Here is a 68,854-nt window from a genome sequence, read left to right as displayed (position 1 = left end):
TGCAAAGGGGAGAGACGGAAACCATGCAGACGTTTTCTGTACCGGCCGTGGTGCAAAAGGAACCCAACACTCACTCAGTGGGCTCTCATCCACCACTTACCTCCACGCTTCTGTTCTTTTCACGTGAAAAGTCAACCCCAGTGCTCCCATGTGGTCTCCCCTGTGTTCAGGTCACCAGGGGCTTCCTCTGTTTTACATCCACCCACTTATAGGGGCCCCACATTACCACACAGCCCAGTCACTGAGAATTGAGACTGCCTTGATAGGCTGGTTGCTCCCATTCTGCCCAATTCTCTGTCCCGTGAGGAAGGGGGTATTTGCTTTCCCCTGTGATCAGTAAGGAATGCAATTTCTACAAATATTTGCTCATTTCTATCAGGTGTTCAGACCTTGTCCCCTGGTCACACACTCACCGTCAGTACCTGAGACCTTGTTCTTTGGTGTCTGCTATCTGCCCCTGCCACGTTTCCACTCTAAGCTCCTGATAGAAGCCAGGGAGACTCAGAATTAGGAGCAATTTAATGTTTATGATTCTCTTATTTTTCAGTTTAAAAATTAAGTTAGCAAACTATAGCATCTGGTTGGGCACTTAGGAAGTTCAGGGAAGGTAGATGAGAAAAGGTTAAAATAACCTCCTAGCCGGCGCCGTGGCTTAACAGGCTAATCCTCCACCTTGCGGCGCCGGCACACCGGGTTCTAGTTCCGGTCGGGGCACCGATCCTGTCCCGGTTGCCCCTCTTCCAGTCCAGCTCTCTGCTGTGGCCCAGGAGTGCAGTGGAGGATGGCCCAAGTCCTTGGGCCCTGCACCCCATGGGAGACCAGGAGAAGCACCTGGCTCCTGCCATCGGAACATCGTGGTGCGCCGGCCCGCGGCGGCCATTGGAGGGTGAACCAACGGCAAAAAGGAAGACCTTTCTCTCTGTCTCCCTCTACTGTCCACTCTGCCTGTCAAAAAAAAAATAAAGAAAAAAAATAATCTCCTATGTATTGCACATGCTAAATGCACACACTATTTGATGATTTAAAGAGAAGAAAGGTGGAAGATAAGAAATAGGGGCTGGTGGGGCAGCTGCCACTTGTGATGCTGGCATCCCGTATCAGAGTGCTGGTTCCAGTCCTGGCTACTCCACTTGTGATCCAGCTCCCTGCTAATGTGCCTGGGGAAGCAGCAGATGGCCCAAGTGCCAGGGCCTCTGCCATCCTTTTGGGAGACTTGGATGCAGTTCCAGGCTCTGACTTTGGTCTGGCTTAGCCACGGCTGTGGCAACCATTTGGAGAGTGAAACAGCAGATGAAAGATCTCTCTCTCGGGGTCAGTGCTGTGGCTCAGTGGGTTAACGTCCTGGCCTGAAGCGCTAGCATCCCATATGGGACCCCTGCACCCACGTGGGAGACCTGGAAAAAGCTCCTGGCTCCTGGCTTTGGCTCGGCACAGCTCCGGCCGTTGCAGCCAATTGGGGAATGAACCATCGGATGGAAGACCTCTCTCTCTCTCTTTCTCTCTCTCTCTCTCTCTCTGCCCCTCAACCCCCTAACTGAATTTCAAATAAATAAATGAATTTTTCTTTTTATTTATTTGAAAGGCAGAATGAGACACAGAGAGCGATATCTTCCAACAAGAAGCTGGATTGGAATTGCTGAGTGGCCGGAGCTCAAACCAGGCTCTCTGATACAGGGTACAGGAATCCCAAGCGGCAGCTTAACCTGTTGTACCACAATACATTCCACCAGCCCCTATTTCTTTTTATTTTTTGAAAAAGATTTTTATTTTATTTTTTTGACAGGCAGAGTGGACAGTGAGAGAGAGAGAGAAAGGTCTTCCTTTTTGCCGTTGGTTCACCCTCCAATGGCTGCTGCGGTAGGCGCGCTGTGGCCGGCGCACCGCGCCGATCCGATGGCAGGAGCCAGGTGCTTCTCCTGGTCTCCCATGGGGTGCAGGGCCCAAGGACTTCGGCCATCCTCCACTGCACTCCCGGGCCACAGCAGAGAGCTGGCCTGGAAGAGGGGCAACCGGGACAGGATCGGTGCCCCGACCGGGACTAGAACCCGGTGTGCCGGCGCCGCAAGGTGGAGGATTAGCCTAGTGAGCCGCGGCGCCAGCCTGAAAAAGATTTATTTATTTGTTTCAAAGGCAAATCAACAGAGAGAAACAGAGAGATCTTCCATCTGCTGGTTTGCTCCTCAAATGGCCACAACAGCCAGGGCTGGGCCAGGTCAAAGTCAGGAGCCAGGAACTCCATTTGCGGCTCCCAAGTGGTGGCAGGGGCTCTAATACTTGAACCCTCTTCAGCTGCCTTCCGAGGTTGCAGGACACAATGCCAGCCCCCATAAAAAAGATTTCTAACTTTTTTTTTTTTTTTGACAGGCAGAGTGGATAGTGAGAGAGAGAGACAGAGAGAAAGGTCTTCCTTTTGCCGTTGGTTCACCCTCCAATGGCTGCTGCGGCCGGCGCATTGTGCTGATCCGAAGGCAGGAGCCAAGTGCTTCTCCTGGTCTCCCATGGGGTGCAGGGCCCAAGCACTTGGGCCATCCTCCACTGCACTCCCGGGCCATAGCAGAGAGCTGGCCTGGAAGAGGGGCAACCGGGATAGAATCTGGTGCCCCGACCGGGACTAGAACCCGGTGTGCCGGCGCCGCAAGGCGGAGGATTAGCCTGTTAAGCCATGGCGCCGGAAGATTTCTAACTTTTTAAAAAAGATGTATTTATTTCTTTGGAAGGCAGAGGGAGAGAGAGAGTTCTTCCATTTGCTGGTTCACTCCTCAAATGGCTGCAATGGCTGGAGCTGGGAAGATCTGAAGTCAGGAGCCTGCAGCTTCTTCCAGGTCTCCCAGGCAGATGCAGGGGCCCAAGCACTTAGGCCAACTTCTGCTGCTTCCCCAGGCCATAGCAGAGAGCTAGATGGAAAGTGGAGCAGATGGGACTCGAACCAGTGCCCATATGGGATGCCAGCACTGCAGGCAGCAGCTTTTATCCACTATGCTACAGCACTGGCCCCCTAACTTCTTACTTTTTTTTTTTTTTGACAGGCAGAGTGGACAGTGAGAGAGAGAGACAGAGAGAAAGGTCTTCCTTTGCCGTTGGTTCACTCTCCAATGGCTGCCACAGCCAGTGCGCTGTGGCCGGCGCACAGTGCTGATCCGAAGGCAGGAGCCAGGTGCTTCTCCTGGTCTCCCATGGGGTGCAGGGCCCAAGGACTTGGGCCATCCTCCACTGCACTCCCGGGCCACAGCAGAGAGCTGGCCTGGAAGAGGGGCAACCGGGACAGAATCCGGCACCCTGACCGGGACTAGAACCCGGTGTGCCGGCACTGCAAGGCGGAGGATTAGCCTATTGAGCCACGGCGCCAGCTAACTTTTTACTGAGTGCATGTTTGAACACCGTTCTGGGAAAGGTGCCTTGTCAGTGGCTGTGAATATTTGGAGTAGACCTGGAGAAATTCCCTGAATCATTTTTTTCCATAAGGCATTTCAGAATAGCTGTGGAACATTTGATGGATTATGTCATTATTGTTCATAAATACCGAGTTTCTTCAGCTTTTGCCTAATTCTTCAACTTGCCCCTAAGCCTCATCTGCAGTTCTAGGGGATGAAAGCAAAAGCTTTGATCTGTGATACCTATAAATAGGGGATAACTGCTCAGCAAAATCGAGTGCCGTCTAACTGGTAGACCAGCCATCCAGGTGGATAGCTGGGTGCTGGGATTTTCCAAGATTCCCTGAGGATCCCCCAGACTTCTCAGAATGATGGTTGTATTGCTGATCCCTTCTTCAGGGTGCTTTTTTTTTCTTAAAGATTTATTTATTCATTTGAAAAGCAGAGTTACACAAAGGCAGAGGCAGAGAGACAGAGAGGTCTTCCATCTAATGGTTTATTCCCCAGATGGCCGCAACGGCCAGAGCTGGGCCGATCTGGAACCAGGAGTTTCTTCTGGGTCTACCATGCAGATGCAGGGGCCCAAGGAATTGGGCCATCTTCCACTGCCTTCCCAGGGCATAGCAGAGAGCTGGATCAGAAGTGGAGCAGCTGGGACTCAAACTGACACTCATATGGGATGCTGGTACTGCAGATGGTGGCCTTGCCTGCTATGCCACAGCGCTGACCCTTATTGTGCTTTAAAAAATTATTTACTTTTATTTAGTTGAGAAAGAGAATACAGAAAGAAAGCTTCTGTCCACTAATTCAGTACCCAAATACTTGTAACAGCCAGGGTAGGGTTGGGGCAGGCAGAAGCCTGGAGCTCAGAACTCAATCCCACTCTCCCTAGTGGGTGGCAGGGACCTAAGTACTGAGCCATCGCCTGCTACTTTCTAGAGTGCACATTAGCAGGAAACTCTGTTGGGAGTGGAGGTCAAACTTGAACCCAGAACCTCCAACCTGGAATGTGGATGCATCAAGCAGTAGCATTGTAACTGCTGTGCCAAATGTCCACTCTTATTGATTTATTTGTTAGAAAGGCAGAGCAACAGAGAGAGGAGAGAAAGAGAGATCATCTGTGTGCTGATTCACTCCCTAAATGGCTGCATCAGTCAAGGTTGGACTAAGCTAAAGCCAGGAGCCAGGAATTCCATCCAGGTCTTCCACGTGGGTGGCAGGAGCCCAAGCACTTGGGTCATCTTCTGCTGCCTTCTTAGGCACACGAGCAGGAGCTGGATTGGAAGCAGAGCAGCCGGTATTCAGAACTTGAACCAGTGCTCCGGGAGCCAGCATTGTGGCATAGCAGGTAAAGCCAATACTCCAATATGGGATGCTGGTGATACAAGGGGTGGCTTAACCCACTGGACCACAACCCAGCCCTCCTCCTTGTGCTTTGACTCTGCTGGATGAGAGTCTCGGTGATGTCCTTTGCGCCCATCCTGGTGAGCTGAAGCTGCAGGTTGCGGGCTTCCGCCAGGCAGCCAGCCTCCTCCAGGGCCACCGTCAGCGCTATCTGGGACAGGTGCTCAGGCAGAGGGGCTAAGGAGGGGACCGTGTGCAGGAGATCCTGGCAGGCCCTGGGATCTGGGAGAGGATTCTGCCTGGGGAGCATGCTTGGCTGAGGCCCATTCTCTGTGACAGACGGCGGGGAGGTCAGGGCTCCATTCTGGGCATTTCTTGGAAAGGCCACCACTGGGGACAGCAGGACACAGCAGAGGAGCGGCACAGCCTGGATCATGGTGGGACGGAGAACGGCCCAGCTGGAAAGAAGCAGTACCCAGGCTGGTGAGTGGGGAGAGGCTCAGGATGGAGACACCCAGGGACGAGCCAGAGCCCGGAGGTGCCTCAGCCCTTGGACACACTCACCCTGGACACACCTTATCCTCAAATCTTAAAAATTTGCAGATCCTCACCATTTTGAGAAAGAACAGAGCTGAAGAATCAAGACAGACTAAGCATCTCCTTTGCTTTGGTATCTTTATCATGCAAAGCACTTGGTATTGCTTTAATCCCAGCTTTTCCTTTACCCCAGCCAAAATGATGAAGAAGCCAGAAAGCTAAGAGCTTCCGAAGCACGGAAAGCATCACATGTGCAAATGTTTGTGCATCTGTCCCCAGCCTGGACTTTAGCCTTCTCACATTTGCCCCATGCTGATAACTGACCTTAGCCCTGCCTCCTATTCTTGTCCTAAGGTTTTAACCCCAGGTCTGTATGTGAGGTGAGAAGGCCCCCTGGATCTCACACAAGGGAGAGGAAAGGGAACCTCTAAACCACTCTTCTTACGAAGAGAATACATTGGGTGGTGGGTCAGGAAAACCAGACAGACTGATTAAACTTAGACCAATTCTGAGTGACTTTTATCTTTCATTTTGCTTACTCCTAGGCAAAAGACAAACAGCACATTCCTAACTGATGAATAACTCTTTCCAAATCTAACCAAAGCTCCAGGAATTGGCCTTCATCTTGAGTTCAGGGATAGTGTTTTTGTTTGTTTGTTTTTTAAAGATTTATTTATTTGAAAGTCAGAGTTACAGATAGAGGTAGAGACAGAGAGAGAGGTCTTCCATCCACTGGTTCACTCCCCAGATGGCCACAACAGCTGGAGCTGTGCCAATCCGAAGCCAGGAGCCAGAGGCTTCTTCCAGGTCTCACACATGGGTGCAGGGGCCATAGCAGAGAGCTGATCAGAAGAGGAGCAGCCAGGACTCAAACCAGCACCCATATGGGATGCTGACACTTCAGGCCAGGGCTTTAACCCGCTGCGCCACACTGTTAATACAAAAACTAGGAGAAGGTATCTAGTGCCTTATAAAGCTGTATAAATTCCCACATAGCATTATGGCATAATTTCTTTAGATGCTGTCACTCACCTCTGCCAGACAGTGGAGGAAACCAGGCAAGGAGGTGTGTGTCCCTCCTTTTTTTTTTTTTTTTTTTTTTTTTTGCTTTTCACTTCTCTCAGTTACCAGCAGTGACCCCTGACAACTAAGTACAAAGACAGAGGAAGGAAAAGAGAGCAGTAGGCCTCCAGGAACACTCTGCCAAAACTGGGGGAAGCAAGAACAAGTCACAAAGGGGTCCAGTGTTGTCTGGAACTAGCAGACCCTGAAGTCCTGGGGACCCCTGGGGCTCCATAGCTTCTATGTGTAGCAACACAGGGGAATGTGCAAAATGTAGTTCTCCTAAGAGCTACCAAAAAGGAAGAATGTCTTACCATTTTTTCATTATTGTACTGGAAGTTCTAACTAGTGTAATGAGGAAAGATTTTTAAAAAGAAGGCATAAAACTAGAAAGGAAGACATAGAACTGTGTTTATTTATTTCAAAGGTTTATGTATCTATTTGAAAGGCTGAGTGGACAGCTTGAGATAGCTTCCATCCATTGGCTCACTCCCAAAATGCCCACTGTGGGGAACCGCAGGCTGGCCACCTGTGAGAACCTCCTCATCTACATGGTTTGCAGCAATCGGTCGACCACAAGGCCTACGAAAACAGCCAGGTGAAACAGATGAAACAGAATGGACTCTGCACAAACAACTAGGAAGAACCAGGTGAAACAGATGAACTTTCGACCTGAGGCTATACGCGCCCTTTCATCTGATTGGAGGATATCAGCATAAAGGGACATTGGGATCTGGGAGGGCTGGCGTGGCCGCCACTGCCTGCAGCCACTGCGGCCCCTCCTCTTCTTTTCTCCTCTCCCTGCTTTCCTTCTGCCCCCACAAGTAGAAGTTCCTTGAGAACCGATGAACAGTGACCGTGTTGTGACTACATTGGACCCTCACTGGCGAGGGTCCGACAAATGGTGCCATGACTCGGATAGTCGGACCGGTCACTGGAAGCAGGAAAAAAAGAAAAAATTAGAATGTGCATACACGGGAATCTAGGCGGTAAAGTCTAGGATTGGTATCGGGAAAAAGGGATCCCTCAACAATCAAGTTGTCTTTTAAAAAAGTAGCAGAGGCGCCGTGGGCTGCTCAGGAACATGGCATAGGGTCGGAAGACAATTGAGGGCAGCAGAGCAATCGCCTGAAGTCCTTAGGCTATGGCAACTGATCGACCAAGCTCTTCGTAATAACTCGGAGGAAATAGCAGCCCTCTTAGATGAAGGGGCTGATTTACTAGAGGAAACGCAGAGAGAATCTCAATCTGGGAGCCAACGCAGAGAGAATCTCAATCTGGGAGCCTAGATGGAGACAAAGAGGATGGAGACAGAGGACCAACATGGGTCGGGACAGAGAGGGAGGATGAGAGACCCCTTCCTTCTGCACCCCCCTATTCGAACCAAGAAACTCCTCTTCCACGAGAGACAAAAGGCGGGGGCTTCTCCCCGGAACCTCCTCAAGAAAAACGGGCAGGAGGACGAGGCACTCCCCCTAAGTGGGAAGAATATCACCACATAAATCAGGCTTTCCCTGTGATAGTGGACACGCAGGGCAACCGGGGATGGACCCCCCTGGGCCATAAACTGTTGAAGGAATTATAACAATCAGTACAACTATATGGACCACATGCTAACTTTACTAAAGTGGTCCTAGATAACATAGGCACCAATGGACTAGTCCCAGAGGACTGGAGGAACCTAGCTAAGGCAGTGCTTGGTGGGGGAGACTTCCTCCTCTGGTCCGCGGCTTACAGAGAGCTCGCGAGGCTCAGGCCCATAACGCTAGGAACGGTCAGCCAGCCTGGAACGAGGATCTGCTAAATGGGGAAGGAGCTTTTAATGATGAACAGGCCCAGGCTAGTTGCCCTAATGAGGTTTTGATGCAAGTGAGAGAACTAGCCCGAAGGTCATTCCAAGGAATGGGCTAGGACGAAAATGTTTTAAGTGTGGAAAAGGTCACATGAAAAGGGAATGTACAGAACAGACAATCGGGACGCCAACCAGGACTGTGTCCTCGATGCGGTAAAGGCAACCATTGGGCAAATGAGTGCTATTCCAAGCAAGATAAGGCAGGCAATCCGCTCCTATCACCCACCAGATCAAGTGGCCAGAATAGTACATTCCAAAAAACGAGTGGCGGGCCCCCACACCCAGGGGCCCGAAAATTCAATGGGTGAGAGGACAAACCATGGGAGGAGTAGGACCATCCCAAAAGGACCGGCAAGCGTTTACTGCACAGAGCTGCGAGCCACCAACTATTTAGTATTAACACCTCAAATGGGAATCCAGGCAATAAACGTGGAACCTCGGGAGCCCATGGATGATATCCACGGTTTAGGCGTTACTATAGGAAGGGCTACAAATTCATTAATGGGGCTTATTCAGTTGCCTTGCTCAAAGCTCAAAGTAATGTTCCAATCTACTAAGGGGATAGTGCAGCTGTTGCCATTGCAGCCCGTTGCTCAGCTGCTAATAATAAGCCCTATAAAGGATGCTAGAAAAGCATTTTGCAGCCCTCACTATGACTCTTGGCGAGCGCCCACTATGGACTCTTAACAAAAGAAAGGCAATCAAGGGGCTGTTAGATACAGGCGCAAATGTTAGTATTATCTCCAAACGACTGGCCTCCTTCATGGCCCCTCCAGGAAGGAGATAACACCTTGGTAGGATTAGGCACCACTGTTGCCCCATCCCGAAGCGTGCAAGTGCTAGATTGGAAAGATCAAGAAGGCACCACAGGCAAAGTACAACCTTGTGTGTGTGCCATCCCTGTAACGTTATGGGAGAGGGATGTCTTAGAGCAACTTCATTTGCAGTTAACTAATGAATCCCCGGGGTGGGAAATGATGAGAAAGATGGGATACGCAGGAGGAGGACTGGGAAAACAGGAACAAGGAATAAGATACTCTCTTGAACCCCGAGGGAGCGAAGGCCGACAAGGCCTGGGTTTTTCTTAGGGGCCACTGCGCTGCAGCCATCCCCATTGCCATTAAATTGGCTAGATGACAACCCGATATGGATACCCCAGTGGCCCCTCACTCAAGAAAAGTTGGCTGCAGTTCATGAGCTTGTTCAGCAACAATTAGAGGCGGGGCATATTCAACCATCCACCTCGCCTTGGAACACCCCAATTTTTGTTATAAAAAAGAAATCGGGCAAATTTCGATTGTTACACGATTTAAGGGCCATCAATAAACAGATGCAGCCCATGGGGGCGTTACAGCCGGGACTACCAGTTCCCACGATGATTCCAAAGGCCTGGCCCATCATAGTGATTGACTTAAAGGACTGCTTCTTTTCTATCCCGCTGAATCCCCTTGACATGCAGAGGTTTGCCTTTACAGTTCCAACTATTAATCATGAAGGCCCAGATAAGCGCTTTGAATGGAAGGTTCTTCCCCAGGGCATGACTAATAGCCCGACTTTATGTCAGATGTATGTGTCACAAGCCATAGGACCAGTGCGGCAGCACTGTTTAGATGTTAAAGTCTATCATTATATGGATGACCTGTTGTTGGCAGCCGTGAGAGAGGACACTCTAGAAAGAGCGTTTACCATGCTAACCTCATGCTTGCAAACAGCAGGGTTACAAATTGCACCAGAAAAGATTCAAAAGGGCACTGTGGTCCAGTACCTAGGGCTAAGGTTAACACCAACTACGGTGGCCCCTTTGGATTTTGTCATATCCACCGCAGGACTTAGGACATTAAATGACTTCCAAAAATCATGTGGTAACTTAAAATGGATTCTGCCTTATTGTAAACTAACCACTGATGAAATGCGCCCATTGTTTAACAGTTTGGAAGGTGATTCACACACAGCTCGCCTCACCTCGTACAGCTGCAATGTTACAAAAGGTTAAAGAACGCCTTAAAATCATGCAGATGCAAGACGCCAGAGCTGTTTGCACGTGTAGGTGGACACGTTCTCTGGAATTGTGTCAGCCACGGCTCTAAAAGAAGGAACTCAACAGGTTATTCAACACTGTCTACAGTCCTTTGCCACTTGGGGGTGCCCAAAATTATCAAAACAGATAACGGGCTGGCGTACACTTTGGCCTGTTTTGCTACATTCTTAAAAGAATTTGGCATAAAGCACATTACAGGTTTGCCCTACAATCCCCAAGGGCAGGCAATAATTGAACAGACTCACCTGTACTTAAAAACTTTAATAAAAAGGGGGACTAGGAGAATATGCGGTAGCTAATTGCGATGCATTGGCTATAGCTCTATATACTATAAATTTTTTGAATAGGAAAAAGTGTGGCAAAACTCCTGAGTTCATGGTGTTTAGTGATGTACTTGCAGTATTGTTTGAAGAATTGTTTTGTCTTAAGGAAAAAAAGATGTTGCACGTGATTTGTACTGCAGCAAATCAGCAAAGTGACCTGAGTTGGATATATTTGAAGGTATTTTGAAAGTTATGTTCAAGGCTAACACCTAAGCTTTGTGTAATGTAAATAAGAATGTTTTTGTATCAGTTTTTTCCTTTGTAAATGGCATTAACATTGTTACTTGGTCTTGCTTAATCACTTTTGTTGTCCCTGAGGACTTGAATTTCAAATTTCCTTACACTTTTCATACAAAAACCATAAATATCTGTAGTGGTCCGACAGGCTATGCTTGCTATGTATCGCTCTGACCCTCAGCAACAGATATGGCTTGACATGATGGAGCGGTAGCCAAAGACGGGTAATCACTAGCGAGTGCCCCTAGCAACCTAAGACAGAACTTGGGACATGCTTCCCAATGTTTCGATGACGGGTAAGCAGGTGGTGCGTCGCTGGGAACCTAAGATAGGCACGACTCCGCGCCATAAATAACAAAAGGGGGAGCTGTGGGGAACCGCAGGCTGGCCACCTGTGAGAACCTCCTCATCTACATGGTTTGCAGCAATCGGTCGACCACAAGGCCTACGAAAACAGCCAGGTGAAACAGATGAAACAGAATGGACTCTGCACAAACAACTAGGAAGAACCAGGTGAAACAGATGAACTTTCGACCTGAGGCTATACGCGCCCTTTCATCTGATTGGAGGATATCAGCATAAAGGGACATTGGGATCTGGGAGGGCTGGCGTGGCCGCCACTGCCTGCAGCCACCACTGTGGCCCCTCCTCTTCTTTTCTCCTCTCCCTGCTTTCCTTCTGCCCCCACAAGTAAAAGTTCCTTGAGAACCGAGAAAGAGTGAAAGTTCCTTGAGAATTGTTGAACAGTGACCGTGTCATGACTATGTTGGACCCTCGCTGGTGAGGGTCCGACACCCACAACAGCCAGAGTCAGGCCTGGCTGAAGCCAGGAACCAGGAACACCATCCAGGTCTCCCACATGGGTGGCAGAAACCTGAGTACTTGAGCCATCACCTGCTGCCTCCTGGACACATTGGCAGGAAGTTGGATTGGAAGCAGAGTAGTCAGAGCTTGCATCTGGCGTTCTGATATGGAGTGCAGGCACCCCAGGTGGCCACCCGAGTCATAACGCCTGCCCTCGAACTGTATTTGTTTAAAAACAACATGATTGCTTTTGTAAAATATTTTAAAGTGCCAAATTTTTAAAATGAGTATTAGTGAATTTAGCAAGGTGACAGGATAAAACAATATATAAAAGAAGATTTTATCTTTGTATTCTAGGAGCATACAGTGAAAGTTAACTTAGAGGGTCAGTGCTGTGGTGTAGTAGGTTAAGTGTCCGCCTGCCATGACAGCATCCCATATGGGTGCAGGTTCCAGTCCCAGATGCTCTGCTTCTGATCCAGCTCCATGCTAATGGGCCTGGGAATGCAGAGGAGGATGGTCCAAGTGCTTGGACCCTTGCACCTGCATGGGAGACCTGGAAGAAGCTCCTGGCTTCTGGGTTCAGATCGGCCCAGCTGCAGCCATTGCAGCCATTTGGGGAGTGAACCAGCAGATGGAAGACCTTTCTGTCTGTCTCTCCCTCTCTCTGTCTGTAACTATACCTCTCAAATAAATAAAATCTTAAACTTTTATGTTTAAATACTTATTTATTTGAAAGGCAGAATGAGAGAGAGAGAGAATCTTTCAGCAAGAAGCTGAATTGGAAGTGCCAAGTAGCTGGAACTTGAACCAGACTCTTGATAGAGTCTAAAACCCCAGGTGGTAACTTAACCTGATGCACCACAACACCTTCCACAAGCCCCTATTTCTTTTTATTTTTAAAAAAGATTTATTTATTGGCCGGCACCGTGGCTCAACAGGCTAATCCTCCGCCTAGCGGCGCTGGCACACCGGGTTCTAGTCCCAGTCAGGGCACCGGATTCTGTCCCGGTTGCCCCTCTTCCAGGCCAGCTCTCTGCTGTGGCCCAGGAGTGCAGTGGAGGATGGCCCAAGTGCTTGGGCCCTGCACCCCATGGGAGACCAGGAGAAGCACCTGGCTCCTGCCTTCGGATCAGCGCGGTGTGACGGCCGCAGGGGCCATTGGAGGGTGAACCAATGGCAAAAGGAAGACCTTTCTCTCTGTCTCTCTCTCACTGTCCACTCTGCGTGTCAAAAAAAAATTTATTTCAAAGACAAAAATCAACTTAGAGAAGCAGAGAAGGGGGAAGAGAGAGAGAATAAGCTTCTGTCAGCTGGTTCACTCCTCAAATGGCCGCAACAGCCAGGGCTGGGCCAGGTCAAAGTCAGGAGCCAGGAACTCCGTTTGAGCCTCCCACGTGGTGGCAGAGGCCCAAGTACTTGAGTAACTGGCCTTCCCAGTTTGCAGGCCACAATGCTTTGTACCCACATGGGAGACCCGGATGAAGCTCCTGGCTCCTGGCTTTTGGCTTTGGCCTGGCCCAGCCCTGGCTGTTGCATACATTTAGGGAGTGAACCAGAGGATGCAAGATCTCTGTCTCCCTCTGTCTCTCCTTCTTTGTAACTCTGCCTTTCAAATAAATAAAGATTAAAAAAATAATGAGAATATGTTTTCCACGTCTTTTGTGATTGCTCAGTTAACAATTTTTTTTTTTTTTACTTTACAAGGATGCAAAAGCTACAAAACTCAGTGGAAACCATACTTTAAACTTGGGGGGTAAACAAATAAAATACAGTGTGCTGTGTTGCCAGTGCTTTTTTGGATACAGGTATTTAATAAATTGCGTGAAACATTCAACACATTATTATAAAGTAGGTTTTGTGTTGGATGATTTTGTCCAATGGTGGGCTAGTGTAACTGTTCTAAGTTCATGTAAGGTAGGCCAGGCTAAGCCATGGTGCATGGTAGATTGGTATTATTAACTGCATTCCTGACTTCTGGTATTTTCAGCCTACAGTGAGGGGCTGGCATTGTGGTGCAGCAGATTAAGCCGCCACCTGTGATGCCAGCATCCCATGTAACTTCCAGTTCAAGTCCCGGCTGCCCCACTTCTGATCCAGCTCCCTGCTAATGTGCCTGGGAAAGCAGCAGAAGATGGCCCAGGAGGCTGGGCCTCTGCTAACCACGTGGGAGACCCAGGTGAAGGCCCTGGCTCCTGGCTTGTTGCAGCCATTTGGGGAGTGAACCGATGGATAGAAGATCTCTCTTTCTATCTCTCCCTCTCTCTGTAACTCTGATTTAAAAAAAAAAAAAAATGGTTAGGGGGAGGGGGAGAGCATTTGGTCTAGTGGTTAAGATGCCCTTGTCCCATAACCTGGGTTCAGTATTCAGCTCTGGCTCTGTGGCTCCAGCTTCCTGCTAATACTTAGTAATTAGGTTCCTGCCACTCAAGTGGGAGACTTGGATTGAATTCCTGGCTCCTGGCTTGGGTCAGGTTTAGCCTAACAGTTGTGACATTTGGGAAATGAACCAGTGGCAGATGGGAGATTTTTCTCTCTCTCTCAAAAAAAAAAAAAAAAAAAAAAAAAAAAGTTAAGATGGGAACTTTTCTGTTACTTTTTTTTTTAAATCACAATTTAGAAAAACTAAACTAAAAGGGCCAGTGCTGTGACGTAGCAGGTAAAGCCACTGCCTGCAGTGCCAGCATCCCATATGGGCGTGGTTCGAGTCCCAGCTGCTCCACTTCCCATCCAGCTCTCTGCTGTGGCCAGGGAAAGCAGTGGAAGATGGCCCAGGTCCTTGGGCCCTGCACCCACGTGGGATACCCAGAGGAGGCTCCTGGAACCTGGCTTTGGATTGGCGCAGCTCCAGCCATTGTGGCCAATTGGGGAGTGAACCAGCGGACAGAAGACCACTCTCTCTTTCCCTCTCTCTGCCTCTCCTTCTCTCTCTCTGTAACTCTTTAAAATAAATAAATAAATATTAAAAAAAAAAACTAAACTAAAAAAAGGAAGTAAGAAAAAAAATTTTTTAGTTATAAAAGATTATTTTTAGGATGCAAAAATAAGTTTTCAGATGGGGTGGACTCACAAAGGTACCAGGGAATAGATGAAAAAATTTAATCTGCTAGAGCTGCCAGGACAAAACAGCGCTAACTGGTGACTTCAGCACCATGAATTTATTTCTCACTGTTCTGGGGTTGGAAGTGCAAGAAGAAATGTCAGCAGGCCTGGGTCTCCTGAGGGCTCACTCCCTGGCTTGAAGATGCCACTTCTCACTGTGTCCTCACGTGGCTTGTCTTCCATCTGCTCCTAGGAGCTCTTCCTCTTTTTTTTTTTTTTTATATATATATAGTTTTATTTATTTGAAAGGCAGAGTTCAGAGAGAGGGAGAGACACAGAGAGAGAGATATCTTCTGTCTGCTGGTTCATTCCCCAAATGGCTGCAAAAGCCAGCACTTGGCCAGGCTGAAGCCAGGAGCCTGGAACTGCATCCGGGTCTCCCACATGGGTGGCAACAGCCCAAGTACTTGGGCCACCTTCTGCTGCTTTCCCAGGCACTTTAGCAGGAAGCTGAATTGAAAGTGGAGCATCTAGGACTTGAAAACTGGCACTCACATGGGATGCCAGCATCACAGGCAGTTGCGCTACAATGCCGATGTTGGCCCTCCTCCTCTTCCTCTTCCTCCTCCTTCTCTTCCTCCTACTCCTTCTTCAAGATTTATTTGTTAATTTGAAGAGCAGAGTGACAGAGAGAGAGGGAGAGACAAAAAGAGACATCTTCCATCTACTGGTTCACTACCCAAATGGCAGCAATGCACGTGGCTGGTCCAGGTTGAAGCCAGGAGCCAGGGACTCCATCTGGGTCTCCCACATCAGTGGGAGTGGCCCCAAATACTTATCTTTCACTGCCCTCCCCAGGCTCATTAGCAGGGAGCAGGTTGGGATGCAGAGCAACCAGAACTCAAACTTGTGCTCCGGATATGGAATGCCAGTATTGCAAGAGACTCACTGGGCCACAATGCCAGCCCCAGTCCGCATCTTTTTATAAAGACATGGGTCCTATTGGACTTCATTTAACTTTACCTCCCTAAGGGCCATATATCCAGATACAATCCCATGGAGTTAGGGCTTCAGTTGATCAATTTTGAGGGGACAGAATTTGGTCCATAACACATAGAGACACTATCATATAATACCAGGAATAAAAATGAATAATATATTTTACAGAAAGGAAATCAGAACAAAAATTCACTTTCTCAGTCACACTATCCATATTTCAAATGCTCAGTAGGCACACAACAGGGCCAGTGCCTAACCATTTGAACAATGCAGATACAAAAAAAATTTCTCTAATGCCCCTAAACTGTGCAGAGGTCTAGAAATTGCACCAAAAGTCGTACAGTCCATAAGATTGCAACTGGGGGCTGGCGCTGTGGTGTAGCGAGTAAAGCTGCCACCTATAGTGCCGGCATCCCATATGAACACCAATTTGGGTCCCAACTGCTCCACTTCCAATCCAGCTCTCTGCTATGGCCTAGGAAAGCAGTAGAAGATGGCCCAAGTCCTTGGGCCCCTGCACCTTCATGGGAGACCTGAGCTTCTGGCTCCTAGCTTTGGATTGGCTCAGCTTCCGCCATTGCGACCATTTGGGGAGTAAACCAGCAATTCGAAGATCTCCCTCCCCCCCCCCCTTTCTCCCTCTGCCTCTGCCTCTGCATCTGCCTCTCTGTAACTCTTGCCTTTCAAATAAATAAATAAATCTTTAAAAACAAATAAAAAGTAAAAGATTGCACGGACCCTATTTTGATATATATACCCAGCTTCCTCCTCCCCACCTCATTGGAGGTTCATTTTCTGCAGCCACCTGGAATTTCAACAGGGCTAAGATTTATGTCACCTGTGCTTTTCACTGTGTGGATTCCTGTATCTGTGAAAGACTTGCTGCACTGTACAGCATTTTCTCCACGTCTCTCCATTTTTGCTCCTGGGGCCATCTGATCTTTGGGAAATGAAACTTATGTAGCACCCAAAGCCTAACAGAATAGAGCAAGCAGACACGGGTGTGATGTAAAGAGTCAGACAATTTTATTATGGAGTAGAAAAAAAAGCTTCTTAAAAAACTTTGGTAAATTGACAAGTGATATATAATATTTGTACTTTTTATAGAGTACAGGGTTTTTTGTTTTAGTTTTTTTTTGTTGTTGTTGTTTGTTTGTTTTTAGGTAATAATTCTCTTCACCAGCATTGGTACTTGGAGGCTGACACAATATGAATTGAAGATTCCATTTTGTAGCCAGGGGAGTAGGACTTGGTGATGAATGTTAATGACTGAGCTTGTAAGTACTGCCTACCTTACAGATATTAAACTAGATGCTAAGTTTTTGGTTTTTTTTTTAAAAAGATTTATTTGTTTATTTGAAAGGCAAAGTTGCAGAGAGAGGAAGAGACAGAAAGATCTTGCATCTGCTGGTTCACTCCCCAAATGGCTGCAAGAACCACCGCTGGGCCAGCCCAGAGCTGGCAATCTAGAACTCCAACTGGGTCTCCCACATGGTTGGCAGAGACCAAAGTACTTGGGCCATCTTCTACTGCTTTCCCAGGTGCATTAGCAGGGAGCCTGATTGGAAGTGGAGCAGCTTGGACTAGAACTGGCATCCACAGGGGATGCCTGCATGGCAAGCGGTAACTCAACTTGCTGTGACACAATACTGGCCCCCATAAGGTTGGGCTTTGAATACCACATTCGCAGCTTGTCTAGACTGATATACATTCCTTCTGTGCCTAATCCCTTTGGATAAAGCACAAAACTCCTGGGTGTGGTATCTAAGTCAAAGCCCTTGAATGAAGCCTACAGTGAGGAGGAACTCACTTCTGAAGTCTTGCCCTCTGAGGCTGGGGTTGTTGGCTTGTAACCCCTTGGTGACCACTTCTGTGGTGTCCCCAATGCCTTCCCCCCCAGTCAGAGGGGTTTTTATTTTCTAAAGGATTATTTTTATTTATTTGAAAGAATTACAGAGATACAGAAGGAGAGACATAGAGAGAAAGAGAGAGAGGGAGGTCTTCCATCCGCTGGTACACTCCTCAGATGGTCGCACTGGCCAGCACTGGGCCAGGCTGAAGCCAGGAGCCAGGAGCTTCTCCAGGGTCTTCCACAAGAGTAGCAGGGGCCCAAACACCTGGGCCATCTTCTACTGTTTTTCCCAGGTCATTAGCAGGGAGCTGGACCAGAAGTAGAGCAGCAGGGAAACGAACTGGTGCCCATACAGGATGTCAGTGATGTAGGCGGTGGCTTTACCAGCTACACCATGACGCTGGCCCCCTAGAGGGGTTTTTGCCTTCTGTTGTAGTGGTTCTGGCTTAGCTGTTGAACTCCAGACTTCATTATACAGAGAACTCACCAGTAGCCCATAGGTCCACTTAACAGCCTGAGCGGGGTCATCAGAAGGTGATATTCAAGGTCAATTGCCCCATCTCGCCCTTGTCCTTTGGGTTTGACAGACCAGCTCTGAGCAACGAAGTACAAAGATATGCCTGGGTTTGTGGCAGACTGCCACACCTGGCCACAGCTGGACCACGTTCGCTATGCACTGCTTCTGCTCATGCCTCCAGTGTATGGTGGGGAAGGCACATTTGCTCTCCCTGGATCAAGCCGAACCTTGCCTAGCAGCAGCACAAGACAAACCAAGGTATTCCCTTGGGAAGCTCCACCTGTCCTTATGGTACCTGGTATCTGGTTAAAGAAAACCTGCATGGCTTTTTCACGTGGCCCGGCCTGGAGATGAAGTTATAGAGTCCAGAAATTGGCTGCTCCAGGGCAACCTTCAGTGTCAGGTCTGTCAGGATCCTTAGTGGAGGGAACCAGTGGGTGAGGCCAGGCAAGACTTTTGGAGCAGGGTCTGCCATTGTTGTACCTGAGCAAGTGTGAAAAAAGGAGCACCACACATTGATAAAATTTGATGGTCCTTTATTGCCGATGGTGGAGAATGGGCTCATGCCCTAAAGAACTCTCGACCCTTAGGCCAGCGCCGTGGCTCAATAGGCTAATCCTCCGCCTAGCGGCGCCGGCACACCAGGTTCTAGTCCCGGTCGGGGCGCCGGATTCTGTCCCGGTTGCCCCTCTTCCAGGCCAGCTCTCTGCTGTGGCCCGGGAGTGCAGAGGAGGATGGCTCAAGTGCTTGGGCCCTGCACCCCATGGGAGACCAGGAGAAGCACCTGGCTCCCGCCTTTGGATCAGCGCGGTGCACCGGCTGCAGCACACCGGGCACAGCGGCCATTGGAGGGTGAACCAACGGCAAAGGAAGACCTTTCTCTCTGTCTCTCTCTCTCACTGTCCACTTTGCCTGTCAAAAACAAAAACAAAAAACTCTCGACCCTGAAACCCAAAGCAACAGGGTTTATAAAGGCAAAAACCACAAAATCAGGAGGGGAATACATGGTTGCTAGGATCAGGGGGAATACATGGTTACTGGGGTCAAGCTGACCTAAAACCTATGCGAAACTAGTATCAATAATAATCTTGACATTAGCAGTTACAATCTTAACAATGTTAATTATAATCTTTTTTTAATTAATTAATTTTTTTGACAGGCAGAGTGGATAGTGAGAGAGACAGAGAAAAAGGTTTTCCTTTTCCGTTGGTTTACCCCCCAATGGCCGCTGAGGCCGGCGTGCTGCGGCTGGCGCACCGCGCTGATCTAAAGCCAAGAGCCAGGTGCTTCTCCTGGTCTCCCATGTGGGTAGAAGGCCCAAGCACTTGGGCCATCCTCCACTGCACTCCCAGGCCACAGCAGAGAGCTGGACTGGAAGAGGATCAACTGGGACAGAACCGCTGCCCAGACCAGGACTAGAACCCGGTGTGCCGGCGCCGCAGGCAGAGGATTAGCCTATTGAGCCGCGGTGCCGGCTTTAATTATAATCTTGACATTAATCCAGGTATTGGTTTTAATCATATATAGGACATAGACAAATTACATTTTTATCATTAACCCAGGTGCAGCCTATCCACTTCCAAGCTTGAGTGATCATGCTAGGGGGTTTCTATGCTCTGCCAAGTGTGATGTAGTGGACTGCTGTTGTTCAGCTGTTTCAGATCATAGTTTCAGATAAGAATCTCGGGGTGTGTAGGGGGGCACCTACCCAGAATGGAGTCTCAGGTTCTCCAAAATGGAGTCCCTACTGTCAAGGTGTTACTTCACCATAACCAAGAGCCAGGAGGGTGACTGGATCTTCAGAGATGAAGAGAAAGGCACCAAGGTCTTTGGGTCCACATGACATGACAACCGTGGGAGGCAGTAGAGGCAGGTCATGGTGGGTTTCAGGTGACGCTCAGCTGATCAGACTGTGCCAGCACAGAAGACAACACTCAAACCATTCCCCTGGGGCTATGGTCTGAAAGGAACTAGGACTCGGTTAGAGGAAATCTCACCCATCAACTCTCAGCTTGTGTTCCTTTTTATTTTTTTAAAGCATCTCTTTATTTTCATTTTATTTGAAAGAAAGAAACAGAGAGATCTTCAATGTGCTGGTTCACTGTCCAAATGCCTATAACAGCTGGGGCTGGGCCATGGCAAGACCAGGAGCCAGGAACTTCATCTGGGTCTCCCATGAGGGTGGTGGGGACTCAAGTACTTGAACCATCATCTGCTGACTCCGGGGTGAGCATTAGCCGGAAGCTGGAGTTGGCAGCAGAGCGGAGGCTCAAACCCAGGCACTCTGATATGGAATGTGGTGTCTCAAGCAGGTGACTTAATGGTTGTGCCAAACACCCAGCCTTTGTGTCCTCATCAGGAAGTAGGAATGAGACCTAGTTTTTTTCTTGGGCTCCCCATGCCGGATCAGCAGAGCCCTCCTCTGCTGCACTGCCCTGCATTACCATGCAGCCCCGCGAGTGAGAAGTGAGACTAGATCGGCGCAGGCCCTGTGCCCAGTTCCCTGCCCCATGGGGGTGGGGATGGGGATCGCTGTCCCTGATGATCAGTAAGGGACATGATCTCCACAGATATTTGCCAATTTGTAATGACTGCTCGAACCTTCAGCCTCAGAGGATGCACACACCTCCTATGTGTCCCTGCCAGCTTCCATCTGCGGCTCACAAAAGGGATCCCCAGAGATCCAGACTTGAGATCAGACAACCATGATTCTGACGTGCAAACAGCTATTTATTTCTTCTTCCCAGTTACAAACATTCACGTAAGCAAGCTCCAGCGGCCAGCTGGGGGGCTACAAAGCACCAGGCAGATGAACGGGGAGATCACAACAGGCTTCATGCATAGTACATAATCAATCCGCAGTATTTAACAACTGGAAGGAAGAGAAACTGGGAGAAGAAATAGGGGCTAGGACCTACTAAGAGAGGAGCAAGGCTTGTTACGGTCACAATGGGATCAAATGAAGAACAAACATCTGTCCTAAACTCTCCCTGTGCACGGGCCTGTCAGAAACATCTGAGAAAGTAAAGGTGATGCTAGGAGGCCCTCCTTATCCAAAATAAGTCTGGAAAAATTCCTTTATCATGTCCACTATAACACGCTTCCACATGTACATGATTCGAATGGCAAAGCTTGTCTGCTCTTCTATAGGCATTGTGTAGTTCCTAACTTCAGGACTTTTTATCAGCTCTTTGGCCACTTCTTCCAAATGCTCCCAAGACTCTTGCGTGCACTTCTGGGTGACGTTGAGAGCCGCAGTTTTCAGCTTTGCTGCCAGCTCGGTGGCAGGAAGCTTCTCAGCAAATTCCGCAATCAGTTCCGAGGTGTCGTGGAGCATCCACCCGTATCGGGAGGAACACGCCTCAGGGAGAGGAGCTGAGCGCTGGGCCCGCCTTGGCTCCCCTGGGGAGCCCCCCAGATCCCTCAGAATGACCTGTGTGCTGCTGATCCCGCCCCCCTCCCTGCGCTCCTGACTCTGCCGGATGAGAGTCTCGGTGATGTCCTTTGCGCCCATCCTGGTGAGCTGAAGCTGCAGGTTGCGGGCTTCCGCCAGGCAGCCAGCCTCCTCCAGGGCCACCGTCAGCGCTATCTGGGACAGGTGCTCAGGCAGAGGGGCTAAGGAGGGGACCGTGTGCAGGAGATCCTGGCAGGCCCTGGGATCTGGGAGAGGATTCTGCCTGGGGAGCGTGCTTGGCTGAGGCCCATTCTCTGTGACAGACGGCGGGGAGGTCAGGGCTCCATTCTGGGCATTTCTTGGAAAGGCCACCACTGGGGACAGCAGGACACAGCAGAGGAGCGGCACAGCCTGGATCATGGTGGGACGGAGAACGGCCCAGCTGGAAAGAAGCAGTACCCAGGCTGGTGAGTGGGGAGAGGCTCAGGATGGAGACACCCAGGGACGAGCCAGAGCCCGGGGGTGCCTCAGCCCTTGGAAACCTCACTTACCCTGGACGTGCTTCTCCTCTCCCGCCCTCCTTAAAGACTGTGGGTGGTCCTCACCGATTCTGGGAAGATCAAGCCAGGAGATGCTGCCAGCACGCCTCTTCTCGGTGCTTCCTCAGCCTGGATGGCTGCTTTCTAGATCTCGCTTCTTTACCCCAGTCCAAACAGCTGATGCCTCTGCAAACAGCAAACATTCACAAATATTTATCCACCTCTGCTGGCCCCAGACTTTGTCCCGCTCACCTTCACCCAAGCCAACTGTCTTCTTTTGGGGCTCCTGCTTTTCCTGGGCATGTCCCAATCACCCTAAGCATTTTTCCTAGACCTAAACTTGGATCAGGAAAAGTCCCTCTAAGGGGAAGAAGGAGGCAAAAGGCAGGGACATTAATTTTATTTTCTTTTAAAAGATTTATTTATTTGAAAGAGTTGCAGGCCAGCACCGCAGCTCACTAGGCTAATCCTCCGCTTGTGGCGCCAGCACCCCAGGTTCCCGGTCGGGGCACCAGATTCTGTCCCGGTTGCTCCTCTTCCTGTCCAGCTCTCTGCTGTGGCCCGGGAAGGCAGTGGAGGATGGCCCAAGTGCTTGGGCCCTGCACCCGCATGGGAGACCAGGAGAAGCACCTGGCTCCTGGCTTCAGATCAGCGCGGTGCACAGGCCGCAGCGGCCACTGGGGGGTGAACCAACGGAAAAGGAAGACCTTTCTCTCTCTCTCTCTCTCTCTCTCTCTCTCACTGTCCACTCTGCCTGTCAAAAAAAAAAAAGAGTTGCAAAGACAGAGTGCGCGCACGATAGTGAGATGGCACTTCCATTCATTGGATCACTTCCCAGATGGCCACAACAGCCAGAGCTGAACCAGGCCGAAGTCAGGAGCCAAGAGGTTCTTCCAGATCTCCCACATGGGTGCAGGGGCCCAAGCACTTGGACCATCTTCCACTGCTTTCCCAGAAGCACCAGCAGGGAGTGGATCTGAAATGGAGCAGCTGGGACTTGAACTGGCATCCATATAGGATTCTGGCATCGCAGGTGGTGACTTAACCTACTATGCCACAATGTTGGCTCAAAGTTTTGGATCTTATCTAATTCTCCCATTTCTTTTCTTAATCTATGTTATTTAAATTGTTACTTATTTCCATTTCATCTGAAAGGCAGAGAGATAGAGAAACAGAGACAAGTAGAGAGAGATCGTCCATCTTTTGGTTCACTCTAAATGTCTGCAGTAGCCAGGGCTGGGCCAGGCTAAGACTTGGAGCCCAGAAATCAATCCAGGTCTCTCACATGGGTGACAGAGGCCCAGCTACTTGAGCCAACAACTGCTGCCCGCTAGGACGTGTATGAGCAGGAAGCTGGATTGGCAGTGGAGGAGACAAGACTTGAATCAAAAGTTCTCCGGATACGGCATGGGATGCAGACGCCCAGGCAGCAACTGAACCACTGCACCAAATGCCTGCCCCTGGTTCTCCCATGTCTGACTTGCAGTCGTCTATAAGTGGGCCTCTGTCTACCATGAGGCTTCTGGTTTTTCAGTTGGTGTCAACTTCCTCAATTTGAAACCAGCTTTTGAGAGGCATAGAATTTCCAACTCTGGTGCTATAGGAATGACAAAGAAGAGAAACCGAATATGCAGCTATGGTAGGGAGAGGAAGCAGTGGTGAGTTTGTCTCCAGGACCTAGACGTGGAGGGAAAGCAGGATGAAGACGAGGGCAGGTGCTCCCAGACTTCCTACCTTTGCTCTTGCCCTCAACTTCTACCTGTTCCCCATCAAGACTCAGCAGTTGTCACAAATGGGGTTTTGGGCTATTTCTTTTTCTTTTTAATTGATTTTATTAAAAAAAAAAAAAAACTACTTTGGTGGCCACTCCCCAAATGGCTGCAATAGCCGGGTCTGGGCCAGAGTGAAACCAGGGGCCAAGAATTCCATCCTGGTCTCTCAAATGGATGACAGGAACCCTAGTACTTCAGCCATCATTTGCTGCTTTCCCAGGTACTCTAGCAGGAAGCTGGATTGGAAGTGGAGCAGCCAGAACTCAACCTGGCACTCCATTATGGAATGGAATGCCAGAGTTCTAAGTGGGGCTTAGCCTGCTGTGCCACAACACAGGCCCCAAATCCAGACATTCTTATATGGGACTCATGTGTCCTAGCCAGCATCTTTTAATCTAAATTAATCTAAATACTAATTAAATCTACATTAATCTAAATACTCACCCCAGGAACAGCCTTTAGATCTGCAGGTTGTTGGCGTTAATTCTAGCTTTATTCATGTCTCTCCAGCCTTTGGGTAGTCACTCCCAATCAGTGTCCAATGTCCAGCACAGTGACTCCTGCATAGAAGGCCCTGAATACACATATAGATGGCTCTCAACTTCCAGTGGTTTGACATGACAATGGCAGGAAAGCTATATGCATTGTGGGGCCGGTGCTGTGGTGCAGCGGGTTAACACCCTGGCTTGAAGCGGTGGCATCCCATATGGGCACCGGTTCGAGTCCCGGCTGCTCCTCTTCCAATCCAGCTCTCTGCTATGGCCTGGGAAAGCAGTGGAAGATGGCCCAAGTCCTTGGGCCCCTGCACCCATGTGGGAGACCGGGAAGAAGCTCTTGGCTCCTGGCTTCAGATCAGTGCAGCTCCAGCTGTTGCAGCCATCTGGGGAGTGAACCATGGGATGGAAGACTTCTCTCTCTCTCTGCCCCTCCTCTCTCTGTGTAACTCAAATAAATGAATAAATCTTTATTTAAAAAAAAGCTATATGCATTCTGTAGAAACTGGATGTGGAATTCCAAATTTTCATCTTTTCTCAGGCTAGTGATATGCTATGGAGTCCTCTCTGGTGATGTCAGGGAGTGGCAGTGGACACAGCCCCCAGCCAGCCATATGAACAACATGTACTATGCAATGTGCCAAGTTACCAGGGTTTTTTAGATGTTTTTGTAGTTTGCATCCTACCATATTCTCCAAAAGATATCTAATCCTTTATTTTGAAATAGACTCTGTGTTAGCTAATTTTGCAAGTCATAGGCTGATGTAAGGTAAAACGGGTTAAGTGAGGATGTTTAGGGATAGTAAAAGCATTTTTAAAAGTATCTTTTTTAAAAAAAAATTTATTTATTTGAAAGAGTTAGAGAGAGAGGGAGACAGAAAAATCTTCCTTCTGCTGGTTCACTCCCCAAATGGCTGCAATGACTGGGGCTGGCCAGGCCAAAGCCAGGAGCAGAAGCTTCTTCTGGGTCCCCCATGTGAATGGCAGGGGTCTAGGGGCTTGGGCCATCTTCTGCTGCTTTCCCAGGCACATTAGCAGGGAGCTGGATGGGAAGTAGAACAGTTGGGACTCAAACAGGCAACTCTATGGGATGCTGGCACTGCAGGTGGTGGCTTAACCTGCTGCACCACAGTGCCAGCCCCTAGAAAATGTGTTTTAAACAGAGATGTTTTCAACTTACCATCAGTTTATCAGGATGCAGCCCACCACAGGTTGAGAAGCATGTGTGTGTGTTAAGTGGACATGTTAATGAATGTACCCTTGGAACATAAACATCCCAAGACTTTTGCTTTAAAGGAATTCAGAGTCTATGGGCAGGGAATAAAGAACAAAATGAAACGCTGTACTTTATGAGGGGCACGACCAAAGCCCAGCTGTAAGTGATCACTTGTGCTCTGGAGTGCAGAGTCACAAAACTAAACCACATCTGGGCTGATTCATTGTCTTTTTAAAAATTTTACTTGAGAGTCAAGGAGACACAGAGACATAGGTCCCATCTGCTGGCTTATTTTTCAAATGCCTGCAATGGCAGGGGCTGGCCTAGGCTGAAGCTGGAAGCTGTGAACTCAACCAGGTCTCCCACATGGGCGGCAGGAACTCAGCTACTTGAGCCATCACCTGTGCATCTCAGGGTCTGCAGTAGCAGGAAGCTGGAGTCGGGAGCTGAAGCCAGGCACTCCAACATGGGATGTGTGTGGCCTAACAGCATCTTAACTGCAACACTAAACCCCTGCCTCTGAGCTTTTTTTTTTTTTTGAAAAAAAGATTTCTTTATTTGAAAGGCAGTGATAAGGGAGAGAGGGAGAGAATCTTTCCATCTGTTAGTTCACTCCCCAAGTGGTTTGTTTGTTTGTTTGTTTGTTTTTTGACAGGCAGAGTAGACAGTGAGAGAGAGACAGAGAGAAAGGTCTTCCTTTTGCCGTTGGTTCACCCTCCAATGGCCGCCGCGGTAGGCGCGCTGTGGCCGGCGTACCGTGCTGATCCGATGGCAGGAGCCCGGTGTTTATCCTGGTCTCCCATGGGGTGCAGGGCCCAAGGACTTGGGCCATCCTCCACTGCACTCCCTGGCCACAGCAGAGAGCTGGCCTGGAAGAGGGGCAACTGGGACAGGATCGGTGCCCCAACCGGGACTAGAACCCGGTGTGCCGGCGCCACAAGGCGGAGGATTAGCCTAGTGAGCCGCGGCGCCGGCCTCACTCCCCAAGTGGTCTTAACAGCTGGGGCTGGGCCGGGCCAAATTCAGGAGCCCAGAACTCAATCCAGGTCTCCCACATGGGTGGCAGGGACCCAACTACTTGAGCCATCACTTTTTTTATTTGACAGGTAGAGCTAGACAGTGAGAGACAAAGGTCTTCCTTCTGTTGGTTCATTCCCCAAATGGCCGCTACAGCCGGCGCTGTGCCGATCCGAAGCCAGGAGCCAGGAGCTTCTTCCTGGTCTCCCATGCCAGTGCAGGGGCCCAAGTACTTGGGCCGTCCTCCCCCTCCTGGGCCACAGCAGAGAGCTGGACTAGAAGAGCAGCAACTGAGACTAGAACCCAGCGCCCATATGGGATGCTGGCACCGCAGGCGGAGGATTAGCCAAGTGAACCACAGCGCCGGCCCCAAGCCATCACTCTTAACTGCCACTCTGATCTGGTATGCTGGCACTGCAAGTGGCAGCTAAGCCACAGCAGTTCCAGGCCCCCGAGCTGATTCTTGAAGGATGGGGTAGGGATAGACAGAGTCCTCCAGTAGATACTGGCATAATTAGCAGCTTGGTAGCATGGAAAGGTCTGCTCTGTATTGCCGGAAGTAGCCAAGAGTGGCAACAATGTGAAATGTGGGTAGAGTCAGGCATGGCAGGGAGGCTGCAAAGACTGGCTTAGCTCAGGCAGAGCCTGTTTCTGGTCTGTCCTGGAAGAAGTGTGAAATATCAAGTGCTCTTAAGTAGCACGATTATATAATGAGAATAATTTATTTCCTTCCACTTTTTTTGAAAGGCAGAGACATAGAGATAGGCACACTGAGAGAGAGATTTTCTATCTGCTGGTTCACTCTCCAAATGCTGACAACAGCCGGGTCTAGGCCTAGACAAAGCCATAAGTCCAGAACTCAATCTGGATCACCCGTGAGGGTGGCAGAAACCCGGCTATCTGAGCCCTCACTGCTGCCTGCCAGCGTGAGCATCAGCAGGAAACTGGGATTGGCAGCATACTTGGGACTTGAACCCAGGCACTCTGCTGTGTGACACAGGAGCTCCAAGAGGCATCTTAACCACCATGCTAAATGCCTGCGCCAGAACCATGTTTTATGAAAAAACCCTCAAGCCGAATGGAAATGAACCAGAGAGAAGAAAGACTGAAGGGAAGAACTCTAGCAAGTCAGCTATTGTAAGTCTGGGTCAGAAATGAAGGGGGGGGGCACTCTGGGAGTGCAAGCAGTATATGTTTTTTTCTTGTATGGTCAGCAGCTGCCGCAGCTAAAGCAATCTTGTTTGATCTACAGACCTAGGTGGTAGAATTTTATTTATTTGAAAGGCAGAGGCAAGGAAAGAGAGGAAGCGAGGCGGGAAGAGGGGAGATATATTATCTCCCATCTGTTGGCTTGCTCCCCAAATGCTCACTTCAGCTGGCACTGGGCCAGGCTGAGGCCAGGAGGCCAGAATCTAACCCAGGTCTCCCATGAGTGCAGGGCCCCAAGTACTTGAGCTGCCATTTGCTGCCTCCCTGGTGCCCCAGCAGGACGTAGGATTAGCAGCTGAGAGGCTGGTGCTGAACCAGGAACCCTCGATATGGGATGTGGGCATCCCAAGCAGTGGCTTCACTGCTTTGCCACATCCACACCAGACACAGGGCTTCTCTTCTGGGGCCATGGAAGTGTTCTGGAATTAGACAGTAGAGATGGCTGCGCACACTGTGAGTGTACTGAAAGCTACATAACTGTATACTTTAAGATGATCAAAATGGAATACTTTACCTAAAAATAAAAATAAAAATCTGAACGAATCCGCCACCAGCAACTGGAAATGTTAGTGAAATTCCTTTGGTAGAAGAAAAATGACTTCTAGTAGAAATAGGATATATATGAATGAACAATATAAGAAATTATAATCATGTGGGTAAATATGTCTTTTAAGAGAGAATTGACTATTTAAATAAAAAACAATGTAGTGTAGGGTTTAACATGTAAAGATAAAATGTGTAGCAATAGCACCATGGCATAGAGGGAAAATGGAAGTACACATGTTAAGTTTTCCATTTAAAAAAAAATTATTTTATTTACTTGAAAGACAGAGTTACAGAGAGAGGTAGAGATGGAGAGAGAAAAGTCTTCTCTCTGCTGGTTCACTCCCCAAGTGGCCACAACGGCCAGGGCTGGGCTGGTCTGAAGCCAGAAGCCAGGAGCTTCTTCTGGGTCTCCCACATGGGTTCAAGGACCATCCTTTGCTGCTTTCTCAGGCAGGTTATCAGGGAGCCAGATCAGAGGTGGAGCAGCCAGGACTTGAACCTGCTGGTGCTGCAGGCTGGAGCTTTAACCCACTGTGCCACAGCACCAAACCCCGGTTAAGTTTCTGACACTGTACAGTAAGTACTTACGATAAGTTAAAGATGTATACTTTAAACCCTAAAACAAACCAAAATACCAAAGCAATGAGTTATAGCTAATAAGCCAACAACAGAGATAAGATGGAATCATAAAACATATTCAGTTTAACCAAGAGCAGGAAAAAGAAGAGGAAAGGGGAAAAAAGAATGCATGGAACACATAGAAAATAAATGGTAAGATAACAGATTTAAATCTAACAATATGAATAATCGTATTAAATATAAATGGACTAAACGCCCAAATTAAAAGGCAGACTATCAGATTGGATAAAAGAAAAAAAATCCAACTGCATGCTTCCCACAAGAGATTCACTTGAAGGATGGAGAAAGCTATACCATGCTAACACTAATCAACAGAAAGTTGTGGTGCCTATATCATATCAGAAAAGTACACTTCAGGATCCAGTGCTGTGGTGGGGTTAGAGCCCTAGCTTGCAGCACCAAAAATGCAGCTGTAGAACTTGACAGATTGGCAATTCAGAATGAGATCAACAACTTTAATTGTTCATGTTTAATTCAATACCAAGCATAAACAACACACATTCATCATCTGGAGAATGACAGCATCCCAACCCGACTTCAGCAGCAGGAATTGGGCTCAAGCTGGTACGTAGGGGGTGATCACAGGAAAAAGGAAAACGAGGACAGAGGCATCTAGTGCTTCTAGTGGTGCAGCACCCCCACCCACTGCGTTGTGTAGCTCTCCATCCGGGGCTGGGACCGAGCTCCGGCACAAAGTCTAGAGGAACAGAACAACGAGCGGGTCCAGGGAAGCTTCTGCAATTCACTCACTTCTCTCATTTGCTAAGGGGCTCTGGCAGCCAGAAGAAATGGTTCCTAGAAGAGAAGATTAGGTCTCCAGAGGGCTGCCGGGCTCATCAATGAAACTGGCAGAGGCGGGACGGACTGCAGAGGAGTCCAACACTGTTGCCTAAAAACCCGGGATCCTAAGCCCACGGCGAAGCCCAGGACTCTACTGCTTGTGCCCAGGAAGGGGAAATCCGGGGCCCCGGCCTGACTCGGACGTGCCATCTGCAGTCAGGTCTATCTCGGCCCCAGGCTTCTGGGTCTTCAGTCGCTCTCGTCTTCGTCCTCAATCTGGAACCGTTTCTTCTTCTGGGTTCTCGGGGCTCCCAGTTCTGGTGCTGTGGGAACGACAGGGGTGAAAGACAGAATATCTAAATTTGTTTAAAGGTAAGGAGGGTGGCAGCAAGGGTCTCAGCTCCCATCCTTACCCTCCTCCTGTTCCTCGTCGCTGTCCAGAAGCTGTCGCTTCTTGGGTGCTACTGTCAGCTGCTCCTGCTCATCAGCCGTCCCCTCCTCTGAAGTGACACAAGAGGCACAAAGTCAGGGGCCCGGGCTGCCAGGGTGCAGATAGGACTCATCCCCCTAAACCAATGTGGAGGGCAGTCCTCAAAGCCTTATGCTAATGGTTTGAAAAGGGTGTGAATTTAACCTGTGATGTTGAGGTGAGGTCTTTGGGGGTGATTAGATTAAGTTGCTGGGGTGGAGCTGCATGATTGAGTGAATCTTGGTGGCCTTATAAGGAGAGGGACAGAAATAAACATGCTCACCTGCCACGTGCACTACAGTTCCGGGGGGACCTTACCAGAGCCTGCAGCATAGTGTTTGAACTTGAACCCCCAGAATCATGAGCCAAAATTCTCTTTTCTCTACAAAGTTAGGCTGCCTATGGTATTTCATTTAACAAAAGGCTGGGAGGCGGGCTTTTAGCCTAGTGGCTTAATTAAGACACTTCCCTCCCCCATCAGAGTGCCTGGGTTTGACTCTGGGCTCCAGCTCGGACTCTGGTTTCCTGCCAGTGCAGACCTGAGAAGGCCCCTGTCACCTACGTGGGAGACCTGCATTCCATTCTCTGCTCCTGGCTTCTGCCCCCGCCCCGCCTCAGCAGCTGTGGGCATTTGGAGAGTGAATCAGTAGATGAGAGCTCTCTTCCTCGGTTTCTCTGCTTCTCAAAGAATAAGGTGTAGAAATTTTAAAAGGAAAAGTCTGACTGGTACACGGGGGCCCTCCTATGCCTGAAGTACCTCTCTGCCTCAGCACTGATAGGCAGGCACACAGTGAGGAGTGACAGACAAGCGGTCACACTTACCCTCTGGAGTTGCCAGGCTTGCTTTCTTCTTACGAGCTAATACGAGGGCCTGCAGGGCTTCGGCTCGGTGCTCCTCACTGGGGCCTTGCTCCCCAGGGACCTCAGAGTCTTGCTCTGGTTGCAGCTTCTCTCCCCCCTCCTCTAGCTGACTCAAAGAAGCTGCTGCTCTCCGGAGCTGGGTGGGGCTCAGCTTAGCTGGAATTCGCCAGAAGGTTTCCTGTAGGGGCAAAGCAGTTGAAAATGACAGCGAAGGGAAAGGAGCAACCTTGACTGCAGCACATGTTGTTATTTTTTCACTGAATAAATGTGACCCTCCTTAATGAAGGTGCACAAGGGTTGTGAATGTTGCTGTTTATCCAAAACAGGCCCAATGTCTAGCATGGCGCCTGCTACATTAAGGGGTAAGATACTGATTGGAGGGCTGGTGGTGTGGCATAGGCTAAACCTCTGCCTGTGGTGGCAGCATCCCATATGGGTGCTGGTTTGTGTCCCAACTGCTCCCCTTCCAATCCAGCTCTCTGCTATGGCCTGGGAAAGCAGTAGAAGATGGCCCAAGTGCTTAGGCCCCTGCACCCACATGGGAGATCCAGAAGAAGCTCCTGGTTCCTGGCTTCAGATCAGCCCTGCTCTGGCCATTGTGGCCATTTGGGGAGTGAACCAGTGGATGGAAGACCATTCTGACGGTCTCTCCCTCTCTGTAAGTCTACCTTCTCACATAAATAAAATCTTAAAAAGTGGGGAGGGAGACAAGGGGATAAGATACTGCTTGGAATGCCTGCATCCCACATTAGAGGGCCTGGATTTGAGTCTTGCCAGCTTCCTGCCGATGGATACCCTGGGAGGAAGCAGGGGATTGCTCAAATGATTGTCACCCATGTGGGAGAGTTGAATTGAGTTCCAGGCTCCTGGCTTTGGCCTGTCAGCCCCGGCTGTTGAGGGCATCTCAGTCTCTCTCTGTGTCTCCATCTGCCTTTCAAATAAAAATAGATAAGCTTTTTTTAAAAAATATTTATTTCTTATTTAGAAAGGTAGAGTTACACACAGAGAAAAGGAGACACAGAGATTTTCCATTAGCTGGTTCACTCCACAGGGGTCACACAGCCAAGGCTGGGCCAGGCTGAAGCCAAGAGCTTTTTCTGGGTCTCCCTCATGGGTGGCGGGGCCCAAGCACTTGGACCATCTTCTGCTGCTTTCTGAGGTGCGTTAGCAGGGAGCTGGATCAGAAATGGAGGAGCCAGGACTGGAACCAGCACCCATATGGAATGCTGGTGTTGTAACTAGCTGCCTAACTTCTGTGCCAGAAGCCCCAAGAAATAAAACTTTACAAGAAGTAAATGCAGTTAATTGGGATAAATAAATGAATGGATCCTGGGGATCTACAGGTGAATCAGGTATGAGCCTTGCTCTCACACTCTGATGGAAGAAAGAGTGAATTTGCTGTAATCTTATAGTATTGGACTATAACAAGGGAAGCAACAATGACCAGGTACCAGGTGAGTACACTGAGGGGGTGTGGTTGGGCTGCCTTTTCATCAGGAAGATAGATGGGGGATGTATGTGCATGAATGCAAGTATCATCTTTGCATGTATGTACGTGCCATCCCGTGTGTGTGGATGTGTGGATGCATGTGTGTAAGTATCACATTGTATGCGTGGATGTGTGTGCAGATGTATCTTGTATGTGCAAATGTGTGTGTACATGTCATATTGTATGTGTGGATGTATCATCTTGTGTGTGGATGTGTGTGTACCCATCATCTTGTATGTGTGTACGTGTCATCTTGTGTGTGTGTGTGGATGTGTAGGTACATGTGTGTGTACATATCATCTTGTAGGTGTGTATGTGTGTGTATGTATGTGTACACATCATCTTGTGTGTGTGGATGTGTGTATACATGTGTGTACATATCATCTGGTGTGTATGGATGTGTGTGTACACATTATCTTGTGTGTGTGGATGTGTGTATACATTATCTTGTGTGTATGGATGTGTGTGTATACATTATCTTGTGTGTGTGGATGTGTGTATACATGTGTGTACATATCATCTGGTGTGTGTGACTGGGACCTTCCAATGGAGGGAAGGGAAAGCAGTCCAGGGTGACTATGGCGTAAAGTAGGTGAGCGTGTGGCATGGCCATGAGGTTACAATGTCGGCCAAGGCTGGGCATGCCGCCTGCAGGTTGTGGATTCTCTTCTGCAAGCAGTGGGGGGAACCACCAGTGCCCTGGACAGCGATTGGCAACTTATACTGTATTTTAGAAACATAAATCTTGGGGTGCTGTGGAAGATGGATTCAGGGGATTCACTGGAGTGAAGAAGACCAGCAGGAGTCTCAGCGTCTGAGAGATGACAAGGTGATGAGGAAGCCAGACAAAGTGAACAAGAAGGATGAGGGGTGATGAAGACAACGGGGGGAAGAGAGATGACAAGATGAGGATGGAGTGGCCAGAGAAAGGGAGGACCTGTGTTCTGAAGTGGGACAACATGTGTTGGCCAGCACTGTACCTGGGTACCTACCTGCCCACTCGCAGGGGGCCGAACCCCTAGCTTGCGCAACAGCTGCTGAAACTGCTCATTTTCCATTGCTTCCTCATTTTCTTCTGTCAGTGGCACCAATGGAACTGCCTGGGAGCAGCCTAGGACAGGTCGACACTCATATGAAAGAACTGGTCTTCCAACCCACGGCTGGTCTCTGGCGGCTTCCAGCCCTCCTAGAACCTTCTGTCACTTACCATCTTCTTCCCGATCATCTGCTACGCGGATCAGACAGTTCTGGAGCCACAGGATGGGAGCAGAAAAGCCTAAGGGCAAAAGGGAGGCTTCTCTTTGACTCCTGCTCCCACCCTCTACCCGAGACACTGCTCCCAAGCAAGGTCCTTACCTTCCTGCCGCAGGCCCTGACCGAGGCTCTCAGTTGTAAATGCTGAGCTGCCCTGGACTTGTTCCGCTTCCCAGCCCTCCTCCGTCTCTTCATCTCCTTCACTCTCTTCCTCTGGCAGGTTTTCCTCCTCCTCCAGATCTTCCTGGGAAAAATCTTTCAGGGACTCCTCTCCACTGGGCTGCAATCCATCGGGGGTGGGGAGGGATGGAACAGGAGGCAATGTGAGGAACTCAGTGGCGTCTTCTTGTCCCCATCCTGCCGGAGGGTCTGGGTGGGCTCTCCGAAGGAGCACTTCCGGGAAGGGGCCCAAGCCGGTAGAGGCGGGGCAAGATTGTTACCAGGCTGCTGGGCACCGGCTTCTTCCGCCGTTTTTTGTACAGCTCCCGCCGCTCAGTCACCAGCCCCAGAGCCAGCAGTTTATCTACAACTCGGGCGCGTGAGCGTTTGGCCGTGATGTTCTTCATGATGTGACCCAGGACGTCTACGGAGAGGGCGTGCGTGAGGACCCCAGAGCAGTAGGGGAAAGGGTTTAGTAAAGGAAGTCAGAGGACATGGACAAATGGGGACGGCTCATTTCCCCCAAGAGAGACGCTTCCAAACAAAGCACGTGGCAGAAGGGGTGGACGAAGGGTGGAAGGAACAGAAACCTGCAGCGGGGCACTCACCATCCGAGTCCTGGAACTCCTCAAACAGCCGCTGCAGCTCCAGTTCCTGGTCCTCTGTCCACAGCACAATGTTCGTCCCTTTCCTGCTTAGGGGGAGTCAGTGAAGGGGCCCAGGGAGAGGACAGCACACCCCCCACCCGGATGCCCTCCACAGCATGCGCCCCCACCTCTGGAAGTCCTTGGCACTGTTGGCCAGTCCCAGCCTCACCAGGTGGTGGATGACCTGCTTACGCGTTCGAGGAACGGCTTTCAGACGTGCCAGGATGGCTTCCACCACATCCTCACCTGTGTGGACAGGGAGTGAGGCGGTGAGGAAGGGTCCTCCGGAGCGCAGGACGCCCCCTTACAAGTGCTTCAGGTCGCAAGGCCTCACACCTTCCACGTCCTTATGGGCAAGGTACAGTTCCCGAAGCTGGGTCTCTTCCTCTGGGCTCCATGCAGGGGCCCGGTGACTGGATGATCTGCAGGGTGGAAGAGAGCATGGAGGTTGCTGGCCCAAAAAGGAGACCAGAGGCCCTCCCTCACCAGTTCTGAAAGGAACAAGAAGGGCAAGGTGGGCAGCTTGAAGGAGCTGGCTAGCAGAGGCCTGCACTGTGCTTCCTCTCTGGGCTGGGCCCATGCAACCTGACGTTCCAGGGGCTGAGAGGATTATGGGAAAGAGAGAGAGGTATGAGAGGAGAGGCGCTGAGCCAGTCAGGGAAAGAGGACAGACCTTTCTCTGCATGCTTGTGGGGGAGGTACGGCACACACACACCCCCGCCCCCGTGACGGCATGTGAAGGAGAAGGAAGCGAGTAGCCTGCGCACGTGGGCTCTAGTCCCTGCTCCTCCTGAGTAATCTTAGGTAAAGCATTTTACCATCTGGGCCTCTTTTTTCTTTTCTTTTTTTTAAAAGACATATTTATTTATTGAAAGTCAGGGTGAAAGAGAGATAGAGATCAGTCTTCCATCCTCTGGTTCACTCCCCAAATGGCCACAATGGCCGCAACTGGGCCAGACCGAAGCCAGGAGCCAGGAGCTGCTTCTAGGTTTCCCATGTGGCTGACAGGGGCCCAAGCACTTGGGCCATCTTCTGCTGTTTTCCTAGGCGCATCAGCAGGGAGCTGGATCAGAAGTGGAGCAGCCGGGACTCGAACCAGTGCCCATAAGGGATGCTGGCATTGTAGGCAGCAGCTTTACCAGCTGTACCCCAGCACCAGTCCCCCGGGCCTGTTTTTTTACCAGTGATGGGGAAACATCAGCCGTCATGATTTGCAAGTCTTTCAGCCCTGACACTCTGCCTCACCTTCCCCTCCTGCTCATCCTTGCCCGTCCCCAAACTCACCCGGCATCCAGGGAGCCATAGCCCTCCGTCATTTCTCGAACCACAGCTGTGTTCTTCCAGAACAGTAGCTCCACAAAGGCTTTCTGGTTGACTGCGGCCAATGCAAAGAACTTGCCCAGGATATATTTGGCAAAAGTCACCAGCTCCTACAGAATGAAAGGCTGCTATGAGGCTTGTGGCCCAGATGGATACACGAAGCTGGCCTCTAGCTGTTCTCTCCACCTGTTCGCAGCTGCCCCGTCCTCACTCTGCCTCTCTTCTATCCTTCCCCACGTGGCTCTCAGCCTGCCTGCCGCCTTCTTCATCATCTCATCTCCCGGTCCTGGATGTCTCTCAGCATCCTCTGTCTCCCAAAGGCCATCTATTTACTCCAGGCCTCTGACACCTCCTCCCCCAGACCCCACCCCTTGGAGTTCCCTCACTTTGTAGGCTCCAGCAGCAGGGTCACTGAGCAGCCGGTTGAAGAGGCAGAAGACCGAGAGCTGGAAGAGCAGGGCTTCCATCTTGAGGTCGTGGGCCAGCCGGTGCAGCATCTTGATGGCGCAGTGGTTCGTGTGGGCGCTGTTGTGCTGGTAGCTCCGCAGCAGCTGCACGTAGGCTCGCACAACAGTGGAGCAGGCGAAGCTGCACCAACACAGGCAGGGAGAAGGTCAGCTCGAGGCCTGCTCATCCTCACAGTCGCCACCCCGGAACCAACACAGCCCTGTCGGCCCGCACCGTTTCAGGTAGTCCACGAAGTTAAATTCTTTCTCTGACACCTGGACTTCTCGTAATTCCTCCTCCTCCTCCTCCTCCTCCTCCTCCTCTTCTTCCTCTGCCCCTTGTTCCTCTGGCCCCTGCTGCCCTACACAAACATGAGGATCACTGGGTCTGCGTTACCCTGGCGCTGGAGAGCAGCTGGCAGGAGAGACACGAGGGGACGGAGACTCACGGGGGAGCGGAGCGCAGAGGATTTCTTTCAGCAGCTGGGTCTCCTCCTCTGGGGAAACGTCCGGAGAGCCGAACACATCTCCTTCTGGCCACACCTCCCTGGGGCGAGGAGAGAAAGAAGGCTTGGAAGAGGGAGAAGGGATTTAAACTTATTTCCCACATCAGCTAGAGAAAGAATGCAAACTGAAACCTCAGAGATGAAACAAGACTCTAGGGAGAGCTTTGCCCCTAAGCCACAATGCAATAAAAATCATGTAAGAACAAAACGTGAATGATCTAAATGTCTGACAACTGGATGAGCAGCTGTATGTAGTCACATAACAGTGATTTTCTTTATTAAGATTTATTTATTTATTTGAAAGACAGAGTTACAGAGCAGCAGAGGCGGGGGCAGGGGGCAGGGGGCAGTTTCCATCCGCTGGTTCACTCCCCAAATGGCCACAACAGCTGGAGCTGGGCCGATCTGAAACCAGGGTGCAGAGGCCCAAGGAGCTGGGCCATCTTCCACTGCGTTCCCAGGCCATAGCAGAGAGCTGGATCAGAAGAGGAGCAGCCGGGATTCAAACTGGCACCCATATGGGAAGTCGGCACTGAAGGCAGCAGCTTTACCCACTACAACTATCATACCTGTCCTGTAACACTGTTTTAAAGCCATCAACAATTATAGTGAGAAATGATGCTTCAAATACACTAAGAAAATGTGAATCAGCCTGTATAGTATTTTATTTTTGTAAAAGGAGACATATGGACAATGTTTCTCTCTGTATGACAAAGAAAAACATCTAGAAGGCTATTCTTCAAAACGTAATGATGGTTCCCTTTGGTTAGTAGCATCATCTCTACTTTTTTCCACCATTTCACTGTACTTTCTGATATTTCTCAAAAATGGCAAAAGGTGTGGGCATTTGGGGCAGTGGTTAAGATGCCACCTGGAATGCCCACATCACATAACCAAGTCTCTGGTTTTGAGTCCCAGATCCACCTCCAACCCAGTTTCGGCCAATACACATCCTGGGAGGCAGCAGGAATGCTCAGTGCTTGGGCCCTGTCCCCTACAAGGGAGGCCCAGGGGTGAGTTCCAGGCTCCTGGCTTTATCTTGGCCCAATCATGATTGTTGCAAGCATTTGGGGAGTTAACCAGTGGATGGAAGAGCTCTTTGTGTGCTCTCAAATGACAATCTAATAAAAAATCTCCAGGAATCAGTGCTGAGTACAGGAGCCCAGGAACCTCTCATGGGACCTGCTTTTTTCTTTTTTAAAATTTATTTATTTGAGGGGCCAGCGCCACGGCTCACTTAGTTAATCCTCCACCTGCGGCACCGGCATCCCATATGGGCACCGGGTTCTAGTCCTGGCTGCTCCTCTTCCAGTCCAGCTCTCTGCTGTGGCCCGGGAGGGCAGTGGAGGATGGCCCAAGTTCTTGGGCCCCTGCACCCACATGGGAGACCAGGAGGAAGCACCTGGCTCCTGGCTTCAGATCAGCACAGCGCGCAGGCTGTAACAGCCATTTTGGGGGGTGAACCAGTGGAAGGAAGACCTTTCTCTGTCTCTCTCACTGTCTAACTCTGCCTGTCAAATAACAAAAAAATTATTTATTTGAAAGGAGAGTGACAGAGAGAGAGAGAGAGAGAGAGAGAGAGAGAATCTTCCATCTACTGGATCACTCCCCAAATGGCTGCAACAACCAGGGCTGCGCCAGGCTGAAGCCAGAAGCCAGGAACTCCATTTGGGTCTCTCATGTGTATGGCCGGGACTGAAGTACTTGAGCCATCATTTGTTGCCTTCCTAGGTACATTAGCAGGAAGCTGGATCAAAAGCTGAGGAATAGGGGCTGGCACTGTGGTATAGTGGGTAAAGCCGCCATCTGCAGTGCCAGCATCCCATATGAGTGCTGGTTCGAGACCTGGATGCTTTACTTCCAATCCAGCTCTCTGCTAGGGCCTGGAAAGCGGTAGAAGATGGCCCAAGCCGGTGCCGTGGCTCACTAGGCTAATCCTCTGCCTTGTGGCGCCGGCACACCGGGTTCTAGTCCCGGTCGGGGCGCCGGATTCTGTCCCGGTTGCCCCTCTTCCAGGCCAGCTCTCTGCTGTGGCCAGGGAGTGTAGTGGAGGATGGCCCAAATGCTTGGGCCCTGCACCCCATGGGAGACCAGGAGAAGCACCTGGCTCCTGCCATCGGATCAGGGCGGTGCGCCGGCCACAGCGCGCCAGCCGCGGCGGCCATTGGAGGGTGAACCAACAGCAAAAAGGAAGACATTTCTCTCTCTCTCTCTCACTGTCCACTCTGCCTGTCAAAAAATAAAAAAAAAAAAAAAAAAAAAAAAAAAAAAAGAAGATGGCCCAAGTCCTTGGACCCCTGTACCCATGTGAGAGACCTGGAAGAAGCTCCTGGTTCCTGCTTCGGATCAGCTCAGCTCCAGCCGTTGTGGTCATCTGGGGACTGAAGCAGTGGATGGAGGACCTCTCTCTCTCTGCCTCTCCTTCTCTCTCTGTGTTACTCTGACTTTCAAATAAATAAATAAATCTTAAAAAAAAGCTGAGGAATAGGGGCTTATGTTGTGGCATGGCAGGTAAAGCCGCCACTGTGAATCTGGAATCCCTTATGGGCACCAGTTTGTGTCCTGGCTGTCCCACTTCCAAACCAGCTCCCTGAAAATGGCCTGAGAAAGCAGCAGAAGGTGGCCCAGGTGTTTGGGTCCCTGCCACCCATGGGGGAGACCCAGATGAAGCTTCAGCCTGGCCCAGTCCCGGCTGTTGTGGTCATCTGGGAAATGAACCAGTAGATGGAGGCTCTCTCTCACTGTCTCTCCATCTCTCTGTGTAACTCTTTCAGAATAAATACATTTTTTTTTTTCTCCCAAAAAAAGGGGAGGAGTGAGAACTTGGATCAAGCACACTGATATGGGATGGGGGCATCCTAAATGGAGCCAGTGACTTTCTCTCTCTCTCTCTTTTTTTGAACATTATTTACTTATTTATTTATTTGAAAGGCAGTGTGACAGAGAGGGAGAGACAGAGCTAGATCTTCAATCTTTTGGTTCTCTCCCCAAATGGCCACAACAGCTGGGGCTGTTCTAGGCCAAAGCCAGAAGCTTGGAACTCCTTTTAGGTCTCCCAGGTGTGTGGCAGGGGCCCAAGCACTTTCACCACCCTCAGCGCCTTCCTAGGTGTGTTAGTATGCAGCTGGATCTGCAGTGGAGCAGCCAGACTCAAAGCAGCGCTCCACCGTGGAGGTAGATGTCACAAGCTGTGGCTTAACATGCTGTGCCACGACACCTGCCCCTGTGGCACTCTCTCTTTGAAAGCCTCAGAACCACAGTGAAGTCCTCCCCAAAGCCCAGGATGGGCGGCAGCGTTCTTACCGGGCAGACCTCAGGAGGCTCAAAGCCTGAGGGGCCTGGCCAGCCAGGAGGCAGTCTTGGATGCGCACCATGGCTTCCGCCCGCTGTTCTTCCACTGGCACCTCTGAGGCCGCATCAAAGGGAACAACCATGGAGTCTGCACTAAGCTCAGGACTCTAGAGAGATGAGATTATGAGAGCAAAGGGGAGGGGGAGACCTAGATCTTTGGCCCAGAGCACTGTCCTGAAGAAAGATCAGGTTACTGCGACTGCTTACCTGGACACAGCATTGTAACTGCTCAGCCAGGGCTGGCCACATGGCCTCCAGCTCCCCTGGACTACCTGGGACATTACCAGAAGCAGCAGCCTGATCTAGAACCTTCTTCTTCTTCTTCCTCTTCTTTCGTTTGTTCTGTGGGGAAAGAACTGTGTGAGGATGGCAGGACTGAGGAAGTCTTTTTTTTCATTGATGACATACCTATCACAATGCTAGTGCCCATCAGGGCTACTCACAGGCAAGGAAAGCACCAGTGAAGACTGTTACTTTTTTTTTTTTTTTTTTGACAGGCAGAGTGGACAGTGAGAGAGAGAGAGACAGAGAGAAAGGTCTTCCTTTTGCCGTTGGTTCACCCTCCAGTGGCCGCCGCGGCAGGCGCACTGCAGCTGATCCAAAGCCAGGAGTCAGGTGCTTCTCCTGGTCTCCCATGGGGTGCAGGGCCCAAGCACTTGGGCCATCCTCCACTGCACTCCCTGGCCACAGCAGAGAGCTGGCCTGGAAGAGTGGCAACCGGGACAGAATCCGGCGCCCCGACCGGGACTAGAACCCGGTGTGCTGGCGCTGCAGGCAGAGGATTAGCCTATTGAGCCACGGCGCCGGCCAACTTTTATTTTCTTGCCTTTGAGTAGCTTATACTCTAGTCGGGAAGCCACGTAAGTAAACATGAAATTTTAAGACAGTGTGGATAACTGCTGGAATGTGGGTGAATGTAAAAAGCCATGGCAGGGTAAGCTTCTTGATGGGTGCCTGCGTTCAAGCCCCAGTTCCATTCCAGATTCCTTCTAATGTATTCCCTGGTGGGCAGCAGGTGATGGCTCATATACTTTGGTCCCCACCATCCATGTGGGAGACTCAGTCTGAGTTCCTGGCTTTTGGCTTCAGCCTGGCCCAGCTCCAGCTGCTGTAGGCATTTGGGGAGTGAACTAGTAGAGGGTAGAACTCTATATAATCTGTCTTTCAAATAAAATAAATAAATAAAAATTAAAGCCACTGCAAGACTTAGGAACCTCACTGAGTCATTTCTTGGGCCAGAGAATGTTCACCAGAAGCAGTGATATCTTAAAAATTTGCTTACAGAAGAAAAAGATAAGATAAATGAAAAAGCTCTGTAAAATACAAAACACTATGTAAATAAAGCTTACAATTTTTTTTCCTTGAAAAGTAGGAAAGTGAGTCAACACCCGAACATGTCACAGCTGTGAGCCAGGTTTTGGGTGGTTACTCAAAGTTGTGTGTACTAGGAAGTCAGAGGATGGACTGGGAGGCCCTTGAGGTTCATGTTCTATTCAAGGAACTTCTAATTGAACGCATCAGAGGTCAGGAGCATGGGCTTTGAAGACCAGCAGATCTGGATCAGACGCCAGCCATTTGCTGAGACGACCTTGGACAAATTGCCTCGCCATTTTCGTGCATAATGTTAGTGCTTCTGTGAGGGTACATGGAAACTGTGGCCCAAGATCTGACCCAGAGTGAACACTCAATTAATGACAGCACACTCTATCACTGATAATACCGCAGAGCCCTGATGTAAAATGCCTTTGTGCAGAGTCTCACTGCTACAAGTATCCCTAAGTCTGGCTCTGGGTGATTTTTAAGCTGCAACAACTAGGATTATAGGAAGGTTCAGGCAAGAAACGCTGTGTGAACAAAGCAGAATTCCTTGTGGTTTTCCTCTCTAGGCTTTTCATTTCTTACTCCAGTTGGGGCTCATGGACTGATAGTACAAGCCTACCTTTAGGGTTTAGGGACTGACAAGAGCAGCTTGAGTTTGTTCTGTCAGTAACTAATGCAGGTTTAGATTTCAGACCTCCTAACTTTCAACTTGAGGTTCTTTCCATCTCATCACAATGCTTTGGAAGTATAAAGGTATCACACAAAGTTCTTGGAAAATGGAATTAAAAGATAAGTTTTGGCCGGCACTGCGGCTCAATAGGCTAATTCTCCGCCTGCGGCACCGGCACAGCAGGTTCTAGTCCTGGTCGGGGTGCTGGATTCTGTCCCGGTTGCTCCTCTTCCTGTCTAGCTCTCTGCTGTGGTCCTGGAGTGCAGTAGAGGATGGCCCAAGTGCTTGGGCCCTGCACCTGCATGGGAGACCAGGAGAAGCACCTGCTCCTGGCTTCAGATCAGTGCAGTGCGCTGGCCACAGCCGTCATTGGGGGGTGAACCAATGGAAAAGGAAGACCTTTCTCTCTGTCTCTCTCTCTCTCACTGTCCACTCTGCCTATCAAAAAAATAAAATTAAAAAAAGAAGTTTCGGGACGTGTATTTGGCAGTTTTTGGGACACTGGCAATTCATACCCGAGTGTCTAGGTTTGGCTCCTGATTCTGCTCCCAATTCCAGTTCCTGCTAACACGCACCCTGGGAGGCAGAAGTGACGGCTCAAGTACCTTGGTCCCTGCCACGTGAGAGACCTGGATTGAGCTCTAGACTCCTGGCTTTGGCCTGGACTTGCCCCGGCCACAGGCTGTGGGCATATGGAAAGTGAACCAATGGATAGATTTTTCTCTGCCTGTCTCTTAAATAAACACGTTTTATTTTTATTTATTTATTTTTTTGACAGGCAGAGTTAGGTAGTGAGAGAGAGAGAGACAGAGAGAAAGGTCTTCCTTTCTGTTGGTTCACCCCCAAAATGGCCACTACAGCCAGCATGCTGTGCCGATCTGAAGCCAGGAGCCAGGCACTTCCTCCTGGTCTCCCATGCGGGTGCAGGGCCCAAGCACTTGGGCCATCCTCCACTGTCTTCCCGGGCCATAGCAGAGAGCTGGACAGGAAGAAGAACAACTGGGACAGAATCCGGTGCCCCAACTGGGATTAGAACCCGGGGTGCCGGTGCCACAGGTGGAGGATTAGCCAAGTGAGGCGCGGCACCGGCCAAATAAACACATTTTAAAGAAAGGTTAACTTTCGGGCCGGCACCGCAGTGCAGTAGGTTAATCCTCCGCCTGCGGTGCTGGCATCCCATATGGGCACTGGTTCTAGTCCCAGCTGATCCTCTTCCAATCCAGCTCTCTGCTGTGGCCTGGGAAAGCAGTAGAAGATGGCCCAAGTCCTTGGGCCCATGCATCCATATGGGAGACTGGGAGGAAGCACCTGGCTCCTAGCTTCATTTTGACGCAGCTCTGGCCATTGCGGCCATTTGGGGAGTGAAATCAATGGACGGAAGACATTTCTCTCTGTTTCTCCCTCTCACTGTCTGTAACTCTACCTCTCAAATAAATAAAATCTTTTAAAAGAAAAAAATAAATAAATAAAAAAGAAAGGTTAAATTTGAGGGCCAGCAATGTGGCACAGTGGGTTAATGCCCTGGCCTGAAGCACCGGCATCCCTATGGGCGCCAGTTCAAGACCCAGCTGCTCCACTTCCTTTTTTTTTTTTTTTTTTTTATTTATTTTTGACAGGCAGAGTGGACAGTGAGAGAGAGAGAGAGACAGAGAGAAAGGTCTTCCTTTTGCCGTTGGTTCACCCTCTAATGGCCGCCGCGGTAGCGCGCTGCGGCCGGCGCACCGCGCTGTTCCGATGGCAGGAGCCAGGTGCTTCTCCTGGTCTCCCATGGGGTGCAGGGCCCAAACACTTGGGCCATCCTCCACTGCACTCCCTGGCCACAACAGAGAGCTGGCCTGGAAGAGGGGCAACCGGGACAGGATCGGTGCCCCGACCGGGACTAGAACCCGGTGTGCCGGCGCCGCAAGGCGGAGGATTAGCCTGTTGAGCCACGGCGCCGGCCGAGCTGCTCCACTTCCAATCCAGCTCTCTGCTATGGCCTGGGAAAGCCGTAGAAGATAGCCCAAGTCCTTGGGACCCTGCACCCACGTGAAAGACCTGGAAGAAGCTCTTGGCTCCTGGCTTCGGATCAGCGTAGTTCCGGCTGTTGCAGCCAACTGGGGAGTGAACTAGTGGATGGAAGACCTCTCTCTCTCTCTGTGTAACTCTGACTTTCAAATAAACAAATAAATCTTTAAAAAAAAAAAAAAAGAAAGAAAGAAACATTAAGTTTGGAACTGGTGCTGTGGCATAGCAGCACCAGCATCCCATATAGGTGCCAGTTTGAGTCCCAGCTGCTCCACTTCTGATCCAGCTCCCTGTCAATGTGACTGAGAAAGCAGCGGGAGATGGCCCAAGTGTTTGGGCCTGTACCCATGTGGGACACCTGGATGAAGCTCCTGGCTCCTAGCTTCTGCTTGGCCTAGCCCTGGCCAGTGCAGTCACATAACCAGCAGATGGGAGCTCTCTCTGTAATTCTGACTTTCAAATGAATAAATCTTTTTTTTTTTTTTTTTTTTTTGACAGGCAGAGTTAAACAGTGGGAGAGAGACAGAGAGAAAGGTCTTCCTTCCATTGGTTCACCCCCCAAAATGGCTGCTACGGCTGGTGCACTACACCAATCTGAAGCCAGGAGCCGGGTGCTTCTTCCTGGTCTCCCACGCGGGTGCAGGGCCCAAGCACTTGGGCCATCCTCCACTGCCTTCCCGGGCCACAGCAGAGAGCTAGACTGGAAGAGGAGCAACTGGGACAGAATCCGGCGCCCCAACTGGGACTAGAACCCGGAGTGCCGGCACTGCAGGTGGAGGATTAGCCTAGTGAGCCATGGCACTGGCCCAAATGAATAAATCTTTAAAAAAAAAAAAAAAAAGATAGTAGCTAGCAGTGTGGTGTAGCAGGTAAGGCCCACCACCTGCAGTGCTGGCATCCTGTATGGGCGCTGGTTTGAGTACCAGCTGCTCCACTTCTGATCCATCTCCCTGATAATGCACCTGGGAAAGCAGCAGAAGATGGCCCAAGTCGTTGGGCCTGTGCATCTACATGGGAGACTTGGAAGAAGCTCCTGGCTCCTGGCTTTGGATCAGCCTAGCTGAAGCTGTTGTGGCCATTTGGGGAATGAACCAGTGGAAAGAAGACATTTCTCTCTGCCTCTGCCTCTACCTGTCTGTAACTCTGCCTTTCAATTAAATAAATAAATCGTAAAATAAAAATCCTCACTTGCCACTGCTATTTTTTAAAAAAATGTTTATTTTGGTACAAAAATTGAAATTGATGCACACAGTTTTCAAAAAGTTCATAGGAAAAAATGATGCCTTGATTTCAAAATGTTTTTGTACCAAAATAAACCTATCTTTTAATTCTATTTTTCTGGAAGTTTTTTTGAAGTACCCGCATATAACCAGGAGATATTACAGCATAATTTCCAAACTCTAAAATTGTGAATCCCCAGGATTCATGTGCTTAGCACATAGTAGGTGTTTAGTAAATGTTTCCTGAATGAATCTTGATATTTGTGGTAGATTTGTGGTAGGGATCCCTGTAACGGGAGAAGGAAACTGGCAGACTCACATCAGCAGCAACAAGCCTCTTGCCCTCCAGCTCAGAGCAGTGCCAACTGACCAGCGTGGCTACAGAGTGAGGAGATGCAGCCCACTGACCTTGAACCCGCCCTCACCACTCTTTCCACTTTTTGGGGGCTGCCCAAGTACCTGCACCACCAGGTTCCCCCGGCTCCGACAGAAGCGCTCCAGCATCTTGAGAAAGAGGTGGGTGGTTTCCACCAGGTCACGGAGGTAAGAGCGGGGCTGGCATCGCTCATCAAACTTGCGGAAGAGTGCCAGGAATAGCTCTCTGTACTCCATCATGTAGAAAATGTTGTCTAGGAATGGGGAAGAGAGAGGAATGCAAGGACGGTCTGACTGGATGAGGCTGGGCCTGGGAAGGAGATTAGTGAACAGAGGGAAGGCCAGGGCCTCACTCTTGATGATGCGGCTGCTCTCTCTCACAGCCTCATCCGGGAACATGTCCATCTCATTCACTGTAGCCAGCAGCTCCTGATAGGCCTTTAGCGCCAAGTGCATCCTGGGAGTTAAGAGAAAGAGGTCAAATGGAGGTCAAATTAGGGCATGGCTCAAGGGCCAGCAGCCACCCATACCAAAACCAGAATGACCCCGGAGTCCTTGCTCCCCAACATGACCACATGGGCAAAGTACCACACACAATTCAGTTCCCGCTCTGAACCCAGATCACCCCACTGACCGGCGTGCCCAGGAGGCGGCTTCCTTCCGGTCAGTCAGCATCATCTCATAGTAGTTGGTGAGGTTCTGCTCGATGAAGTGGAAGGTGCGGACGCTGAGGGTCTCGGAAACCAGGCCTGGCCGGAAGGAGGCAGCCCGGTTGAAGGCCATGAAGAAAGCCAAGGCCCACATGTAGTAGGTCTCATCGTGCTGCTGAGCTTTCTCCCGGAGCAGGTGATCCTAACGTCCACAGCAAAAGACAAGACGACGATGGTCTCAGGGCTTCCTGCTGGCCTGTGATGGCGGCTGGGCCCTGGACAACCCTGCGGCAAACAATCTCCCACTTTCTCTTGTCTTCCCCGGGTCTCTCCACAGTCCCCGCTCTCCCTCTGAACCCAACTTCTCCAGGGCCCTTTTGTCATGCAACAATGCACTCCCTCCTGGCACCTCTGCCATCTCTCAGGGGCCCCTATGCCCTCCCCTCTACCAGTCTGCCCGCCGGGCCGGCCTCCCCTGGCTCGTCCTCACCACTGGGCCCGTCACCTCTCTGTTCCATCCCTGACCACCTCACATCCTCTTGTAGACTCTCACCTTTACGGATCCCATGAGCCGGTTGTAACAGTTCTCCAGGAACTCGGAGCAGAAGTCTCGGAGGAAGAGCCGCACATTGAGGGCGGAGCGGCGCTGGACGGACAGCTCCTGGGCGGCCCGGCGCCGCTTTGGCACCCTTCGGGGCTGCTTCCCCAAGTCTGAGGTGTAGTTTTGAAACTGGGGGTGCGAGTTGAGGGATTAGAATGACTCCGAACCACCGCACTCCCCTGCTGCTTTACCATGTCCCTGGCTGCTGCACTTGTCTCAGAAGAAACTCTAAACAGGCATTCCCACTGGGGTTCTCAGCGAAGGAAAGGGGACGGCAAGGCAGCTAATGCCAGAAGCGCTCCTTCTCTTCCTGCCACCAACTTTCTAAGCCTAAGAGGAGAGCAGCTCTAACCCCCAGAGTGTCACCCTTCTTATGCCCGCAACTCCGGCATCTCCAGCCCAGCAGTGAGGGTACTCACACTGTGAAGGCCTTTGTGAAAGACGAGGTCCCTCTCCCCGATGGATTTCAACCCCTGGACAATGTATGAGCCCCCAAATCGAGAATGCCTGCGGGGGAGAAAAAGAAAAAAGGTCCAAGGTGATCTCTGGACTATGGGGCAGCTTTGTTCTCATTCGTTCCCATCAGTGCATCACAGGGAGTCGAGGCTGCCCAAGGGCATCTGTCACCACTGCCCCAGAATCTGCCCCAGCCCTGCGCATTCCACCGCACAGCTGCACAGCTCTCTGCCTCGCACCTGCTGCCTCGCTGGAGGGCTCGAGTCTTCTTTTCTGCCATTTCTCGCTGGCGCAACACCTCCAGTTCTGCCACATCTGTGCTCCGCTCCTGAGCCAAGCGGCCCTGCCCTGCTCTTGCCAACTGCTCGGGGTTCTAGATTTGGGACAAGGAGAATAGTCAGTCCTAATCCTGAGTTGACTCCTACTGGGACACAAAGAATCAGCAAAACAGGACTGTCAATGGGACCCATTACTCAAGACATGGCCCCTCTACCTGTCGCCAGCCCTTTCCAGGTAATTCCAGATAATTTAGCCATTACAACAAAAGCAATTCTGGCTACAAAGCAGAAAAGGGGCAGAGGCAACACCCCAGGGCCTCACCTGGTCGCGAAACATAAGAGAGATGATTTCCAGCACGTGTAGGCTCCACTGCTGCTCAGCAGGCGAGCTGGCCAGGAAGAGGAGCAGGTCGTCTAGGCCGCTGAGGTGAATCGCCCAGAGAAGCTGGTCGTGGACACTGGCATCATTGTCGATGCTCTAAGCAGTGAGTGGCAAGGGGAGATGGGGAGCTCCTTCAGTCCCACTGCCCTGCCTTGAGGCTCCCCGGCTCACCCCACAACCAGGGCTCATCCCCCAGCCGCGTCAAGAGGACAAGCAGGTGGAGGGCATTCGACCCAGGCACGCAGGGGACGCAGACTCCCCATGCCCTTCACCTTCTCCTGCTCAACGTCAGCTGGCACGTGCAGAATATTTCTGACCAGCAGCAGAATCCGCTCAATCAGCAGGTTGTCTTCCTCCTGCCGTTCCTCCCAGCCCTGCTCACGGGAAGGAGGGTCAGAGGGAGAGACTCCTCTGGGAGGCAGATGGTCTCCACCCCAGCCAGAGGCCTGAGGCACGGAAGAGAACTGGGCTTTCGAGCAGCCTCCCGGGGCAGCCGGAATCGAGGGACGGATACCCAAGGACCAGGGCCGATAAACCAGCGTCTCCTCCCCAGCCCCGAGGGAGCCTCAGAAGGTGAGGACTCACCAGCTGCAGCAGCTCGTATAAGGTTTCACTGAGGACTCCGAAAGTCTTGTCGCTGGCAAAGGCCTGACATAGGAAACAGGTCCTGAGTAACCCCCTCTTCTCACTGCCTCACACTCAGCCCCAGGGCCTCGGAAGGAAAGCCTCACCTCTTTGTAGGCCTGCAGGTAAGTTAGTACCTGCAGGAAATGGTGCCGGAAGCTGGGCTCCTTAGGCACACTGCCAAAGCAGAGCAAGGCCGGTTGTGTCAGGTTCACCATCAGCCTGGAAGGAAGGAGGGAGGGAGAAGTCGTTAAGGATCCTCACCAGCTGCAAATGCCAAAACCCATTGGCTCAGACTGCCAGTGCTGGCACGTGGTCAAAGTCAGAAAGCTGGGACTGAACCTGACAACAGCATCAAAGAGAGGCTTGTCCTGGCGGTGCTGGGTGAGGATGGGCAGAAGGTCACTCTGCAGGATTTGGGCTGCCCCCAGCTGCTGCCGTATGTCCCGCGTCTCATCCTCATGCCTCAAGTAGCGGATCAAGTCTTTCACACTCTCTTCAGAGACAGGATAAAACATACATATGGGACCCTGGTGAAGTGTCCCCTCACCCCCACCCCAGGCCTATGTGCTTTTCATGCCCATGGCATGAGAAACTCAACAGACCTCTTCAGTTCAAGCAATTATAATTTTTTAAAACTTACATTTTCATTTTATTTGAAAGAGACAGATAGAGATCACCCGCCCATTGGTGCACTCCCCCAAATGCCTGCGATAGCAAGGGCTGGGCCAGGCCAATGACAGGAGCCCAGGATCTCAATCTGGATCTTCCACATGAGTGGCAGGGACTCAAGCACTTGAGCCATCACCGGCTGCCTCCCAGCGTGTGCATTAACAGGAGGTTGGATCAACAGTGGAGGAGCTGGTACTGCCAGCATCCCAGGCAGCATCTTAACCACTGCCCAAATATCCACCTCACAAGCACAGATTTTACCTGCTGCCTCAGAAAGGTACTTACCTAAGCAGTCTGGTTCTTTGTGGTAAGTGTCTCCCTCCAGGTACCCCAGGGCACTACACGTAGCTAGAAGTTCACAGTTCATCATGTACAAGTCCATACATCAGAGGATCAGCCAACAGGGAAGTAAAGAAGAGGGAGATGGAAACGATGAGGCCTGCAGAGATGGGGACAAAAACAAATGCAAGGTGGTCTCCATGACAAGGAGCGAACAAGAACGCCGGTGCCGGGGCGTAACAATAAAGCTGCCGCCTACAGTGCTGGCATCCCATATGGGCACTGGTTCAAGTCCTGGCTGCTCCACTGATTCCTGCTCTCTGCTAATGCCCCTGAGAAAGCAGCAGAGGATGGTCCAAGTCCTTAGGCCTCTGCACCCATGTGGGAGACCTGGAAGAAGCTCCTGGCTCCTGGTTTTGGATCGGTGCAGCTCCGGCCTTTGCAGCCATTTGGGGAGTGAACCAGCAAATGTGAGACCGACCGACCGACCGACCGACCAATCTCTCTCTCTCTCTGCTTCTCTGTAACTCTGCCTTTCAAATAAATAAATAAATAAACCTGAGAGAGAGAGAGAGAGAGGAAGGACAGAGCCTGACACGGCACTTGGAGCCAACTCCTCAATGCTTTGCTTTTATCAGGATCAGAAGTGCTGCTCGCAGCCCCAGGGAAAGCGTTAAGTTCAGGCTTTTACCTGATCAGAACCAAAGAGGCTCCAGCCTGTGGATTATGGACTTGCCCCGACTCCCGCCCAGGGTCTGAAAGTGTGGATAACCGAGCAGGAAGCCAGGCTGGTTAGAGAAGGGCGTTGACTCTGAGACTGTCACCTAAGAGAGCTCTGCCGCCCTGGGACGGTGAGGGGAGGCTCGCCTCTCAGCCGCCCGCAGCTCACAGGGTCACAGCGCCGGCATTCACAGGAATTAAGAAACCTAGCTCTGACCACACAGTGATTCTGCTTAGAGTTTGATACATCCTGGGAGCCCCGGAATTTCTGGGGCACTGTGGATGAGAACAGAACATTCCATTGCTCTCCTCCCCAAAGCTACCCTTAAACCTTGGTAATGTCAGAAGTCAGCCTGGAACAGAATGAGAGAGCAGAGGGAGTGACAAGGGACTGGTGAACTCCCCGTCACTCTCCCTGGAAGAATCATAGCCCGTTTCTGAAGCTTGTCCCCTTCAATTAGGATCCCTTCCCTGTACCCACCGAGGGATAAGCAGGCACTGACCCAGAATCTGGGACGTTTCACAACCCGACACGAGCAACGCACAAACACGCACTGACACACTGCATCCTTTCCCCTGCTCCTATGGAGAATCGGGGACATCCATCAGTGCCAGCCCGTTGGCTCCTACAGCCACACTGCCCTCTGCCCTTGATGGTCTCCACTAAAAAGGCCTTTCCAGGTCCTGGTGCTTACCTCCAGCCCCGGACTCCACCTCTGTTCACACACAGGAAATGTGGAGTGAGCGTCCAAGGACTAAGGTTTAATGTCTGATGTTATCTCCCTGCTTTTACGTAACTCATCCACTTCCTCAGGTTGCCTGCTAACCCCCTAACCATCCCACCTCTGCCCCAGCCCATGTTAACCTACTTTCTGACCACTCAGCCCAGCATATGGGCAGCCAGGAAAGCACTCACTGAGCAACCTACAGAACTGAAGGGAGATTCCCCTTTGCCCTGCCGCACCCCCCTTCTCAGGGACCTGCAGACCCTGGGACCTGGGCTGCAGTGAGACAGGTCAGGGTGCAAGCTCCCTGGCTCTCCTCACAGATACACTGAGCTTCTTCAGAGACCACAGACCGGTGTGTGTGCACATACACATGTTGTGCATGTTAAGACACATATGTGTGCACACACACACGTACCCACACTAAAGGGCTCTCTGCCTGCTGTCTGTGAGTGGCATCCCAGGAAGCTGATGAAAACGGACAGCAGAGCTGCAAAGATGCAGAGTCTGCAGATCCTCCTGCAAACAGGCCACACACAGCATCACACTGTGGTACTACAAGGTGTGAAAGGGTGAAGGCTGGCCAGCACCGTGGCTCAATAGGCTAATCCTCCACCTGCGGCGCCGGCACACTGGGTTCTGGTCCTCGTCGGGGCGCTGGATTCTGTCCCGGTTGCCCCTCTTCCAGGCCAGCTCTCTGCTGTGGCCCGGGAATGCAGTGGAGGATGGCCCAAATCCTTGGGCCCTGAACCCGCATGGAAGACCCAGAAGCACTTGGCTCCTGGCTTCCGATCCGGCCGTAGCGGCCATTGGGGGGGTGAACCAATGGAAAAAAGAAAGACCTTTGGCCGGCACCGTGGCTTAATAGGCTAATCCTCCACTTTGCAGCGCTGGCACACCGGGTTCTAGTCCCGGTTGGGGCGCCGGATTCTGTCCCGGTTGCCCCTCTTCCAGGCCAGCTCTCTGCTATGGCCCGGGAAGGCAGTGGAGGATGGCCCAAGTGCTTGGGCCCTGCACCCCATGGGAGACCAGGAGAAGCACCTGGCTCCTGGCTTCGGATCAGTGAGATGTGCCAGCTGCAGCGGCCATTGAAGGGTGAACCAACGGCAAAAAGGAAGACCTTTCTCTCTGTCTCTCTCTCTCACTATCCACTCTGCCTGTCAAAAAAAAAAAAAGAAAGAAAGAAAAGAAAAGAAAAAAGGAAGACCTTTCTCTCTGTCTCACTGTCCACTCTGTCAAAAAAAAAAAGGGGGGGGTGTGTGTGTGTGAAGGCTTCTAACAGCAGATGGAGCCACGTGTGGGAATGCACCCAGACGACCTCACACAGTCCTCCCAGCCGCCTCCCCTTTACCTCGGCTCCTCCACAGCACACCAATTCTAAGTAGAAGTCAGTATTTGCACTGAGGCCTCTGCTCTCCCCCAGAGGCAGGAACAGCCATCGTGCCTGGATATCAAAGTAAGAGGGGCAGGAGAAAGGAGACAGGGACAAAGCCCTCCTGACCGAGGCGAGGAGGAAAGAGGTTATGTAAGATCCCCTGCAGTTGTGATAACTCCAGGCTGCTAAGCAACACAAGAAATGGGTCAGGCGACTTGTTGTGAAGCGCCCAGGCCGGGGGCCCCTGGCCCCACTCACTGAAAACAGGAATAAAAGAGCTTTCAGTAGGAGTTCCATCCCTCCCTGGTAGACACATGCTATTAAAAATGTCAGCCAGGGACAGAAAACGGGAGTTCACATTCTTCATTCACATCCAGCTAACTGAAAGCTGCGCACCCCGTCTGTCTGGCCTCTCCCTCCTCTCCCTGTTTATAACCTTTGTTGTGCAGTCCCACCCAGCCGCCATTTCCTCTCGGACCCGTGCCTGCTTGCCTCCTCTGGCTGTCAGCCCTCCACCGAGGAACACAAACACACATGTTCTGCAACGCAGAGCCCCCCTCATGGTCCCCAAACCTTGGCCACCTGGAAGGCCTCCCTCCCCTATCCCCAGAGGCACTAAGCCTATCTAACCTGCAAGGCCCAGCTCAAATGGCACTCCTCCGCGAAGTCTTCCCTGATAACCCCAGCAGGACGTGATCCGCCAGCACGCGTCCCTGTATATGGACCTCCTGCTCCACCACCTAACCGCTCTCTTATTACTGCCCAGAACAGTTGTCTTCTCTTAAGTGTTACGCATTTCCGAATAGAATGAATCCAGCAATTTTCATATGGGACACTCTCAGTAAAAACTTTAGAATAAAACCTGGTGTAACCGGGAGTACAGCGCAACAGTCAGAGGACGCTGCAGAGTCTAGCCTTTGCCATTCCTACCCACAAGGACGCCCCTGCCAGGCAGTCACTGCTCCAGAGCTTCTCCCTGGGTTGGCTGAGACTATCAGATCTGTCTTACTGTCTGAGACTCCCCTTGCCCCCAGTCCTGCCCCTCCCTCTTATCCTGACACAGGCATGCTCTTCAATAAACCTCTAGCACCCCTTACTCCATCTGTGTTCGCTTCCTGGAGGACGAGTACTGATGAAGATACCTACCTTTACATGGTTATTGTGAGAATCCAACAAAGTAACTCATATCACTTGCTAAACTGCGATAGATAATAGAGTTTAAATTAAATTACTGGGAGCTGGTGCTGTGGCATAGCAGGTAAAGCTGCTGCTTGCAGTGTCAGCATCCCATATGGGCGCCAGTTCGAGTCCTGGCTACACCACTTCTGATCCAGCTCTCTGCTATGGCCTGGGAAAGCAGTAAAAGATGGCCAAATCCTTGGACCCCTGCATCCATCTGGGAGACCAGGAGGGAGCTCCTGGCTTCGGACTGACGCAACTCTGGCTATTGTGGTCATTTGGGGAGTGAACTAGCAGATTGAAGACCTCTCTCTCTCTCTCTGCCTCTGCCTCTAACTCCACCTTTCAAATAAATAAATCTTTAAGATAAACTAGTGATTATCATGCTTTTTGATTTTATATATCAGTGTTTTCCCCCAAAACTGAGGGACCCATCCTATCTTAACTAATATGGATATTAAATCAATAACTATTAATTTAAAGATTTATTTATTTTTAAAAATTTATTTGAAAGGCAGAGTTACCAGCCAGCGCCGCAGCTCACTAGGCTAATCCTCCACCTGTGGCACTAGCACACTGGGTTCTAGTCCCAGTTGGGGCACCAGATTCTGTCCCAGTTGCTCCTCTTCCAGTCCAGCTCTCTGCTGTGGCCCAGGAAGGCAGTGGAGGATGGCCCAGGTCCTTGGGCCCTGTACCCACATGGGAGATCAGGAAGAAGCACCTGGCTCCTGGCTTCAGATCGGCACAGCGCACCAGCCGCAACGCGCCGGCCATAGCGGCCACTTGGGGGATGAACCAACGGAAAAAAGAAGACCTTTCTTTCTCTCTCGCACTGTCTAACTCTGCCTGTCAAAAAAAAAAAAAAAAAAAAGAAAGAAAGAAAGGCAGAGTTACCTAGAGAGGGAGAGACAGAGACAGAGGTCTTCCATCTGCTGGTTCACTCCCCAAATGGCTGCAACAGCTGGGGCTGGCAGGGCTGAGACCAGGAGCCAGGAGCCAAAAGCTTTTTCCAGGTCTCCCATGTGGGTTCAGGGCCTCAAGCACTTGGGCCATCCTCCGCTGTGTTCCAAGGTGCATTGGCAGGGAGCTGGATCAGAAGTGGAGCAGCTGGGACTCAAACTGGTGCCCATATAGGATGCTGGTGTCGTGGGTGGTAGCTTTACCAGCTATGCCCTGACACAGGCCCCAGATGCCTACTTTTGTTAAAAAAAAAAAAAAATTGGAACACAGCCATACACATTTATTTACTTATTATCTGTGGCTGCTTTCTCACTAGGACAGTAGTTGAGAAGATGCCACAAAGCCTAAAATATTCGGTCCTATACAAGAAAAGTCTGCCAATCCATTCTAAATGTTTATGATCAAGATAATTGGAGGAGGAGGACAGAATAGAGAAGGTTGGTCATTCTAGTCTTACTTCAATATATACATTTGAAAAATTAGAGCACTTTTCTACATTACCAAACAAGTGCTTAAAGTTAACATTATATCCTAAATCTAAAACCCATTTTCACATTTCTTCCCATTTATCCCAAGAAAAGTCCTTTAATAGCTAACTTTTTAAAAAAATTTATTTATTTTATTTGAAAGGCAGAACTACAAAGAGAGAAAAGGAGAGACAGAGGTCTTCCATATGCTGGTTCACTCCCCAAATGGCTGTAACGGTCAGAGCTGGCCAGGCCGAGGCCAGGAGCCAGGAGCCAGGAGCCAAGAGCCAGAAGCCAGAAGCTTCTTCCAGGTCTCCCACATGTGAGCAGGGGCCCAAGCACTTCCACTGCTTTCCCAAGTGCATTAGCAGGGAGCTGGATCAGAAGTGGAGCAGCCAGGACTTGAACCGGTGCCCATATGGGATGCTTGCACTGCAGGAGGCAGCTTAACTCGCTATGCCACAATGCCGGCCCCAGGATATTAAATAAATTAAAAATTAAAAAACAACCCACCAACATCTCTTTAACACTACTTTTTTTTTTTTTTTTTTTTTTTTTTGCACAGGCAGATTTAGACAGTGAGAGAGACAGAGAGAAACGTCTTCCTTTTCTGTTGGTTCACCCCCAAAATGGCCACTACGGCCGGCGTACTACACCGATCCGAAGCCAGGAGCCAGGTGCTTCCTTCTGGTCTCCCATGCGGGTGCAGGGCCCTAGCACTTGGGCCATCCTCCACTGCCTTCCTGGGCCACAGCAGAGAGCTGGAATGGAAGAGGGGCAACTGGGACAGAATCCGGCGTCCCAACACTACTGGTTTGTAAAAGGTGCAGTTTAACAACAACAAAAAAGGATACCATGCTGTCGTAACAGCTCTAGCCTTTCCTTTAATAAACAAGACCTTATGTGAAATTTCCTACGTGAACCTTTTTCCTCCTGTTTACTTCCAGCTGGTAGAAATGTCATCATAGGCTACTACTGTCCCTCTGGTACTTAAGGATCACTGACTTATATAATTCTTTTTTTTTTTCCAAAGATTTATTTATTTATTTGAAAGGCAGAGTTATAGAGAGGCAGAGGCAGAGGCAGAGAGAGAGAGGTCTTCCAGCCGCTGGTTCACTCCCCAGATGGCTGCAATGGCCTGAGCTGGGCCAATCTGAAGGCAGGAGCCTGGAGCTTCTTCTGGGTCTCCCACGAAGGTGCAGGGGCCCAAGGAGTTGGGCCATTCTCTACTGCTTTTCTAGGCCATAGCAGAGAGATGGATCGGAAGTGGAGCAGCCAGGACTTGAAGAACCAATGCTCACATGGGATGGTGGCACTGCAGGCGGTGGCTTTACCCATTAAGCCACAGTGTTGGCCCCTAACTTATATAATTCTATAATATCCATATAACAAAGCTCACAAACCGGCCCAGCTGAGGGGAGGCTCCATGAAACAAGGGCTTCATTTTATTTTGCTCATTGTGGCAAATCCCTAGAGCCTGCAGTAGAGTTTGACATATCCTCAGTATGAATTTAAAATAAATGAATTTTAAAACATTTTTTATGTACTTATTTTCATTTTATTTGAAAGACATAGAGAAAAGACAGAAAGACAGATAAGTATCTTCCATCTGAGGGTTCAGTTCCCATATGCCCACAACACCCAGGGTTGGGACAGGCCGAAGGCAGGAGCCTAGAACTCCATCCAGGTCTCCCCCTCTGAGTGGCAACAATCCAAATACTTGAGCCAGCACCTGCCGCATCCCACTTGTACATTGGCAGGAAACTACATCAGAAGCTGAGGAACCAGGACTCAAATCAGGCATTCTGATATGGGATGGAGGTGCACCAGGCAGCCACTTAACCACTATGTCACACACCCACCTTTGCTGAACTGTGAATCAATTGATTTTATTGGGTCATACCCTTTGAACCAGTAAGCCTATGTCAGGAAACACTTGTGTAACTCAAGAAAATAATTCAAAAAAGGAAAGAAAACAATTTGTATAAAACCAGAAATGATAAGACTTTTTCCTAGTTATACTCCAGTTCATAAGGTGCTTTCAAGGGCTGGCGCTGTGGCACAGAGGGTTAAAGCCCCAGCCTGCAGCACTTGCATCCCATATGGGCACGGGTTCAAGTCCTGGCTGCCCCACTTCCAATCTAGTTCTCTGCTATGGCCTGGGAAAGCAGTGGAGGATGGCCCAAGTCCTTGGGCCCCTGCACTCATGTGGGAGACCTGGAAGAAGCTCCTGGCTTCAGCCTGGCCCACCCAGCCCCAGTCATTGCAGCCATTTGCAGAGTGAACCAGAGGATGGAAGATCTCTCTCTCTCTCTCTCTCTCTCTGTCTATACTACTATCTGTAACTCTGTCTTTCAAATACATAAAATAAATCTTTAAAAACAAAAACTTAAAAAAAGTGGTATCTCTATGCAGTGGGATATTATTTGACAATAAAAAGGAATGGAGTGCATGCTACAAAGTAGGTGAAACTTGAAAATATTATGTTTAATGAAAGAAGTCAAACACAAAAGGTTATAACTCATATAATTCTATTTACATGAAACACTCAGAATAGGCAAACCCATAAAGATAGAAAATGTAGGAAATGTATTAGTGGTTTCCAGGAACTGGGAAAAGAATGCGGAGTGACTGCTAATAGGTGCCGAGTGTCATTTGGGAGTAATGAAAATGCTCTGATATTAGACTGTGGTGATGGTTACACAACTCTATGAATACACTAAACACAGCTGAACTGTTTTCTTTAAAAGAGTGAATTTTATAGTGAATTATATGTCAATACAGCTGTTAAAAACATTTCTAAATAATTATATGTGTGCTTTTCACTGCTTTAACAGCAAAACAAAACAAAGAAAAACACTAAGGACAAAATTCTCAGGATAAAGTACAATCCTTTATATTTAATGAATTCAAATTTATGAAAAAAGAAAAAAACGCATTACACTGTCTTTATTTTCACACGTCATCATAGACCAGATGAAAACTTTGTCAGACACTGGAGACCCAGCAGATCTAGACATTTAAAAGAGGAATTAGTTAGGTTTCCCACCCAAGTTAAGTACAATCACACATTGCTTAACCACAAGGATAGGTTCTGAGAAACCTGTCATTAGGTGACTTCCTCGATGTGCGAACATGAGAACACACACACTCACACACACTGAGACGGCCAGGACAGCACTGGGCCCCGGGTACACGGTCCATGTGGTCCACCTTGACCAAAACATCGTTATGCGCTACCTGACTGTGTGAAGCAGTTCAGATCACGCAATATTCATCTAAATTAATATGCACAGGCCTCAAACTGCAAAAGCCCAAGGAAAACAGACGATGAAACAGTCAATGTATTTGCAGTTCAATTAACCTACTTTGTGAATCCAGCTTTGAGAACCACAGGTAAGAAAGGGTGTGACATTTAGCATTTGAAATTCAGTTCTGTCCAGTGCTATACTGGCGACCTGGAGGATGTGGCTTAACCAAATCTCAGTTTCCTTCTCAGTGTACTGAGAAAATCATAACAGCACCCAACCTCACAAGGTAATGGGAGGTTTAAATGAGATCCTATAAAGCAACGCTACTCCGAGTGTATTGTTCGTGGTCTTCAGACCATTGCGGGTCCACAAGGTAAGTCCAGAAACCAAGCATTCGCATTGTGGAACCTCTTTAAACAATGTTAACAGGCTTGGTTTACCTCTGCTGTGACTGATGATAATCATAATAAAAAGTCATTAAAAAAGTCTTACGTTATTTTTCTGATAATTGCATCTTATCAAAGTGTTTTCAGAAAAGTAGTCCTTGGTGTGCAATAGCTTGAGGGGGGAATGCTACCAGGTCCTTTTCCAAGATAACTCGAAGAACAATGACATCAATCCAGCGCTCTACCCAGCACCAGCACAATATAAGAACTCCCAAACATCAATTTCCTCTGCACCTGCCAGACGCTATGGGCAGTCACTCAAAGTTTAGGCATAAGATAGCGTTGTGCAGCTGCAGTGGCACTGCTAAAGAAACCCAGCTGCAGAAGTAACACATAATAATGAAGCCACAGTGTAAAAGACAAGGCAGTGCCGCTCTACATGGGTAATAAGGGGAAGCACTTTGAAAAAATTAAGGCTGTTTTCAAGTGGCCAAAGTGGTTTTACCAGAAGAAGTGTGACTACAACTGTGCCCCTGAAGGTTGCACAGGGCTCAGGCAGATGGGAAGAGGATGGGCATTTAGACAAGAAGCACCAGAGCAAAGGCAGAGAGGAGGGAGCCACTCTCAACAGAGGAGTTCAACAGTAAAGCAATGGGAAAGGAATTGGAAGCAGCTTTATGGGAAAACTCTGTTCATCAATTCAAAGACTTAGAAGATAAACCAGGGAGCTACTGAAAATGTCTGAGCTGGAAAACAAAATGATCAAACCGGGCTGCGCCTACCCTCTATGGTATCACCACACATCAGCTTAGCCACTCTCACACAGCCTCCATCTCTTTTCCTCTCACCACACTCACCCTGCAAGAGACCACGACCTCAGATCAACGCAACCATCTGCTTCCTAGATGCTGCAACTCAAATCTAAATTCAGATTTGCTACATAAAAACAACTCTGTATAATGACAGGCCACAAATGTCTAGTCTCCAACCTGAGCAGGGCCCCTCAGCTCGGGTGAAGCCAATCTTTTTAGTATTCCTTGTGCTCCCTCTTCTCTTTCCCAAGGAACAGCTATTTCTGACTTTCACCATTGTCCTCAAGACCCTGTACTCCACTGCTTCCTCTGCCTCTCAGCTGGTATCTCTGCCTCTTTGCTCTTGGGAACACTTGAGGTCACCAGACATGATCTCGCAACTGCCTCCACCCAAGACTGAAAACACATGTACTTCACCCACCTTTACCTCTTTGCTTTTAATCTAAGCCATTCATTTTTGTGATCCTGATCAGTAGTTTCTAGAACCTACGTTGGTTGTTCCTCATTTCCCACTTCTCTGTACTGGCCCCTTCTGTATACATTATAAGTTGTTCAAAGCTTTCTCAATTGGTGGGGTGAGGGGCGGGTGGAAATCCAACATATAATGAAACCTGGGGCTGGTGTTGTGGCGCAGCAGGTCAAGCCACCACTTAACTGAAGTGCTGGTCTGAGTCCTGGCTGCTCTGCTTCCAATCCAGCTTCCTGCTAATGTGCTTGGTAAAGCAGAAGAAAATGGCCCAAGTACTTGGGTTACTGCCACCCATATAGGAGATCAAGATGGCATTCCTGGCTCTCTCCCTTTCTTTCTGATGCTCTGCCTTACAACTAACTAAATAAATCTTAGGGAAAAAAAGAGAGAGAGAGAGAGGTTGGCATATGGCATAACGAGTAAAGCCACTGTGACACTGGCATCCCAAACGGGCACTGGTTCATGTCCTGGGAAAAGCAGCAGCACAAGATCCAAGTTCTTGGGCCCCTGCAACCACGCTGGGAGACAGGGATGAAGCTCTTGACTCCTGATTTTGGCCTGGCCCAACCCTGGCCTCGGGAGTGAACCAGTGGAAAGAATGTCTTTGTCTTGTTCCCTCTACCCACCCCCCAACCTCATAACTCTTTCAAATAAATAAATCTTAAAAAAAAAAAAAAAAAAACACCTTCCCTTGGTTCTGTATTGGCTGTTCCTCCTCTACCCCTAAGTGCTAATGTTCCATAGGCCTGCATTTTTAGTCTTTTCCCCATCTCACTCTATCCAGGTTTCTTAGGCAAATTCCTCCTTTTTCACACTTCAACTACCATGTGAGCTCCGTAGTCAGCAAGCCTGTATGTCGGGTCCCTCTGAACATCCCACATGTTAAAGCAACCAATGAAGAGCATTCTCCATCTTTAAGTCTCCAAGACGCCTCACAATCAACATGTCCAAAACTGAACTCATCTTCCCCACAAGTCTGCATTGCTGTCTGGGATCTCTGCAGGACTACAATATCCCCTTTGCTGTTAACATTAGAAGAAACCCAGGAGTCACCTTTTATGAAAGTTCCTCCTCTCTTAGCTTCCTTAAGCTCCTCTATGCGGCCTCTACCCAGACCCATTGCTGCTGCCTTAGTTCAGGTCCCCAGGATCTCCTGCTTAGATTACTCACCGCTTTCTAACCTCCTTTCCCTGCCTCTCGTCCTGTTCCCTTAAATCTAGCCACAATATGGATACCTCATTTGGCCATGTAACTACCCTACTTAAAACTTTTCAATGGGCACATAAAAAACTTCATAGTGATTGTCCATGGGGAAAACTGAAGGCTATAGCTTAGAAGAAATATTTACCTTTCAGTCTGGTACTACTGTATTTGAACTGTTTTTACCATTAGCATACATTACTATACAAAACTAAAGTTTTAGTGACACTCCCTCCCCACCAAAGCTGACAATACCATATCCTCCACCGTCTGCCTGCTGGTTACCTTCCAAGCTTCCTGCTCAAGCCACTCCACTGTCCAGAATGTCCTTCTCCCACCGACCTGGAGTCTGCCAACCTCTTGTCGTAAGACTCTGCCCAAATGGCACTTCCTTCTGACTTCTCCTCTGTGCCCTATCCAGACTTCCATCATGGTACTTACGTCTCATTTACACCTGATAGTTAAAAACATTTAAACGTCTGTCTTGCTCCATTAGCCTCAGATTCCCTGTGGATAGGACTTGATTCATATCCACCTTTGAATTTTCACAGCCTGGTTACTGATCAAAATTTCTAGGGGGTGAGGCTTGGATCAGAGTTTTGAAAACATTTCTTAGGTGATCCTATCTCAATCCTCTGTCAACAGCACTAGAACGAAAACTCCTGGGGATCAGGAACCTTCATGATAGGCATAAGAGCAGGTGACAGTAAATGTTTTACTAAACTGAACTAAATTAGACCTGAAGTTGAGGGAGGAGGGGTCAGGACGTGTGAACGAGCATGGACTGAGACCAGGGAAGGAGTCAGGGAGGGACTTCTTTGTCACCCCACCATTTTAACCTCACAGGACTCACCGGCACCTGTTTTTCCTATCACAAAGGGACTTCCTCAAGAGGAAAAACTCTCCCGCTCATCTCTGTACACCTGGTGCTGAACAGTCAGGATCTCAGTAAATTTCCAGAGTTCACAGGGCCAGTGGGAACAGACAGCATTGGAGACTACCAGCCTGGGAGGGCGGGGTAAACTGGCTTTCAGAGGGTAACTGAGCTCAGTCTGCAGACAAATTCATCTGACAGGGAAATGAACTCCCAAGGAGAGGGTGCGGCAGGAATAGAGGCACGGAGGCACGAACGACCACAACGCAGACACACCCTTTCCCTGCGTCCGGAGGTCCAGTGCATACCAAAAAAAAGATTGGGAGCCTCAGAAAATTATGCTGAGCAAAAGGGGCAGACGGTGACAGGCGACAGTCACTACCTAAGGATTTAAGCTGGACTCTAGGTGGCCAAAGATGAATTTTAAATTTAACATGAACAAGCCTATTGACTTTCTACAGAATACTAGTGGCAGTAAGAAAGGCAAAGTAACGAATCCAGAGCCTCAAGGGAAAGGGCTGAATTATGGGGGGCGGTTCCCGCTGACAATTCCAAACAAGATTCTGAGTCGCCCTTAAGCTTTATACCCGAGGGAAGGGAGGAATCCCTTCCATAAAAACCCGAGACCTAAGTCAAGCGGCCTGTGAATTCTGACCCCTGATGACCACCACGCCGCAAGCCAGCTTTTTTTTTTTTTCTTTTGGGTGTCAATCGGATGGGAAGTCCTTAAGTGCAAATCCCTGGGAACTTCCAGCTCCACTTTCGGGTTTCCCAGCCCCTTCCGGTCCCAGACCAGCGCCAAGCTCAAACGGCGTCCCAAGCCACCGGAAACAGCTGCGGCGCGCGGGAGAGGCAGGCACTGCGCCTGCGCACCCAGAGCCGCGCGCCGCCCCCTGCCTTCAAACCCCGCGGCGGGAAAGGGGAGTCCGCACGTCCCCGCGATGCCCCTGCGGCTTCGAAGGGGCCAGTGTCCGCCTAGAGCCTCCTCGCCACACTCACTCACCCTCTCCCTGCGGGTCTCCGGAGGCCCGAGGAGCCCGCCGCCCTCAAGCAGCGGGCTGCAGCAGTTCCCGCCACCGGGCACAGCCCGACCAGTCCCCGCCTCTTTCGGAGCTGGGCGGGGTGGCCCGGGCCGGTCTACGTGGCTCCGGACGCGGGGGGTTGCGGAGTTGGTGATGAAATGAAGAAGAGGGAAACGAGTAGTCGGCCTGCTCTTGTGAGTCTCCCACACTGAACTAAAGATTACTGCGCTTTCGGTGTTCTGCTGGATTGTGATAGGAATCGAAAGTCCGGTTAGGGGTGAATTTGCAAACATCCTTCCCCTTCTGGCCAAGTGGACTGTTCCGACGTTTTCCGTGGTTAGAAAGGTTCGGTTGTATCTGGGAGAAAGTGGACAGCGGAGGAAGGCGGGAGGTCGTTTGGTGAGTGGGCTCAGCCGGACTATTGGCGCATTAAAGATTGGGAAGTGTGTAGGAGGCTCACGAAAGCAAGAGATCAACGATGAATATTCGTTGTTTAGTTGAGGGTCTCCTCCTGCCTCTGTTGAGATGAGTGTATTTTACCAAAAACAGAAGGAAGATGGGACTAATTACCTACGGAATTACTAAGCATCGGAATACAAGGAACCCATTTCTGAGGTATGAGGGAACGTTAGAAGAGGTTGGAGAAGAAAGGACGTGAGAAAAAAGTGAAGAGACACACATACGAAAAGAAAGACCGTGGAGCTAGGGATACAAGATGCCGTTTGAAGCGTGTTTAGATTTGCTCTAAATAAAATTCTGAGGCTCAAAACCCTTGCCCACCCCCACCCACACCCCCAGTCTCCTCCCCGTCTGTTTGCTCCAGGCGTCAGAGTTTCCTATATTGGCCTTAGGGAGCAATTCTAGAGCTTAAGTGCCATCTTCCGGAAGGCCACAACAGGAGATATGAGGCCAAGAGTCCAGGTGCCTAATTTTCTAGATTCTAGGCTCGCCGGCACTTCAGGTTGGGAGCTCCCTGGCCCAGGGTCTCCGAAGAGATCCTTTGTGCCAGAATGAACACACAGCCCAGCCAGTGGATGTAGACAGGTTTATGTGGCTTTACAGAACAGCTCAAATCCCAGCGTTCACTTTTCTCAGAGTTACTTCCGCACCCAAGTCCCTGGGCAAGCATCCCTGAGGTTAGCAGGCTGTATACTCTTGTTTACTTCCCTAGAACTTTTTGGTACACTTGCATCCTGGTCTGGGGCTGATTCCTCCATTTCCTGTCTCCCCCACCGCCCCTGGAGAGCCCCTTCTCCCAACCCTTGGAAGGCATCGGCTCCTCTTCTCTCCATCTGCCTCTTGAGAGGAGCAGCTCGGTGCTTCCCTGCTCCCCCGGAAGTCAGGTGCTCACCACACTGGACTGTGGGGGGACACTTTTCCCTTCCCTGACTCTCATGCCCCGAAACTCAGACACAACCACACGCACCCACATTCGTACGCACACACGGCGAAGGGAGGTGAGATGGGGAGGAAGGGAAGTTTGCACCAACCAGCTCATGAATGCAACTTGAAAGATTTCACACAGCAAAAGGGGAAAAAAAAACACACACATAAGTTAAAAAATAAAGAAGTACATGCCCCTTCCCACAGTCTCTTTCTTCATCTAGAGGTGGGCTCAGCCCCTCCACATAAACCCAGCAGCTCTCTACTCCCTCTCTGCAGCTGGAACTTTTACAGGGCCTGGGTCTTCAGTTCAACAGGCTCCCCTGTGCCCTCCGGTTGTCCATTGGAGTCACTGGGCCTGGCACCCTTGAGGATAGACAGTCTCTCAGAAACACTCTTGAGCCGGGGGAAGAGGAGAAAGTCGTAGAGGAGGCTGGCCAGACCCCCTCCAATGATTGGGCCCACCCAGTACACCTGTAGGAAGAGAACGGGAATAACTCAGCTCGGCAGCACTGAGCGGCAGCCCCCACCTCAGCTCTGCACCTGATTCACACAACAGGGCATTCTCTAAGTAGAGATCGGTGTTTGTTTCGATAAGCTGCAAGGTCTACTGCCTGTACTTCCAAACTCGCCATTTCTTTTTTGGTTCAATGAATTATTTTATCCCACACCTTCTTTGTGCATGGATATTCTATTTATTGTTTTCAATTTATACTAGCTTATTTCTTTCAAAAATTGTAAATTGTGGTAAATACGCTTAACATAAAACTTAATCATTTTAACCATCTCCAAATGTACGATTTAGCAGTGTAAAGTCTACTCACACTGCTGTACCACCCATTTCCGGGACTTCTTCATCCTGCAAAATTGAAGCTCTACACCCAGGAAGCAACTATCTCACCCAGCCTTTGTTTCTATGAATTTGAGTACTCTAAGTATGTCATCTAAGTGGAAGCATATGGTACTTGTCTTTTTATGACTGTCTTATTTCACCTAACATAATGTCCCCAAGGTTCATCCATGTTGTAATGTGTGTCAGAATTCCCTTCCTTTTAAAAATTTATTTATTTATCTGAGAGGCAGAGAAATGAAGACAAATGGAGATAGAACCTCCATTCACTGGTTCATTCCTCAAGAGCCTGTGACAGCTAGGGCTGGACAGGACGACAGCTGGGAGCCAGGAACTCACCCCACCTCCCTCTTGGGTGCCAACGACCCAATTACTTGAGCCATCACTGCTGCCTTCAAGGGTCTGCATCAGCAGGAGGCTGGAGTCAGGAGTGAAGCTAGGACTCAAATCCAGGCGCTCTGATGTGGGATGTAGGAGCCCCAGGTAACAGTGTAATCCCTCAGGTCAAAAGCCTGCCCCAGAATTTCCTTCCTGTTAACGTCTGTGCTGTACGTGCACACCATATTTCATTTATCCTTTCACCCACTGAGTGACACTAGCGTTGCTGGGAATATTTCCACTATGAATGTGAGTGTACAGCTCTGAATATCTTTTCAATCATTTTCATGTTTGGCTCGCATATGGCCAAAACAACATAAACAGAATCAACTCTTACCAGGAACTCAACACCATACCACATGCCGTGCTGAATGTTTCACACAGAAAACTTTCAACCTGTTTCTCGCAGGACTCCATTTTACAGTTAAAGAAAGTAACTTTCTCTAACTTTTCTTTTTTTCTGTGTCACCCATGAAGCTGGTGAAGTGTTAGAGTGGGGATGGGGCCTGTCTGTGCTCACAGCACATCCTACTCTCGGACAGCAGGAGGCTTCGTCTTCACACTTGGTTGTCTGTTCTCGTGGGCCCCAGTTTTGACATCCAGCAGATACTCAGTTAAAATCCCTGACTAACCAGAGAAGGAACAATACTTGTACACGCAAGAGCCTCCTTTTCTGGCAAAATAAAGAATCCTGCTCACACAAGCATGCCAGTCTCTCTGCCCCCCTGGCTGAGTGCAGGTACAGCAGCCAACACCTCCAGTTGGCAAGGAGGACCCAAACCTGGAACCTCCAGTCCGCACCCATGCAGAAGGGCTCCAGGATCTTGCCCCTCTCCCCTCACTCACCCAGTGGTTGGTGAAGTTCCGGGTAAGAATGGCAGGAGCAAAGGAGCGGGCAGGGTTCATGCCTGCGCCGGTATAATACATCTGCAAAAGACACAGTCGTAACTGACACCCCCGCCGTCCCCCCCAGCTTCTCTCCCCACCACCCACATGGGCCCTGGATGCTGTCTCCAGCCACCAGCGAGTGGGAAAGGGCAACCTGCAGAACTCTCCAGGGATTCCCACAGCGGGGGAGGGCACAGATGCCCATCCAGGGCCAGTCTCCGAATCCATAGGCAAAGCCCAAGTGCACCCATGACCATGCATTTCTACCTTGGTCAAGAAGGACTAAACACAGCAGTCACAGGGGAGAGGTCGGGCAGTGTTGCGTCTTCTTGCGCTGGCTGACAGAGACTGAGGCCGGCAATGTGCATGGGTATTTGACCACGAGAAAGGGGCCAGGAAGAACGTTCAAAAAGTCTGGAAAGGTTTGGGGGCCCGGAAGTCCTTGAATCGGAGGTTACTCGCCTCCCCTGCTTACCCCAAAGAGGTGCCCCAGGGTGAGGGAGAAGCCAACGGCCAGGGCCACAGAGCCCAGGCGGCCATTCCGCCTCTCGTCGTATGTGGCAAAGATGCAGAGCACGAACTGGAGCGTCAGGAAGATCTCCACCGTGGTAGCCTGGCCCAAGCTCACCCCAGGATGCAGCTGAGCAAAGGAAGAAGAAGGGAAGCAGCTCATTAGGGCTGCCGCGGCGTCAGCTCCTCAGGCCTCCCAGACAGGGTCCCCCTCCTGGCATCAGTCCCCTGGAGAGGAAGGATAATAAACTCCCTTCACAGTCATTGGATTCGCACCTGCTTCCTCCCTGAGGGAGCCAAAGCCTAGTTAGGTGAGATGAGTTTCCTCAAGAACCCACAAGGAGTTGGGAAAGCTGGGACCCAAGCTTGGGGGTCTTCATTCTCAGCCCAAGGCTCTGTGCCTTCCTGGCCCCCTCCAAACCACCTGTGGGTCCACCCCACCCTGAAACGCACACGCGCGGCACACACGTCCCAGACCCAAAGCAGCTGATTCACCTGCCTCGGGCAGGGAGTCAGGGCCGCCGAGAGAACCCAGGACCCCAGCCCCTCTCAGCCACCCATTACCGTATTGAGTGCTAGGTTTCCTCGGACGGCAGCTGGGGTAACACTGTACAGCACAGCGGCCCCAGCCACAGCCCCCAGGAGCTGGGCTGCCATATAGCAGATGGCCCGGAGCAGGGACATCTGGGAGCCCACAAGGAAAGCAAAAGTGACTGCTGGGTTGACGTGGGCTCCACTGATGTGGCCCACAGCTTGCACCAGCGTAGCCAGGGCCAGGCCAAAGGCCAAAGCCACCTGTAAGACATGGAGGGGTCCGGGGGCCCAGCGCAGTGAGGCGCCCAGCCCAAAAAAGACATAGAAGAGGGTGGCAAAGAATTCGGCGAATATGGCCCTCCAGAAGGAGGCTGAGCGCAGTTCCCACATGGCAGGGGGGATGGGCACGGTGCCTGGGTCCCTGATACCCCCCTGGTCTGGTCTGGATGGACAGTCCCCTTTATAGAGGACTCTTAATCCCTGGGAGGGGCAGGCTGGGATAGCTGGCCAGGCCTTTTAACCCTTTCATGGCTGTGGAGGGCTGGACCTACTTGCACACGTCTGATAAATCTGCTGGATTTCCCCTTCCCTCCTCACCCGGAGGATGAGCCAGGGAAGGACCAAGCAAGGGGGCCTGGAAGAGGCTACCCAATTCGTGTAAAAGTTGGGGTTCACAGTCTTGATCAACAGCTGTATTAGGATTCTCCTCCACTCTCCTCAGAAGGCTCATGGGGCTGAGTTCACATCAAGGGGTACGGAGCTGTGCAGCTGGGGGCCTCGGGCTCCTCTGAGCCTGCCAGGAGCAAGGGTGGGGGTGGGGAGTGGGTAAGGAGTGGGGTTCAGCAGGGAAGTTGGATAACAAGGGAATTCTTTAGTTCCCTGGGATTACACGGCCATCTCCCATTGGCCAGGCTGGGCTGGAATCTGTGGACCCTGCAGCTCTGGGACAGAATAGTTCTGCTGCGTTTGGCTTTCCCCAAGCCCGCGGCCCCCACCGCCAGCCCATGCCAGTACCTCCCTCTCCAAACCCTCAGCTTGGCTTTTTAGCCCACAGAGACAGATGGGGGCGGGGTGGTGGAAGAAGCTGGGGACTGTGAAAAGGGAAAGTAGTTAAGCTTCGGAATCGGTGAGCACTTCACCTCCCCTCGCTCATGAGGTCAGAGCGGGAAGCAGTGAAAGGAAGGAAACTGAATCAGGGCTTTGAAGCAATGCAAGGGTCCAGTGCCCTCCCATATAGCCATGATCAGGATG

General features: G+C 50.3%; 4 protein-coding genes across 7 annotated transcripts in view; all 4 read right to left on the bottom strand.

Annotated features, from left to right (window-relative positions):
* Positions 1-326, bottom strand: part of LOC133767675 (apolipoprotein F-like) — a 1,337-nt gene extending 1,011 nt beyond the window's left edge. The window contains exons 1-2 of one of the 2 annotated variants that reach the window (XM_062202108.1): positions 226-323; positions 101-130 (exon numbers count right to left, since the gene is read on the bottom strand). The gene's annotated coding sequence lies outside the window, so the exon portion shown is untranslated. Of the gene's footprint in view, positions 1-100 lie in introns of both variants that reach the window. The other variant, XM_062202107.1, reaches the window with a different exon arrangement.
* Positions 327-20,687: 20,361 nt separating this feature from the next.
* On the bottom strand, positions 20,688-22,097 carry LOC133767674 (apolipoprotein F-like). 2 transcript variants are annotated; one of them, XM_062202105.1, is made up of 2 exons: positions 21,924-22,097; positions 20,688-21,814 (listed from the first exon to the last, which is right to left on the bottom strand). In XM_062202105.1, the coding sequence occupies exon 2, from the start codon at positions 21,790-21,792 to the stop codon at positions 21,028-21,030; it is 765 nt and encodes a 254-aa protein (XP_062058089.1). In that variant the 5' UTR covers positions 21,793-21,814; positions 21,924-22,097; the 3' UTR covers positions 20,688-21,027. The 2 variants fall into 2 exon arrangements, with proteins under 2 accessions (XP_062058089.1, XP_062058090.1); XM_062202106.1 differs by having other exon boundaries at positions 21,978-22,097.
* A 7,153-nt stretch (positions 22,098-29,250) lies between these two features.
* Positions 29,251-63,135, bottom strand: TIMELESS (timeless circadian regulator). 2 transcript variants are annotated; one of them, XM_062203442.1, is made up of 30 exons: positions 63,042-63,135; positions 49,627-49,780; positions 49,012-49,165; positions 48,777-48,891; positions 48,631-48,693; positions 48,318-48,419; positions 47,986-48,141; positions 47,625-47,758; positions 47,349-47,436; positions 46,882-47,058; positions 46,313-46,530; positions 46,032-46,135; positions 45,763-45,932; positions 40,294-40,428; positions 40,039-40,193; positions 36,679-36,776; positions 36,465-36,591; positions 36,170-36,371; positions 35,748-35,893; positions 34,800-34,885; positions 34,592-34,709; positions 34,425-34,507; positions 34,098-34,240; positions 33,760-33,937; positions 33,611-33,679; positions 33,396-33,514; positions 30,876-31,092; positions 29,998-30,084; positions 29,792-29,907; positions 29,251-29,599 (listed from the first exon to the last, which is right to left on the bottom strand). In XM_062203442.1, exons 2-29 carry the CDS (start codon positions 49,721-49,723, stop codon positions 29,834-29,836), a joined length of 3,615 nt encoding a protein of 1,204 aa, XP_062059426.1. In that variant the 5' UTR covers positions 49,724-49,780; positions 63,042-63,135; the 3' UTR covers positions 29,251-29,599; positions 29,792-29,833. The 2 variants fall into 2 exon arrangements, with proteins under 2 accessions (XP_062059426.1, XP_062059425.1); XM_062203441.1 differs by having other exon boundaries at positions 29,251-29,907.
* Positions 63,136-64,642: 1,507 nt separating this feature from the next.
* Positions 64,643-67,993, bottom strand: MIP (major intrinsic protein of lens fiber). The gene is made up of 4 exons (XM_062203444.1): positions 67,634-67,993; positions 67,035-67,199; positions 66,518-66,598; positions 64,643-64,917 (listed from the first exon to the last, which is right to left on the bottom strand). Exons 1-4 carry the CDS (start codon positions 67,991-67,993, stop codon positions 64,732-64,734), a joined length of 792 nt encoding a protein of 263 aa, XP_062059428.1. The 3' UTR covers positions 64,643-64,731.
* Between the last annotated feature and the right edge of the window lie 861 nt (positions 67,994-68,854).

The sequence above is a fragment of the Lepus europaeus genome, chromosome 10 (assembly GCF_033115175.1).
Source record: "Lepus europaeus isolate LE1 chromosome 10, mLepTim1.pri, whole genome shotgun sequence".
In the NCBI taxonomy this organism is placed as follows: Eukaryota; Metazoa; Chordata; class Mammalia; order Lagomorpha; family Leporidae; genus Lepus; species Lepus europaeus.
The sequence above is the reverse complement of the archived record's forward strand: the minus strand, read 5'-3'. Positions and strand labels throughout refer to the sequence as shown.

Bases quoted from the DNA above. Each gene is read 5' to 3' on its own strand.
- LOC133767674 (XM_062202105.1), bottom strand. From the start codon at position 21,792: ATGATCCAGGCTGTGCCGCTCCTCTGCTGTGTCCTGCTGTCCCCAGTG.
- MIP (XM_062203444.1), bottom strand. From the start codon at position 67,993: ATGTGGGAACTGCGCTCAGCCTCCTTCTGGAGGGCCATATTCGCCGAA. The intron at 67,200-67,633 runs GTAATGGGTGGC...TCCTTTGCTCAG, and splicing joins GAAACCTAGCACTCAATACG to CTGCATCCTGGGGTGAGCTT. The intron at 66,599-67,034 runs GTAAGCAGGGGA...TGTCTTTTGCAG, and splicing joins CCCTGGGGCACCTCTTTGGG to ATGTATTATACCGGCGCAGG.
- TIMELESS (XM_062203441.1), bottom strand. From the start codon at position 49,723: ATGGACTTGTACATGATGAACTGTGAACTTCTAGCTACGTGTAGTGCC. The intron at 34,886-35,747 runs GTGAGTTTGGGG...TCCACCCTGCAG, and splicing joins TATGGCTCCCTGGATGCCGG to ATCATCCAGTCACCGGGCCC. The intron at 33,515-33,610 runs GTAAGTGACAGA...GACCTGTCCTAG, and splicing joins AGATGATCGGGAAGAAGATG to GCTGCTCCCAGGCAGTTCCA.